The sequence below is a fragment of the Hevea brasiliensis genome, chromosome 12, assembly GCF_030052815.1.
Source record: "Hevea brasiliensis isolate MT/VB/25A 57/8 chromosome 12, ASM3005281v1, whole genome shotgun sequence".
Classification (NCBI taxonomy): domain Eukaryota; kingdom Viridiplantae; phylum Streptophyta; class Magnoliopsida; order Malpighiales; family Euphorbiaceae; genus Hevea; species Hevea brasiliensis.
Genome location: NC_079504.1, coordinates 38376782 through 38448870, shown reverse-complemented (window position 1 = coordinate 38448870; position 72089 = coordinate 38376782). Strand labels below are relative to the sequence as shown.

Sequence of the window (72089 nt, the reverse complement as noted above, 5' to 3'; positions counted from 1 at the left end):
AATATTTATTTATATCTAAAAACTTAAAATTAATTATAAGTTTTTCCTTTATCAACAATAATAATTACTTTATTATTTTATTTATATTTTTTAAATTATTTAATTATTTTTAAAAAAATTTAATTATTTTCTTATTTCAATTATAAAATAAATAATATAATATAATAGATTAATAATTATATTTTTATTTTAATAATATAATAAATGATATAATATATTAATTTAATAATTATATATTTAATTTAATAATAAAATAAATAATATAATATAATAAATTTATAATTTTTTATTTATTTCAATAATAAAATAAATTATATAACATATACCCTTATTGGTCATTTTACATATCAACAGCAACAGCTAAACATAGTTTTACGAAACACTTAACATAAATCAGCTATCATCAGCTACCAACTATCAACTACCAGCTAACAGTTATCAGCTGTATTCAACAGTTAAACCAAACAGACTCTTAGTCATTATTCGCTCTGGATGTTGTCTCCGAGATTGATGATTTGCTTGGTTGTAATGCTTTGGGTTACTGCTATCTCTATCATATTAGGTCAGAGTGTATGGGTCGAATACCCATTATAAATTAGGGTTTTATGTTAGTGGCCTTATAACACCCCTATTTGTATAGCCTGATATATTTCACTATTCCGGTGACCGGTGTTAGTCCGAACAATTAAGAGAAGTAGAACCACGTCTAAGACACCTACTTAAGCCCTGAACGCAAATAATTAGTAATTGCCAAATAGTTAAGTATAAATAAGAAAAACAGAACATAAGATGTTAAATGAGCCGAGAGTCACAGCGATGGGTGACCTTCTCGGGAAGGATTGCAAAGTGGATTTAAACTCAAATTTCGAACCGTAAAATGTGACACTGCGGTCCTTAGTACTATTGCGAACACAGTAGAAAAGAGAAAATCACAAAAAAGAAATGTTAAGCCAGTCAAATAATTAGGTCAGGAATCCGGAAGAAATATTGAATTATTTGCAAACTGGGTCGAACCGGCGATGGGCAATTTAGTCAATTAACCCCTAGAGTTGACTCCTGACCTAACTGTCAAATAAAATCGGAGAAAAGAAAATTTCGGGATGAAGAATTAAATTAAAGAACTAAGGAAAAATAAATGAAAAAAAAAGGAAAAGAAAAAGGTTATTACATCATGGGTGACATCAATGATGATGTCATAATTAAATTTATTTTTCCTACCAAATTTGACTAAGTTAAAATCCATTAATTAAGACAAAAATAACATATAAAAAAAAGCCACTCTCATCTTCCTCACTAAAACAGCTGGCTCCTCTCCCTCATTTTACCATGAAAGGAAACTCCATTAAAGCTTGAAACCAAGCTTTCTTCCAACTGCCTAACCCCATCTTGTCCACAATTTCCTAACAAAAACTTGTTATCACAACGTAAGAAAGTGATTGAGCAAGGAAGAAAGAGGAAAAGAGGAGAAGAATTGAAGATTTAACATCCAAGTTGAGGTTAGTAATTTAAGTTGAAAAATTCAGTTTATTATTTGTGTGTTTAGCTTAAGTAACCTAGAAATTAACTTACAATCAAAACAAAATCAAGCATGGTGGACCAAATAGAAATTCGGCCAGCAGTAGGTTAGGGTGTGAAATGATTGAATTTGATGTATGTGAATGGTTGGTTAAGTTAAATTATGTATGTAAACTATGGATTGATGTTTGGAATGCATTAGATTTGAATTGCATGAAAGTTAGGGTTTTGGACCTAGGGTTTGGGAGACAAAATTTTGAGAATTGGTCAAATGGTGTGTTTGACCTTGTTTGAGCTGAAAAATGGTCATGTATGACCAATTGTGGTGTGTTGCAAGTGTTGGAACCAAATGGAAATTCGGATTGGTTATGGACATTCTGCAGATAGTATGACCAAGGTCCCTTTCAGGGACCAAAACTGAAAATTTACCAATCCAATTGATATGAGGCCAATTGAGAATGAAACTAGACACAAAATGACACATTTTTCATTTAGGAATCATGCCCAAAAGTGACTAAAACTTAGTGAACAAATTGACTAAATCCAGATTAGGCAATCTGACCTGTACAAAAATGACCATTTCTGTTCATTTGGCCATAACTTGGGCTAGGCAGGTCTAAATGACCTAAAATTTTACCAGTAGAAAGCTGAGATATAGCCCTACAACTTTTATGAGGAATACAAGTTCAAATTATGCCCCTAACCAAGTCATTTAGCCACCCAAAATTAGTGACCTAAAACTGCCAGAACCAAGTTAGTGCCCAGAAAATTTGGGTTAGGCCAATCCGGCCAGCCATGTTCAAATGGCTATAACTTGAGCTACAAAACTTCAAATGAAGTGATTCAGAAAGGTAAATAAAGTTAAGACAATAAAGAATAATTTCTATGAAGAAAACTTAGTCAAATTCTAACAGCAACATGACCAATAGAACAGTACAAAATAGGACACCAAAATTAAAAATTTACAATTTTGCCTAAAGGACTTAAAATTTGAGAAAAGAACCAAAACCAACAAATTAGGTAACCAAAATGTGGTATGTGAGTGAAATTAGAATTTTCATACCTATTAAGCATTAGAAAGTCAATAAATTGACTTGAATAGTATCGTGAATAGTAACCCCGAAATATAAATTTTAAAAAACGTCAAGTTTAGCATATTAAAACTAGGTATAAGTATATTTGAATTTATTTTTGGAGTTATGATAAATTGTGATACTGAAACACTGTGAAACTGTGTGTTTCGGTGGAAAGGAATACCTGGAAAGAACCCGAGGCATCGAGTCAAGGTTAAGAGGCGACTCGTATAAGGTTTGTGCACAACATAAAATTTTTATAAATTTTCTTCTGCACATTGTTTTGAATGAATTGAGATATGAAATTGTGACACAATTGAATTGAAAAGTTTATTATGCTTTTGATTTAAATTGTTGAAAGATTAATTGTTTGTGTTTGAAATGGCAATAAATATTTAGGAAATTGTTAAGATAGTTTTGAAACCACAGTGTCATGACCATATATTTGAATACCTCACTAGCATGACTAGTGGAGGAAATCAGTTTCGAATTTTGATTCCTTCTTTGGCTGAAGTGTTGAGGTGTGTGCCAGTAGAAGAAGAAAAATAATGGGTTCCCATATATTTGAGCTAGCTAGCCTTGTGTTGTGACTTCTCCTTAGCCTCTGGCTACTGAGATGATATTTGTTTTGAATGGCATGATATAACTGTGTGTTTTTATGAAATTGTTTTGAGGCTTTCGAAATAAAATTGTTGGATTAAAATCTTGTAAATCATGTTTGAAATTTATATCTCACGTTTAGTTTAATTTTTGAATAAGTGTGATTTAAATTCTGCATAAAGATTATTTTAGTATGTTATGCACCACTGAGTCATAGTACTCAGCGATGGCTGTTATTGCTGTCGCAGATATAGAGACTAGAGGAGCAGCAGAGTGAGCTGCTAAGGATTGTGGAGCCACCTTCCCTGAAGTTTTATCGGGTATATTTTATATACCCTGATTGTAAAAATTATTTTGATGTACGTAATGTATGTAAATGTAGGAAATGGTCATGAGCAGTTGTATAAAGCTTGTAATTAATTTTGGTTTGGATTTTTCCTAATGTAAATTTTTGGAATGATGTATATAAATTGTTTTATCTTTATTGAAATATGAATAGAAATATTTTGTTTTAATTTAAATGAAATTGAATTATAGTATTTCGATGATGTTGAATTTTGAAAATTGAGAAATGATGTTGAAATTAGTTGGGATGGATGTTGAATTGATGAAGTTGTTGAGATAAATTATTGGAAGTGCTTTTTTTACAGGTATTTGAAGAACTGTTTTTTCAAAATACAGACGGCACTTTGCCGAAATTTTTATAAAATTTACGGAAAAATAAAATGGGACAAAAATCTTAACTAGTTTTCAAACTCTAATTAAATATTTTGATACCTATTAGAAAATGCTCACCACTTATAAAAAGTAAGAAAATTGTTTTAAAATCCCTTGTAGAGTACTTAATGAGTTATCGGTAGGTGAAGTTCGGTAGTTCATTAGGTATTCTAAAGGATCATGTTATGCCTTACAGAGGGGTAAGGTGTGACATGTTTTAGTGGTATGAGAGCAAATTTTTGAAGTATGTTTTAACTTGTGAATTTGTGTCTTTTCTTTGTTAAGTACAATTGCTCAATGTCCTTATTCGTTACATACAGCGCATTACATCATAAATATGAACTAACGGAGGGAAATCTCCTTGTATTATTTGTTCAGGAGATATCCTACTCCAGACTGTTATGGAAGAAGGGGGATCGCTCAATTGAGCAATCTGTTGAAGCTGAGGCACAAGGGGAAGCCCCAGCTCTACAGAATGTTAGTGGGTTAGTGGCATCAGCCCCACAAATGCTGCCGTTTCTTACACAGTTCGCACAGCAGATGGCGGCAATATTTTAGCAAATGGCTGGGGGTATGCCTGCTCAAGCTCCACCCCAGACTACTGTGGTGCAACCTCAAGCTCTAGTCAGACAGTATGACAAGCTGTTGAAATATGGGGCGACAGATTTCAAGGGTACAGTAGACCCTTTAGAGGCAGAGCAGTGGTTAGAAAGAATGGACAGAGTGTTCAAGAAGCTACACTGCCCAAAAGAGCTGAAATTTGAATACTCAGTATCGCTACTGCAAGGGGATGCGTATGATTGGTGGAAGACCATCCCCCACAGCTTGGCTGAACCACCAGTACTGACCTGGGATGACTTCATCAGAGAGTTCAGACAAAAATACGTCCCAGATGCATATGTTGATCAGAAACTATAAGAATTTCTGAGTCTAAAATAAGGCAATAGATCAGTGGCAGAGTATGAGAGGGAGTTCTCCCGCTTAAGCCACTATGCTGGGAGTCTCCTTTCTACTAGCAAGGAAAGGTGCAAGAAATTTGAGACGGGTTTGAAGCCCAGCCTACGGATGCAAGTAGTGGGATTCAGACACGGTAATTTCTCAGAGCTCATTTCTCAAGCACTTGAGTTGGAAAGAATTGAATCAGAAGCGACCCCAGCAAAAGAAAAATCAGAGAAAGCTGAAAAATCAGAGAAAGACTAGGGGGGGAAGTCAGTAAAGCAAAGTCCTAGTGGTACCTCTGGAAAGAAGAAGAAATTTGGGGGACCTAACAGAGGTCGAGGTGGAAGGTTTGGAAGGGGCAGATTCTCTGAATAGAGACCCCCTAGGTCTGGTCAGCAGTCGAGCAGGGGTTCACAACCTCCCTGCCCCTGTGAGACTTATGGCAAGATTCATGGGGGAGAATGCTATTGGGCAACAGGAGCCTGTTTTAACTGTGGAGGCAAGGGCATCTTGCTAAAGACTGCACTAGTGCTCCTAGATTTGGTCCAGCTCCTACTACTGCAGAAGGATCTATTCAGAGTCCTACTACCAGAAGTTCACAACCAGTTGGCAGAGGAAGAGGCAGAGGTAGAGGCAATGTTTCGGGCAGTCAAGGTACTGTTGGTCAGTCAGCACAAGAAAGTGCTTCAGCCAGGGTTTAGACGATGAGACAGCGAGAAGAAGCTGAGACTTTCGATGTTGTAGCCGGTACATTCTCTATCTTTGATCAAAAAGTATTTGTGTTGTTTGATCCGGGTTCAACCCACTCATATGTTAGTGCTAGCATAGTCAGTTCACTTGCTGTTTTGTGTGTCAAAATGGGTTTTGAAGTGCTAGTAACTAGTCCATTAGGACAAGAGGTTCGAGTCAACAGAATCTATAGAGACTGTCCTTTGGTGATCTAAGGACATGTTTTTCTATCAGATTTGATTGAAATGCCCTTCAGAGATTATGATATTATCTTGGGCATGGATTGGTTAGTCAGGCATTACGCCATGATTGACTGTAGACTGAAGACAGTCACTTTTGGTCTCCCTCTGTACGATAATGTCGTAATACATGGGAAGAGGTATTTACTGCCATCAAACATCATTTCGGCTGCACTAGCCAGAAGGATGATCAGAAAGGGGTGTGAAGCATACTTGGCACATGTGATAGACACCCAAGTGGGGAGTCCACCACTGAGGGACATCCCTACGGTATGTGACTTTCCGGATGTGTTTCCTGATGAATTTTTAGGATTGCCTCCAGAAAGAGAAGTGCAGTTTGAGATTGATGTTATGCCAGGTGTAGACTCAATCTCTATAACACCATATAGAATGACACCTGCAGAATTGAAAGAGTTGAAAGTGCAGTTGCAAGAGCTGCTTGATAAGGGCTTTATCCACCCCTGTGTGTCACCTTGGGGAGCGCCAGTGTTGTTTGTTAAGAAGAAGGATGGCACTCTCCACTTATGTATTGACTATCGGCAGTTGAATAAGGTGACAATAAAGAATAGATATCCATTACCCCGCATTGATGACTTGTTTGATCAGTTGAGGGGTGCAGCTGTGTTCTCCAAAATTGACCTAAGATTAGGTTATTATCAACTGAAAGTACAAGAGCAGAGTATTCCTAAAATTGCCTTCAGAACCCGTTATGGCCATTATGAGTTCTTGGTCATGCCATTCGGGTTAACTAATGCTCCGGCTACTTTTATGGATCTGATTAATACTGCTGCACCATACCTCGATCAGTTTGTTGTGGTATTCATAGATGATATATTGGTCTATTCGAGGAGTGCAGAAGAGCATGATAGACATCTGCGGATTGTACTGCAGACTTTGAGGGAGAAACAGCTATACGCCAAATTGTCGAAGTGTGAATTTTGGCTGAAAGAAATATCTTTCTTGGGGCATGTAGTATCAGTAGAGGGCATCAAGATAGATCCAAGTAAGATAGAAGCTGTCCTTTATTGGAGGCCACCCAGAAATATCACGGAGATTCACAGTTTTTTGGGTTTAGCTGGATACTACTGTCGATTTGTGAAGTGATTCTCCATGTTGGTATCTCCATTGACTAAGCTACTTCGAAAAGATGTGAAATTTCAGTGGATGGATAAATGTCAACAGAGTTTTGATGAATTAAAGAGATTTTTTTACTGAGGCTCCAGTCCTGACTTTACCTACTCCGAGTAAAGAATATACAGTTTACAATGATGCTTCTCACAATGGGTTAGGCTGTGTATTGATGCAAGATCGAAATGTCATTGCCTATGCATCATGCCAGCTAAAACCGCATGAGAGGAATTATCCGACACATGATTTGGAGCTTGCAGCTATAGTGTTCGCTCTTAAGATCTGGAGACACTATTTGTATGGGGAGAAGTGCTATATCTATACAGATCATAAGAGTTTGAAGTATCTGGGCACTCAGAAGGAGTTGAATTTGAGACAAAGGAGATGGTTAGAGTTGATAAAAGACTATGATTGTCTAATAGACTATCAGCCAGGGAAAGCTAATGTTGTGGTTGACGCCTTAAGTCGCAAGACTATGGCAAGTCTTAGAGTTTCTCCTTTTTCTATGGTACATGAGTTGAGATCATTACATGCCAGCTTAGAGATTAATGATGAGGGGCAGACAGCAGTTGCATGGCATGTACAGCCAGTGTTGATTGATCATATCGTAATGGTCGCCGTAATAATCAAAAGTATCGTGTCGTTGGAAGAAGTTCAGCAGGGCAAGAAACCAAAATTCTCAATAAGAGATGATGGCCTACTGTTACACCAGGGCAGAATGTGTGTTCCTAATGATGTTGATTTGAGGAAGATCATTTTGAAGGAAGCACATGAGTCTCCTTTTGCCATGCACTCTGGTGGCACAAAAATGTATAGAGGGCTAAAGGAGCATTACTGGTGGATGGGTATGAAAAGAGATGTGGCACAATTTGTTTCCAAATGCCTAACTTGTCAGCAAGTGAAGGCAGAGCATCAAGTACCAGCTGGTTTGTTACATCCACTACCAGTACCAGAATGGAAATGGGAGAGAATAACAATGGATTTTGTGATGGGACTTCCGAAGACACGGAAAAGTCATGATGCAGTATGGGTCATTGTTGACAGACTAACCAAGTCTGCTCATTTTCTGCCAGTTCGGATGGACTACAGTTTAGAAAGATTGGCCAAGTTATACATTGATGAGATAGTAAGACTGCATGGAGTGCCAGTATCCATCGTATCAGACAGAGATCCTAGGTTCACTTCTAGATTCTGGGGTAGTCTTCAGAGAGCCCTAGGAACTAGATTGAACTTCAGTACTGCATTCCACCCACAGACAGATGGCCAGTCTGAGAGGGTAATTCAGATCTTGGAGGACATGCTACGGGCTTATGTGATTGAGTTTGAGGGCAGTTGGGACATACACTTGCCTTTGATTGAGTTTGCTTACAACAACAGCTACCAATCAAGCATTGGGATGCCTCCATATGAAGCTTTGTATGGCAGAAAATGCAGAACTCCCCTGTGTTGGGATGAAGTAGGTGAAAGAAAGATGATTGGGCCCGAAATTGTTCAGCAGACCGAGGAGAAGATCAGGATGATCAGAGATCGACTTAAGACTGTATCAGACCGTCAGAAGTCCTATATTGATTTAAAGAGAAGGGATATTCAGTATGCAGTAGGTGAGAAAGTATTCCTCAAGGTTTCCCCTTGCAAGAAAATTATGAGATTTGGCAGAAAGGGAAAACTGAGTCCTCATTTCATTAGGCCATATGAGGTTCTGGAGAGAGTGGGTCCTTTGGCATATCATTTGGCACTACCTCCAGAGTTGGAGAAGATACATAATGTCTTCCATGTGTATATGTTGAGGAGGTATAAATCAGACCCATCTCATGTACTACCAGTGGAAGAAATTGAAGTGAATCTAGACCTCACATATGAGGAAGAATCCATAGAGATTCTAGCTTATGAGGTGAAGCAGCTACGGAATAAGTAGATACCGTTAGTGAAAGTGCTGTGGAACCATCATTCGGGCCAGGAGGCTACTTGGGAACGAGAGGAGGACATGAGGAGACAGCAACCACAACTGTTCAGAAATTGATACCAGGTAAAATTTCAAGATGAATTTTATTTTAAAGGGGGGAGAATTGTAACACCCCTATTTGTATAGCCTGGTATATTTCACTATTCCGGTGACCGGTGTCGGTCCGGACAATTAAGAGAAGTAGAACCACGTCTAAAACACCTAGTTAAGCCCTGAACGCAAATAATTAGTAATTGCCAAATAGTTAAGTATAAATAAGAAAAACATAACAAAAGAGATTAAATGAGCTAAGAGTCACAGCGATGGGTGACCTTCTCGGAAAGGATTGCGAAATCGATTTAAACTCAAATTTCGAACCGTAAAATGTGACGCTGCGGTCCTTAGGACTATTGTGAACACAGTGAAAAAGAGAAAATCACAAAAAAGAAATGTTAAGCCGGTCAAATAATTAGGTCAGGGATCCAGAAGAAATATTGAATTATTTACAAACCGGGTCGAACCGGCGAGGGGCAATTTGGTCAATTGACCCCTAGAGCTGACTCTTGACCTAACTGTCAAATAAAATCAGAGAAAAGAAAATTTCGGGATCAAGAATTAAATTAAAGTACTAAGGAAAAATAAATGAAAAAGAAAAAAAAAAGAAAAAGAAAAAGGTTATTACATCATGGGTGACATCAATGATGATGTCATAATTAAATTTATTTTTCCTACCAAATTTGACTAAGTTAAAATCCATTAATTAAGACAAAAATAACATAAAAAAAAGAAGTCACTCCCATCTTCCTCACTAAAACAGTCGGCTCCTCTCCCTCATTTCACCATGAAAGGAAACTCCATTAAAGCTTGAAACCAAGCTTTCTTCCAACTACCTAACCCCATCTTGTCCACAATTTCCTAACAAAAACTTGTTATCACAACTTAAGAAAGTGATTGAGCAAGGAAGAAAGAGGAAAAGAGGAGAAGAATTGAAGATTTAACATCCAAGTTGAGGTTAGTAATTTAAGTTGAAAAATTCAGTTTATTATTTTTGTGTTTAGCTTAAGTAACCTAGAAATTAACTTACAATCAAAACAAAATCAAGCATGGTGGACAAAATAGAAATTCAGCCAGCAGTAGGTTAGGGTGTGAAATGATTGAATTTGATGTATTTGAATGGTTAGTTAAGTTGAATTATGTATGTAAACTATGGATTGGTGTTTGGAAAGCATTAGATTTGAATTGCATGAAAGTTAGGGTTTTGGACCTAGGGTTTAGGAGACAAAATTTTGAGAATTGGTCAAATGGTGTATTTGACCTTGTTTGAGCTAAAAAATCGTCATGTATGACCAATTGTGCTGTGTTGGAAGTGTTGGAACCAAATGGAAATTTGGATTGGTTATAGACATTCTGCAGGCAGCATGACCAAGGTCCCTTTCAGGGACCAAAACTGAAAATTTACCAACCCAATTGGTGTGAGGCCAATTGGGAATGAAACTAGACACAAAATGGCACATTTTTCATTTAGGAATCATGCCCAAAAAGTGACTAAAACTTAGTGAACAAATTGACCAAATCCGGATTAGGCAATCTGACCTGTACAAAAATGACCAAATGAATAGTATTCTGTTCATTTGGCTATAACTTGGGCTAGGCAGGTCTAAATGACCTGAAATTTTACCAGTAGAAAGCTGAGATATAGCTCTACAACTTTCATGAAGAATACAAGTCCAAATTATGCCCCTAACCAAGTCATTTAGCCACCCAAAATTAGTGACCTAAAACTGCCAGAACCAAGTTGGTGCCCAGAAAATCTGGGTTAGGCCAATCCGGCCAGCCATATTCAAATGGCTATAACTTGAGCTACAAAACTCCAAATGGAGTGATTCAAAAAGGGAAATAAAGTTAAGACAATAAGAAACAATTTCTATGAAGAAAACTTAGCCAAATTCTAACAGCAACATGACCAATGGAATAGTACAAAATAGGACATAAAAATTGAAAATTTACAATTTTGCCTAAAGGACTAAAAATTTGAGAAAAGAACCAAAACCAACAAATTAGGTAACCAAAATGTGGTATGTGGGTGAAATTAGAATTCTCATACCTATTAAGCATTAGAAAGTCAATAAATTGACTTGAATAGTATCGTGAATAGTAAACCCGAAATATAAATTTTAAAGAACGTTAAGTTTAGCATATTAAAGCTAGGTATAAGTATATTTGAATTTTTTTTTGGAGTTATGATAAATTGTGATACTGAAACACTGTGAAACTATGTATTTCAGTGGAAAAGAATACTGGAAAAGAACCCGAGGCATCGAGTCAAGGCCAAGAGGCGACTCGTATAAGGTTTGTGCACAACATAGAATTTTTATAAATTTTCTTCTGCACATTGTTTTGAATGAATTGAGATATGAAATTGTGACACAATTGAATTGAAAAGTTTATTATGCTTTTGATTTAAATTGTTGAAAGATTAATTGTTTGTGTTTGACATGGCAATAAATGTTTAGGAAATTGTTAAAATAGTTTTGAAACCACAGTGTCATGACCATATATTTGAATACCTCACTAGCATGACTAGTGGGGGAAATCAGTTTCGAATTTTGATTCCTTCTCTGGTTGAAGTGTTGAGGTGTGTGCCAGTAGAAGAAGAAAAAGAATGGGTTCCCATATATTTGAGCTAGCTAGCCTTGTGTTGTGACTTCTCCTTAGCCTCTGGCTACTGAGATAATATTTGTTTCGAATGGAATAATATAACTGTGTGTTTTTATGAAATTGTTTTGAGGCTTTCGAAATAAAATTGTTAAATTAAAATCTTGTAAATCATGTTTGAAATTTATATCTCATGTTCAGTTTAATTTTTGAATAAGTATGATTTAAATTCCGCATAAAGATTATTTTAGTATGTTGTGCAACACTGAGTCATAGTACTCAGCGATGGCTATTATTGCTGTCACAGATATAAAGACTAGAAGAGCAGCAGAGTGAGCTGCTAAGGATTGTGGAGCCACCTTCCCTAAAGTTTTATCGGGTATATTTTATATACTGTAACACCCCCATTGCATAGCTTGGTAGATTTCACTGTTCCGGTGACCGGTGTCGGTCCGGACAATTATTGGGATTAGGGCCACACCTAAGACAACTTGAGAAGCCATAAACATAAATAATTAGTAATGTTTAATTAGTTAACTACAAATAAGAAAAACAGAACATAAGAGGTTAAACGAGCCGAGAGTCACAGCGATGAGTGACCTCCTCTGAACGATCATGAAGTCGTTTTAAACTCAAATTTCGAACCGTAAAAAGTGACACTGCAGTCCTTAGGACCCTTATGAACACAGTGGAAAAGAGAAAATCATGAAAAAGAACTGTTAAGCCAGTCAAATAATTAGGTCAGAGAGCCGAAAGAAATATGGAATTATTTGCAAACCGAGATGAACCGGCGAGGGGCGATTTGGTCAATTGACCCCGAGAGCTGACTCCTGGCCTAACTGTCAAATAAAATCGGAGAAAAGAATATTTCGGGATCGAAAATTAAATTAAAGAACTAATAGAAAAATAAATAGAAAAAAAAAAAGAAAAGGGAAGAGGTTGGAAAAGTCAAAGATGATATCATAAAAGAATTTATTAAATATTTATTAAATTAGATTTTTTATGGTCTTCCATAGCAAAGTAAATAAAAGAAAACAAAAGAAAAAAAAATTAAAGTCATCTTCTTCAAAAAGAAAAACGTGACTCTCTCTTCCCTCTTCCATAAACCACCATTGTTACACTAGAGAAGCTTGAATCCAAGCTTTCTTTCAACCATTTAAGCCTATTTTGACCCCAACTTGACTTATTAGAACCTGATTTAGTTACTTGAGAAGAAGTTTGATCACAAAAGAAAGAAGAAAAGTAGAGGAAAATTGAAGAATTAGATAGACAAATTCTGCTCACTTAAGGTAAACTAATCCAACTTTTCCTTTTAGTTTATATGATGGATTTAGGGTAGAAATGAATGAGATTATATGAAGAAATTGAAAAATATTGCATGATTAGGAAGAGAGGGAATTTTCAGCCAGCCATAGATGTATGAGTGTGGATGTATTTTAAATGAATTAAAGGTGTTAATAAACTTGCATGAGTATGGTAGTAAGATGAAAAGGCATAAATGTAAGTAATTGTAACAATTAAGTGAGATTAGAGTTTTGTATGCTAGGGTTTGTGAACCAAATTTAGAGAAATGCATAAATGGCATGTTTAACCTATTTTGAAATGAAATAATGGTCAATTATGACCAAATAAGTTGTGTGGGAATGATAGGAAACTAAGTTAAATTCGTAGGTCAATGGTCATGCTGCTGGCAGCATGACCAAACCCACTTTGAAGGACCAAAACTCAAATTTTACAAGTCTAATTGATATGCCACCAATTGGGGATGAAAATAGACATAAAAGAGCACAATTTTCATTAAGGAACCATGGCCAAAAACTGACCAAAACTTGGTGAAACAATTGACCAAAGTGAGTTGATAGCAGGCTGCCACTGCACTAAACTGACCAAATGAACAGTAACTGTTCATTTGGTCATAACTCGAGTTAGACAGGTCAAATTGACCTGAAATTTGGCCAGGGGTTAGAGGGAATATAGATCTAAAACTTTCATGAAGAACATCACCCCAAATTATGCCATTAACCTATTCAGATTATTGAGCAAAGTTAGGTTACCAAACCTGCAACTCTGCAGAATTTTCATTGAGCAGCAATATTTGGATGGCTATAACTCCCTCTAGAAAACTCGGATTTAGGCGATTCTTGAACCGATGGAAACCTAAGACATAGTACAACATTTCATATGAAGAAAGTGAGACCAAATTATGAACTTAACTTGATCAAATTATTGACCAAGGTTGGACTAAAATCTGCCAGAACCCAAAAGTGCGATGAATGAGCGACGCGTGAACGAGAAACTTATTTTGGCCATAACTTGAGCTAAAAAACTCCGATTGAGGTGATCCAAAAATGAGAATACACTTAAGACAATAAGGAACATTTTCTATGAAGGAAGTTTTGTTAAATTCCAACAGTAGATCGACCAATGGAATAGTGCAACTTCGGAGAACCAAAACCGAAAATTGACAATTTTGCCAAAATGACCTAAGCTTTAAACAAATGACCAAAACCAACAAGTTTGGTGACCAAAATGTGGTATGTGGGTGAAGTTGGAGTTCCCATACCTATTAAGCCTTAGAAAGTCAATAATTTGACTTGAATAGTACAGTGAATAGTAACCCAAAACACAAAATTTCGAGAACGTCGAATTTAACATGTTAGAGCTAGGTAAATGTGAAGTTAAGTTTATTTTGGATTTATTTTAAGTTTTAGTACTGAAACATTGGAAAATTTCGTGTTTCAGTGGAAAAGAATACCGGGACAGAACCCGAGGAGTCGAGTCAAGGCCAACAGACGACTCGTTTGAGGTTTGTGCACAACATATACTTTTATAATCGTCTTTTGCATATCGTTTTGAATAATTTGAAATATGGGATTATGGCATTCTTATGATGTTTGATCTAAATTGTTGAAAATTATTATGTATATTTGAAAAGACAATGTTTAGCAAATTGTTAAGATAAGTTTTGAAACCACAGTGTCATGACCACATATTTGAACACCTCACTAGCACGACTAGTGGGGGTAATTAGTTTCGAATTTTGATTCCTTCTCTGGAGAAGTGTTGAGGTGTGCCAGTAGAAGAGGATGTGAATGGATATCCATATATTTGAGCTAGCTAGCCTTGTGATATGATTTCTCTTTAGCCTCTGGCTATTGAGATTCATGTGATTTCTCTTAGCCTCTGGCTATTGAGATTCTATTTGTTTCGAATGGCATGATCTAACTGTGGGTTTTATGAAATTTGTTTTGATACTTTGAAATGAACTTGGTTTACATGTAAAATCTCACAATGCATGATTGTATTTAATTTTCATGTTTAGCCAAATTTTTGAATGAATGTGCTTTAAGTTTTGCATAAAGATTATTTTAGTATATTGTGCACCACTGAGTCCTAGTACTCAACGATAGCTTTTATTGCTGTCGCAGATACAGAGACTAGAGGAGCAGCAGACTGAGCAGCTGAGGTGTGAGAAGCTACCAGCCTAAAGTTTTCGGGTATAATTTATACCCTAATTGTAAATATTTCTTTTGATGTATATATTGCACATAAATGTACGGACATGTACATGGGTCTTGAGCAGCTTGTACAAAGTTTGTATAAAAGTTGTAATAAATTTTAGTTTGGACTTTCTGAATGTAAATTTCAGTATGATGAATATATAAATTGTTTATCTTGAATGGAATATGAATAAACGATATTGATGGACAGTATTTTGAAGGAATTATTGAATTTGTGAATTTGAGAAATTGATTGAGATTGAGTATTGAATTGAAGTAGTGGTTGAGAAAAACTTTTAGAAGTGCTTTTTACAGGTATTCGAAGAACGGTTTTCTCAAAATACAGAGGAAACTCTGTCAAAATTTTTATAAAATTTGCGAAAAAATAAAATGGGCCAAAATTTCCAACTAGCTTTCAACTTAATTACATGTTTTAAATATTTATTAGAAATGCTCACCACTTATCAAAAAGAAGAAAATTGTTTTAAAATCCCTTGTAGGGTACTTAATGAGTTATCGGTAGGTGAAGTTCGGTAGTTCATTAGGTATTCTACGGGATCATGTTATGCCTTACAGAGGGGTAAGGTGTGACATGTTTTAGTGGTATCAGAGCAAGTTTTTGAATTATGTTTTAAATTGTGAATTTGTGTCTTTTCTTTGTTAAGTACAACTGCTCAATGTCCATAATTGTTACATACAGTGCATTACATCATGAATATGAACTAACGGAGGGAAATCTCCATGTGTTACTTGTTCAGGAGATACCCTAACTTCAGACTGAAATGGAAGAAGGGGATCGCTCAGTTGAGCAGTCTGTTGAAGCTGAGGCACAAGGGGAAGCCCCAGCTTTACAGAATGTCAGTGGGTCAGCAGCACCAGCCCCACAAATGCCGCAGTTCCCTGCACAATTCGCACAACAGATGGCTGCGATGTTTCAGCAAATGGCTGGGGGTATGCCTGCTCAAGCTCCATCCCAACCACCTGTGGCACAACCACTGCCTCCAGCCAGACAATATGATAAATTATTGAAGTATGGGGCTGCAGAATTTAAGGGTACACTAGACCCACTTGAGGCAGAGCAATGGCTTGAAAGAATGGACAGAGTATTTAAGAAGCTGCACTGCCAAGATGAATTGAAGTTTGAATATTCTGTGTCGCTACTACAAGGGGATGCGTATGATTGGTGGAAGACCATCCCCCACAGCTTGGCAGAACCACCAGTGATGACCTGGGATGACTTCATCAGAGAGTTCAGACAGAAATACATCCCAGATGCATATGTTGATCAGAAACTGCAACAATTTTTGAGTTTGAAACAAGGAAATCGATCAGTGGCAGAGTATGAGAGGGAGTTCTCCTGCCTGAGTCACTATGCGGAGAGTCTCCTTACTACCAATAAGGCAAGGTGCAAGAGATTTGAGACAGGTTTGAAGCCCAGCATACGGATGCAACTTGTAGGATTTCGACACAGCAACTTCTCAGTGCTTATGTCTCAAGCACTTGAACTGGAGAGAGTTGAAGCAGAAGCAAACCCAGTGAAGGAAAAAGCCGAGAAATTAGAAAAAGAAAAGGAGGAAAAATCAGTTGAACAGAGTTCTGGTGCTACCTCTGGAAAGAAAAAGAAGTTTAGTGGACCCAGCAGGGGTCGAGGTGGAAGGTTTGGTAGAGGTAGATTTTTCCAGTCGAGACCCCTAGGTCCAGTTAGCGATCAGCGAGGGTTCACATTCTCGCCTACCGTGAGACTTGTGGCAAGATTCATGGGGGGGAATGCTATTGGGCCACTGGAGCCTGTTTTAACTGTGGAGTCAAGGGTCATTTAGCAAGAGACTGCACTAGTGCTCCGTCTCCGAGATATGGTCTAGCTCCTACTACTGCTGAGGGATCTATTCAGAGTCCTGCTCCTAGAGGTTCACAGTCATTTGGCAGAGGAAGAGGTAGAGTTAGAGGCACTGCTTCAGGCAGTCAGGGTACAGTTGGTCAATCAGCACAAGGAAGTGCTTCAGCCAGAGTCTACACAATGAGACAGCGAGAAGAGGCTGAGACTTCCGATGTGGTAGCTGGTACATTCTCTATCTCTGGTCAAGATGTATTTGTATTGTTTGATCCGGGTTCAACCCATTCATATGTTAGTGCTAGCATAGTCAGTTCACTTGCTGTTCCATGTGTGCAAATGGGTTTTGAAGTGCTAGTAACTAGTCCATTAGGACAAGAGGTTCGGGTCAGCAGAATTTATAGAGACTGTCCTTTGGTGATCCAAGGACATGTTTTCCTGTCAGACTTGATTGAAATGCCCTTCAAAGAGTATGATATCATCTTGGGCATGGATTGGTTAGCTAGACATCACGCCATAATTGACTATAGACTGAAGACAGTCACTTTTGGTCTCCCTCTGTACGGTGATGTGGTAATACATGGGGAGAGGTATTTACTGCCATCAAACATCATTTCGGCTGCATTAGCCAGAAGAATGATCAGAAAAGGGTGTGAAGCATATTTGGCACATGTGATAGACACCCAAGTGGGGAGTCCAGTACTAAGGGACATCCCTACTGTATGTGATTTTCCGGATGTATTTCCTGATGAATTGCTAGGATTACCTCCAGAAAGAGAGGTGCAGTTTGAAATTGATGTTATGCCTGGTGTAGACCCAATCTCCATAACGCCATATAGAATGGCACCTGCAGAATTGAAAGAGTTGAAAGTGCAGTTGCAAGAATTGCTTGACAAGGGCTTTATCCGCCCTAGTGTGTCACCTTGGGGAGCGCCAGTGTTGTTTGTAAAGAAGAAGGATGGCACTCTTCGCTTGTGTATTGATTATCGACAGTTGAATAAGGTAACAATAAAGAACAGATATCCATTGCCCCGCATTGATGACTTGTTTGATCAGTTGAGGGGTGCAGCTGTGTTCTCCAAAATTGACCTGAGATCAGGTTATTATCAGCTAAAGTACAAGAGCAGAGTATTTCTAAAACTACCTTCAGAACCCGTTATGGCCATTATGAGTTCTTGGTTATGCCATTCGGGTTAACTAATGCTCCGGCTGCTTTTATGGATCTGATGAACACTATCTTCAGACCATACCTCGACCAGTTTGTAGTGGTATTCATAGATGATATATTGGTCTATTCGAGGAATGCAGAAGAGCATGATAGACATCTGCGGATTGTACTGCAGACTTTGAGGGAGAAACAGCTATATGCCAAATTGTCAAAGTGTGAATTTTGGCTGAAAGAAATATCTTTCTTGGGGCATGTAGTATCAGAAGAGGGCATCAAGGTAGATCCAAGTAAGATTGAAGTCGCCCCATTGGAGGCCACCCAGAAATGTCACAGAGATTCGCAGTTTTCTGGGTTTAGCTGGATACTACCGTAGATTTGTGAAGGGATTCTCCATGTTGGCATCTCCATTGACCAAGCTGCTTAGAAAAGATGTAAAGTTTTAGTGGACGGATAAATGCCAGCAGAGTTTTGATGAATTGAAGAGATGTTTGATCAAGCTCAGCCCTAACTTTACCCACACGGGTAAAGAATATACTGATTCTGATGCTTCTCACAACGGGTTAGGTTGTGTGTTGATGCAAGATCGAAATGTCATTGCCTATGCATCACGCCAGCTAAAACCGCATGAGAGGAATTATCCGACACATGATTTGGAGCTTGCAGCCATTGTGTTTGCTCTTAAGATCTTGAGACATTATTTGTATGGGGAGAAGTGCTACATCTACAAAGATCATAAGAGTTTAAAGTATTTGGGCACCCAGAAAGAGTTGAATTTGAGACAGAAGAGATGGTTAGAGTTGATAAAAGACTATGATTGTCTGATAGACTATCAGCCAGGGAAAGCTAATGTTGTGGCTGACGCCCTAAGTCGCAAGACTATGGCAAGTCTACAAGTTACTCCTTTGTCTTTGGTGCATGAGTTAAGATCATTGCATGCCAGCTTAGAGATTAATGATGAGGGGCAGACAACAGTTTCATGGCATGTACAGCCAGTGTTGATTGATCAGATTAGAATGGCTGCTCATAATGATCAGAAGTATCAGAAGCTGATAGAAGAAGTCCAGCAGGGTAAGAAACCAGAGTTCTCAATCAGAGATGATGGTTTACTGTTACACCAGGGCAGAATGTGTGTTCCTAATGATGTTGATTTGAGGCAGATCATTTTGAAGGAAGCACATGAGTCTCCTTTTGCCATGCACCCTGGTGGCACGAAACTGTATAGGGGGCTAAAGGAGCATTACTGGTGGATGGGTATGAAGAGAGATGTGGCAGAGTTTGTGACCAAATGCCTAACTTGTCAGCAAGTAAAGGCAGAGCATCAAGTACCCACTGGGTTGTTACATCCACTACCAGTACCAGAGTGGAAATGGGAGAGAATAATGATGGATTTTGTGATGGGACTTCCGAGGACACAGAAAAGTCATGATGCAGTATGGGTCATTGTCGACAGACTGACTAAGTTTACTCATTTTCTGCCAAATCCGATGGACTACGCTTGGACAGATTGGCAAAGTTGTACATTGATGAGATTGTGAGATTGCATGGAGTGCCGATTCTATCGTGTCGATGCAGAGATCCTAGGTTCACTTCTAGATTCTCGGGTAGTCTTCAGAGAGCCCTAGGAACTAGATTAAACTTCAAGATCGCATTCCACCCACGCATGCATGGCCGACCGAGAGGGTAATTCGGATATTGGAGGAGATGCTACGGGCTTGTGTGATTGAGTTTGAGGGTAGTTGGGATACACACTTGCCTTTGATTGAGTTTGCTTACAACAATAGCTACCAATCAAGCATTGGGATGCCTCCATATGAAGCTTTGTATGGCAGGAAATGTAGAACCCCGTTGTGTTGGGATGACGTGGGTGAAAGAAAAATGATTGGACCCGAAATAGTTCAACAGACTGAAGAGAAAATCCGTGATCGAGGTCGACTTAAAGTGCATCGATCACAAAAGTCCTATGTTGATTTGAAAAGAAGGGATATTGAGTATGCAGTGGGTGAGAAAGTTTTCCTCAAAGTTTCTCCTTGGAAGAGAATTATGAGATTCGGCAGAAAGGGGAAACTAAGTCCTCGTTTCATTGGGCCATATGAGGTTCTGGAAAGAGTGGGTCCTTTGGCATATCGGTTGGCACTACCTCCAGAGTTGGAGAAGATACATAATGTCTTCCATGTGTCCATGTTGAGGAGGTACCGATCAGACCCATCTCATGTACTACCAGTAGAAGAAATAAAAGTGAATCCAGACCACACATATGAAGAAGAACCCATAAAGATTCTGGCTTATGAGGTGAAGCAGCTACGGAATAAGCAGATACCGTTGGTAAAAGTGCTGTGGAACCATCATTCGGGCCAAGAGGCTACTTGGGAACGAGAGGAGGACATGAGGAGACAACACCCACAACTGTTCATGATTGATACCAGGTAAAAATTTCGAGACGAAATTTATTTAAGGGGGGGAGAATTGTAACACCCCCATTGCATAGCTTGGTAGATTTCACTGTTCCGGTGACCGGTGTCGGTCCGGACAATTATTGGGATTAGGGCCACACCTAAGACAACTTGAGAAGCCATAAACATAAATAATTAGTAATGTTTAATTAGTTAACTACAAATAAGAAAAACAGAACATAAGAGGTTAAACGAGCCGAGAGTCACAGCGATGAGTGACCTCCTGAACGATCACAAGTCGTTTTAAACTCAAATTTCGAACCGTAAAAAGTGACACTGCAGTCCTTAGGACCCTTATGAACACAGTGGAAAAGAGAAAATCATGAAAAAGAACTGTTAAGCCAGTCAAATAATTAGGTCAGAGAGCCGAAAGAAATATGGAATTATTTGCAAACCGAGATGAACCGGCGAGGGGCGATTTGGTCAATTGACCCGAGAGTCGACTCTGCCTAATCACAAATAAAATCGGAGAAAAGAATATTTCGGGATCGAAAATTAAATTAAAGAACTAATAGAAAAATAAATAGAAAAAAAAAAGAAAAGGGAAGAGGTTGGAAAAGTCAAAGATGATATCATAAAAGAATTTATTAAATATTTATTAAATTAGATTTTTTATGGTCTTCCATAGCAAAGTAAATAAAAGAAAACAAAAGAAAAAAAAAATTAAAGTCATCTTCTTCAAAAAGAAAAACGTGACTCTCTCTTCCCTCTTCCATAAACCACCATTGTTACACTAGAGAAGCTTGAATCCAAGCTTTCTTTCAACCATTTAAGCCTATTTTGACCCCAACTTGACTTATTAGAACCTGATTTAGTTACTTGAGAAGAAGTTTGATCACAAAAGAAAGAAGAAAAGTAGAGGAAAATTGAAGAATTAGATAGACAAATTCTGCTCACTTAAGGTAAACTAATCCAACTTTTCTTTTTAGTTTATATGATGGATTTAGGGTAGAAATGAATGAGATTATATGAAGAAATTGAAAAATATTGCATGATTAGGAAGAGAGGGAATTTTCAGCCAGCCATAGATGTATGAGTGTGGATGTATTTTAAATGAATTAAAGGTGTTAATAAACTTGCATGAGTATGGTAGTAAGATGAAAAGGCATAAATGTAAGTAATTGTAACAATTAAGTGAGATTAGAGTTTTGTATGCTAGGGTTTATGAACCAAAATTGGAGAAATGCATAAATGGCATGTTTAACCTATTTTGAAATGAAATAATGGTCAATTATGACCAAATAAGTTGTGTGGGAATGATAGGAAACTAAGTTAAATTCGTAGGTCAATGGTCATGTCACGCAAGATGACCTAACCCAATATGAAGGACCAAAACTCAAATTTTACAAGTCTAATTGATATGCCACCAATTGGGGATGAAAATAGACATAAAAGATCACAATTTTCATTAAGGAACCATGGCCAAAAACTGACCAAAACTTGGTGAAACAATTGACCAAAGTGAGTTGATAGCAGTCGCCATCAAGATTAAATCGACCAAATGAACAAGAATCGCTCATTTGGTCATAACTCGAGTTAGACAGGTCAAATTGACCTGAAATTTGGCCAGGGTTAGAGGGCATATAGATCTAAAACTTTCATGAAGAACATCACCCCAAATTATTCCATTAACCCATTCAGATTATTGAGCAAAGTTAGGTTACCAAACCTGCAACTCTGCAGAATTTTCATTGAGCAGCAATATTTGGATGGCTATAACTCCCTCTAGAAAACTCGGATTTAGGCGATTCTAGAACCGAATGAAACAAAATACATAGTAAAACATTACAAATGAAGAAAATGATAACAAAATATCAACATAACTTCATCAAATTATTGACCAAAGTTGGACCAAAATCTGCGAGAACCAAAAGTGCAAAGCATGAGCGAATGTGAGCGATAAACTTATTTTGGCCATAACTTGAGCTACAAAACTCCGATTGAGGTGATCCAAAAATGAGAATACACTTAAGACAATAAGGAACATTTTCTATGAAGGAAGTTTTGTTAAATTCCAACAGTAGATCGACCAATGGAATAGTGCAACTTCGGAGAACCAAAACCGAAAATTGGCAATTTTGCCAAAATGACCTAAGCTTTAAACAAATGACCAAAACCAACAAGTTTGGTGACCAAAATGTGGTATGTGGGTGAAGTTGGAGTTCCCATACCTATTAAGCCTTAGAAAGTCAATAATTTGACTTGAATAGTGCAGTGAATAGTAACCCGAAACACAAAATTTCGAGAACGTCGAATTTAACACGTTAGAGCTAGGTAAATGTGAAGTTAAGTTTATTTTGGATTTATTTTAAGTTTTAGTACTGAAACATTGGAAAATTTCGTATTTCAGTGGAAAAGAATACCGGGACAGAACCCGAGGAGTCGAGTCAAGGCCAACAGACGACTCGTTTGAGGTTTGTGCACAACATATACTTTTATAATCATCTTTTGCATATCGTTTTGAATAATTTGAAATATGGGATTATTGCATTCTTATGATGTTTGATCTAAATTGTTGAAAATTATTATGTATATTTGAAAAGACAATGTTTAGCAAATTGTTAAGATAAGTTTTGAAACTACAGTGTCATGACCACATATTTGAACACCTCACTAGCACGACTAGTGGGGGTAATTAGTTTTGAATTTTGATTCCTTCTCTGGAGAAGTGTTGAGGTGTGCCAGTAGAAGAGGATGTGAATGGATATCCATATATTTGAGCTAGCTAGCCTTGTGATATGATTTCTCTTAGCCTCTGGCTATTGAGATTCTATTTGTTTCGAATGGCATGATCTAACTGTGGGTTTTATGAAATGTGTTTTGATACTTTGAAATGAACTTGGTTTACATGTAAAATCTCACAATGCATGATTGTATTTAATTTTCATGTTTAGCCAAATTTTTGAATGAATGTGCTTTAAGTTTTGCATAAAGATTATTTTAGTATATTGTGCACCACTGAGTCCTAGTACTCAGCGATAGCTTTTATTGCTGTCGCAGATACAGAGACTAGAGGAGCAGCAGACTGAGCTGCTGAGGTGTGAGAAGCTACCAGCCTAAAGTTTTCGGGTATAATTTATATACCCTAATTGTAAAAATTCTTTTGATGTATATATTGCACATAAATGTACGGACATGATCATGAGCAATGGTACAAAGTTTGTATAAAAGTTGTAATAAATTTTAATTTGGACTTTTCCTAATGTAAATTTTAGTATGATGAATATATAAATTGTTTATCTTGAATGGAATATGAATAGAAATATTTTGATGAAATTGAATTATAGTATTTTGAAGATGTTGAATTTTGGAATTTGAGAAATGATGTTGAAATTGATTGAGATTGATGTTGAATTGAAGTAGTGGTTGAGATAAATCATTAGAAGTGCTTTTTACAGGTATTTGAAGAACTGTTTTCTCAAAATACAGAGGAAACTCACAAAATTTTTATAAAATTTATGAAAAATAAAATGGGCCAAAAATCTTAACTAGCTTTCAACTTAATTAAATGTTTTGATACCTATTAGAAAATGCTCACCACTTATAAAAAGTAAGAAAATTATTTTAAAATCCATTGTAAGATACTTAATGAGTTATCAGTAGGTGAAGTTTGATAGTTCATTAAATATTCTACGGAATCATATTATATCTTACAAAGAAGTAAGGTGTGACAAGCTTGCCTTATGTGAGCTAATTAGTTGATTTTATTTGTCTACGCTGTTATCTTATAATTGGGCTCAAGCCATTTTAATCAATAAAATACCAATCTATCTTTTAATTAAAAAAAAATGAAGTTACTACAAAACATAATTTGAATTAATCTCACATAATTGTGAAAGAAAATAAAACTATCATATTTTAAAAAATTTTATTTTACAATGGCAGAAAAAATTATAACAACAAAAAAATAGATATTAAAAATTTTAAATATCTATATATTTTAATATACTAATTAAATTATAATATTAATTATTGTAAAAATTAGATATTTTATTTTATATAATCAAATTAATATTTAATTATGTGTTATAATCCATTTGATAAACGTAATAACGTGGGTGCTTCAAATGCTGGTAAGAAGAAGAAGTTGTATATAAAATAAAATTTAATTGAATAAAAACCAATTAAATGATTTTTTTTTTGTTGTCTTTGATAAGCATTTTTATAAATAAAAAAAAAGAAACAAACTAATTGTTTGTACGTAGTAGTTTTCCCTCCAATGTCATTGGGGCCGTTGGGTTGGCGAAGTCCCGAAAAAATCTGTCAGCTTTGTTGTCTGTGTAGTTCGTGAAAGTGAAACAAAAGAAGCATTCAAGAATTGAAAATCCATCAGCCTCCCAGCCAACAAAGTCAAAATCTAAAAACCGTTCTGCCATTGGGGGATGGCTATTGCCCATCGGCTCCGTCATCTATATCATCATTATGATCAACAATCTCTGTGCATTCGTAACAGTGACCTGGTCAGAATAACATCAAATAAAAAGCTCCCAATTTCTAGTTTTTGTTCCTCAGGTTACCTTCAAGTCCTTTTCCTTTACCATTGGTTTTTTTTCTCTCTACTCTATCGGTTTCTTGATTCTTTTGTTTGCAATCGGTTGGAGGCTTTTGCTTGCTCTTTTTGTTGGCATATGTGGTGTTTGTGAAAATTTTTAATTATTGAATGTCTGTTGTTTGTTTCTTGCTTCCAGGAGTAATATTAATTTGGATACTTTTTTTTAAGGTTTTCAGTTTTTGGGTAACAGGAGATGTTTCAGAATTCTGGTGATTTTTCCATTCTTGGGCTGTCCATATCAAGAATTTCCACTTTTGGAACTGTTTTGATTATGTGGCTGTTTTGGTCTTCTCTCCTCATTGAAGCACAAGATGCCATTACTAATCCTGTAGAAGGTAATTTTGCTTGAATTGCTGGTCATTTCTTTTATTTCCCTTTCCTTTTAGTTTAAAGAAAGAGATTTACTAAACTACTACACCGACAAGTTTTATTCTGCAATTATAGTCCTAGAAATGCTTAGAATTAATATGAGGTGATCTAAAAGTTTCTTTGCATGAAGTTCGTGACAAGAAACTCAAATCAATTTCATTAATGTTATGGTAACTTAAAAATTAATTATGTATGTGTGAATTAAATGATTTCACATGATGAAATAGTAAACTTTTGTCAGTTCCTGGAGTTATTTTTTAGTGGAAGAGTAGGACTACTGATTATATTCATGTATTGGAAGATCTTGGAAACAGGCTAACGTTTGGTTTAGTGTTGATTTCGGTTAGAAGAAATAAGGACGTTTTTATTATTTCTTCAATAATGTTAAGTTAGTCAAACAAATGAAGTGATGAATACACATATGCTTAAATTTGCAGTGAGTGCACTGCAAGACATAAAGAGTAGTTTGATTGATATCAACAAAAATTTGAGCAATTGGAATCGTGGGGATCCCTGCACATCAAATTGGACAGGAGTTTTGTGCTTCAATACAACAATGGACGATGGTTATCTGCATGTTAGAAAATTGTATGATTTCATACTTTTTCCTTTCATGAGCTTGTTAGATTGCTTTTCTTTCAGTTAACTGACAATTTTATTTTAGTTTGTTGCAACGGAAAAACTTTCTCAGTTTTTCAGTTTATTTAATATTCAATGTTGTCATCCTTCAAGGGTAGAGGCTATCTGCTGAATATTGGCCAATGTTTCAAAATAGATCATCAAATATTAATGAATTTGAGAATCTAATTGTGATTTGTTTTGGTACAATTAATGTGACTGCTTTGTTGTTGCTTTCAAATTTTACCGCTACTTCATGCCAAGCATTATGTAGCATCTGTATTCTAGTCACAACTCACAAGCTGTGAAAGTTAGACATAGTTTTAAGGACACTTGCCTACAAACTGAGTATCTTCAAGGATTTTTTTTAAATGAGAAAATTGTAACGATATGTTTTTTTTTTTTTTTTTCAGGCAACTACTTAATTTGAATCTGTCTGGAACTTTATCACCATCACTTGGCAACTTATCCTATATGAAAATATTGTAAGGCACAGATTACTTTCTATACTCTGAAAAATATTCTATCAGAATGGAATATATTTATATATATGTTTCTCCTCCCTTATGATTAACATTTTTTGTTCTCATCGAAGGGATTTTATGTGGAACAACATCAGTGGGAGTATACCAAAGGAGATAGGAGAAATTGAATCTTTGGAACTCTTGTAAGTTAAACTACTATTTTCCTTATTTGCTGACTCATTACCACATAATACAAGTATGCTCATCAACTTATACATTGAAATGTAAAGTGATCTTAAATTTTGTGGTTTTTTTAATAATCTCATTTATTTAATACTGATGAAGGAGCAAATCTGAATATAGCTGTTATTTTATTCATTGTTGCATTACCGTGCTCTATACATTTATCTTGCTTTCTTATTCTATGATGATTCTGCTTTCAGGCTTCTGAATGGAAACCAATTAACAGGTCCCTTGCCTGAAGAGCTTGGATATCTTCCAAACTTGGACAGAATACAGATTGACGAGAACCATATATCAGGATTAATCCCTGTGTCATTTGCATACTTGAACAAGACAATGCACTTGTGAGAGTTTTTCTGATGCAATTTAGCCTAAAACCCGGTGCTAATACATCTTGATTCTTTTACTCATTTTTCACTTCATATTATGTACGTTTTTTCCCCTTTTGGGCAGTCACATGAATAACAATTCAATTAGCGGGCAAATACCACCCGAACTATCCAGATTACCAAGTCTTGTTCACTTGTAAGTTGGCAATTGGCTAGATTAATGTGAGAAGTGCATCATTTATTTTTACCTACAGTGGGATTTGTGAACATCTTCAGTTCAGTTTAATTCTACCATTTCTTGTTCTGCTCTCATACTTTGCTCATATGTTAATGTGTTTGCAGCCTTCTAGACAACAACAACTTATCTGGATATCTTCCACCACAGCTTTCTGAATTGCCAAACTTACAAATACTGTATGGTTTCCCTACTTACCCAGAGATGAAGCAGGATTTCATGTTTCCTTATGGCAGTTTCCCCATAATAGATCCTATCTTTGTAGATTCTCTTCTAACTATTTTATTTTGCCTTGATTTGTTTTTTGTCTTTTGCAGTCAACTTGATAACAACAACTTTGATGGGGCTACAATTCCAGATTCTTATGGCAACATGACTAAACTATTGAAATTGTAAGTGCAAATTGCAATCTGAAATCTGTAAATACTTTTACGAGGCCAGGATACAGAGCAATTTTCTAGCATCTGTATTTAAATTATTGATGGGATTAAGTCTTGAGGTGTGTGGTCCCTTGTTAAAGAGTTAAATCTCTCATTGATGAACGTACACCATGGGCTGGCTTCATTAACAAGCTTAGGCTTTTGGGTTGGATTTTACATTTCTACCGTAGGATGTATTATTGAACCCTCACGGCCTCATCTATAAGTTTGAGCCTTTAGGTTGAGGGGTTCTCCAATCTGGCATCAAAGCCTCTTAATAATTCATTATTCAATTAAAGGCACCCCATTTCTTAATTCTTATTCTGCTTAATTAAAATTTCAGCACACAGCCATAGGATTCCAAGTGAACTTAGTGAACAACTCATGCACAAGATTAGTAGTAGCTCAATTTTTGATCTATGAAGTTAGATGAATGAATTTGAAGCCCAATTACTCTAATGAAGAGCCTTGTTCATATTTTTTTTTGCTACAATTTTTAAAGCTTGATATAACCAATTTTAAGCTACAAAAAATTTTGGTCTTTTAGTGGAAAATTAGTTTAAAGCTATAGCATACTTTGAGATTTTTGCAGTGGTAGTCATATGAATAAAATAAATCAGTAAACTAGAAGATATTGGCTTTGTAGTATAGGTAGTTAGCTATGAAAGAAGAGTATAAAGGAGAGGAACATTTGATAACAAGTAATATAAGGAGGGCAACACCTCCTCTTTATACAGAGGCCTCAGGCTGTTTTTCGAATTTGAGGCCATTTGTCCCTTGTTGGAGTTTTTATTTCTTTTTCTTTCTTTTTTAATTACTGTAATTATAGCTTGAGTTGATCTAAATAGGCTGAAACAAGCTGGAAGACTAATTATGCTCAGCTTGGCTTAGCTTGCACCCCTATGCACTGTAAAGCAGCAATCTTCTGTTGGTCGATGGCTGAAATGAAGACTATATATGTATTGTAGCTGAAATGAAGCTATATCATGTCAACTAGCTGTCACTAGTTAGAAGTTTATTGAGCTTCCCAAATCACAGTGAAAGCATGTTGGTTACCATTATTTCTGCATTTTATTTTGTAAATTACATTATCTCTGCATTTTCTTTGGCCTTATCAGGAGTCTCAGAAACTGCAGTTTGCAAGGTCCAATCCCTGACCTGAGCAGGATACCAAACCTTGGCTATCTGTAAGTTTATATATTGAATTTTCCTTTCTGAATCATTGATTTCAATGGGCTTTCCATTTTCCAATTGAAATTTGAAATGCATTAGACTGAATAAATTTTTTTTTTAATTCCTGTTTTAAGATCTTTGCTGGCTCTTTTTTCACTAGCAAATTTTGACGCAATTTTCAGAGACCTCAGTACAAACCAGCTAAATGGATCCATACCTTCTGAAAGGCTTTCTGAGAATATTACAACCATGTAAGATTTCAATATCTTGCACATTTTGCACCATTTGCATTAGCCTGAATAAAATGTATGGGTATTTACTTAAAGTAATCCTAAAGCATTTGAAATCATTGGCTACTGTTGATTTTCTTCAACTGGGATATTCACTAGCTAACAATATTGACAGTGATTTATCCAACAATGATCTTACTGGAAGTATCCCTGCCAGCTTTTCAGGCCTGCCTTGTCTTCAGAAATTGTGAGCATTTCTTTAATTTGTTCATTTCTTAATTGTTATAACAGGTTATATTTTGTTGAGCGAAATTCTGTTTCATTTTGTTTCTCTATTAAAGCAGTAAGGTTTTGATGCCAATAAATAAGATAATAATATGGAAAAAATTGAACTCTGTAGTAAAATAAATGGCTTAACCATTTTCCATTACAGGTCAGTTGCAAACAATTCACTGAATGGCTCCATTTCATCTACCCTTTGGCAAAGTCGGACTCTGAATGCATCTGAAAGACTTAAATTGTAAGAGCCGAACTAAAAAATGTATGCAAACGCACATTCCAGTTTTATTAACTCTCTTAGGTACCTATTATTGATATCTAAAATAAAGAGTTGATCTCATATGCTGATTTCAACATGCGTTGTTAAGAACAAAAATTTAATCTCCAGGTGGGCTATAATTTTGTAGCATCTCACAGCCATTTTGCTAATGAATGGTTTTTCACTCTTTGACATTGCAGGGATTTTGAGAACAATAGACTGACAAATATTTCTGGCAATGGCAATATTAGTCTCCCTCAGAATGTCTCACTCTGGTTTGCTTCATACTTGCATGCCATTTTACGTCTTGAAGTTCATGATGTATATATTTACCTGTACAAACACTAATAGTTTCAAATAATTTTCAGGCTTCAAGGGAACCCTGTATGTTCAAATTCCAACCTGGTCCAATTTTGTGGATCTCAAAATGAGGATGTTGAAAAGCAGGGTTTGACAAACTTTGCTGATAACTGTCCCACTCAAGCATGTCCTTATGTATATTCCCCAACATCTCCTGTAGATTGTTTTTGTGCTGCCCCTCTGATCGTTGGTTATCGATTGAAAAGTCCTGGATTCTCCAATTTTCTACCCTACAGAGATGCATTTAAAGAGCATTTGACCTCTGGTCTCAATTTGGAACTTTATCAGCTATACCTTGAGAACTTCCAATGGGAGGAAGGACCTCGATTGAAGATGCAGCTGCAGTTATTTCCTGTCTATGATGCTAGCAACAAGAGTTCTCATGTGTTCAATGCAAGTGAGGTTCTGCGTATCATGAGCAAGTTCACCGGATGGGACATTCATCGTAATGAAACATTTGGGCCTTACGAACTTTTGTACTTCCCTCTGTGGGAACCTTATAATAATGGTTTGTCTCAACATTTACTATCATGAAAATAATGCCTATTTTATTTGAACCTATGTGTGTATTCCACCTGGTAGAAAATGTGAAATTATTTGCACTTGGGGGTCTTGTTTTCCTGATTTTTTCAAGTGATTAAATAGAACATTTAGGATGGCGGTAGACATATTTCATATGCTCAAGAATTGTGAAGACCTACCAGTACTTATTCTATTAGCCAGTAGCTGAAGTTTGACCTTATTCTTTTGCTTATGTTTGTAGCTAATAACATCTATTTGGTGTCATTTGCACTTCAACTTGTCCATGCATGTCATGCCTTTGCTATAGCAGTGTTTTGTTGTTGCATAGTAGCATTAGGCTTCAGACTGTGCACTATAATGAAACTGAGCTATCACAAAGTTAATTTTGAAAATGAGTTTTGACGTGTCGAGGAATAAAGTTGTAAGTTATGCATCTGGTACTCTTTCTCCAACACAAGTATGTGATAAACTTGTTGCATAATTATCTTATGGTTCTCATGATTTCACAGTGTTTGTTACCTCACCATCATCATCGGGTACAAGCAAAGGTGCCTTGGCTGGCATAGTATTGGGCGCCATTGCCGGTACAGTTGCATTATGTTCAATTGTTTCGCTTCTTATCATAAGGATGTATTTGAGGAACTACCGTCTGAGAAACTACCGTGCAAATTCAAGAAGACGTCATGGTGAGTTTTACTATTCCCATGACTGGACTGTTCATGCAAATATATTGTTTTTACATGTTTCCCTTAATTATTGGGTCAACACTGCAATTTTGATGTCATTTCTGTATTGTTTCTTCTTGTATGACAAAAGATACAATTTGATTACACAATTTTCTGAGACTGACGTGTAATGCTGTTTGAGTGTTTGAAAATTAAAATCTATTAGTCTGAACAGTTCCATCTCTAACATGCACCTCTGTTTGTGCGTAGCATCTAAAGCCTTACTAAAAATTGATGGCATCAAGGATTTCACTTATGCTGAAATGGCCTTGGCTACGAACAATTTTAATAGCTCCACTCAACTTGGTCAAGGAGGATATGGAATAGTTTATAAAGGCATCCTGGCTGATGGCACAGTTGTGGCCGTCAAACGTGCTCAGGAGCATTCTTTACAGGGTGAGAAGGAGTTCTTAACAGAAATAGAATTGTTGTCAAGGCTACATCACAGGAATCTCGTTTCTTTGGTTGGATATTGTGATGAAGAATATGAACAGGTACCCAGAATATATTTCCCAAATTTTTAAGTTCACCTCTATAGTCTTCACATTTTCAGTTAAATTAATCAAATCCTGCCAACAGCTTGGCCCATATTAAGCCTTAATCCCAAACTAGCTGGGGTTGTTTATATGGATCATTTTTTGCCTTTCAACTCTATTGGACACCTAGTCTGCAATCCACTTAGGAACTCAATTCTATAAATTGGAGGATTCTAGGAGACTCTGGGGGAAAAACGTTCAGGTTTTTTTTTTTTTTTAACGAAATAAGAAAACTCTACCATGTCTCACCACTGAAGTGTCATAATAGGCATAGGATAAGCTGGAGGCATAAGTCTCTGTTGTCTCTCACATTGCTGCAAGCCTCAAAAGTCAAAACCCCATGACGTCTCATCCCATGACCATGTGGGAGTAAAAGCATTAACAACTAGGCCACAAACTCTCAGACAATGGTGCAAACTTTGAGAGGTGTAAAAATCATATGTTTTGTTATTTAGAACCATTTCAAGCAAAAGAAAGAAATTATTTCAATCTAGAAATGATATTTAGGATGTGCAGGAAAATTTTTGTATATTTCCTTTATAAGCAATTCCACCAATGAGGAAAAAATTTTGGCATTCTATGCTAAATATTAGTCTTCTATTGTTTTTACTGCTCCAGTGATGTTAAAATTATCATTTGGGAAAAGCTTAAAATGGTTGCCATTATTTCTGCAGATGTTGGTTTATGAGTTTATGTCAAATGGCACTCTTAGAGATCATCTTTCTGGTATATCTCATATTTCTTCCTCATACTTCCTTTCCATTCTTATTGGTCATTCATCTATGAAATTGTAAGCAAGAATCAGCTAAAGTGAATATCTTTTTCTTTTCTACATAAACCTACTATTTAATTTTAAATTTTCATATACCTATGTGATGAATCCTTTAGCTGATTAATCTTGTATGTGAATGGTATCACAGCCAAGTCTAAAGAACCCCTGAGTTTTGCATTGAGAGTGAGAATTGCCTTGGGTTCAGCAAAAGGCATCCTCTACCTACATAAGGAAGCTGATCCTCCAATTTTCCATCGAGATATCAAGGCGAGCAACATATTGCTTGACTCTAATTTTAATGCAAAGGTTGCTGATTTTGGACTTTCAAGACTCGCCCCAGCTCCAGATATAGAAGGGGCTGTGCCAGCTCATGTGTCCACAGTTGTAAAGGGTACCCCAGTAGGTTTACTATATTTATTCCCTCTAGTAAGACTACTAAATTCCAAATTTTATTCATCAGAGAATTGATCTTGGTCTTCTTCTCTCTTTTGTTTTATCATGGCACTGTTCAGTTTGTGGCATGTCCATCTCTGGACGTTTGGTAACAAGTAATACACTGCTTTAAGTTCATTAAGCTGCAAATGGATAAAAGAAAAGAACATTTGAATGTCCTATATGTCCAATGTCACGAAAATCATCATGTTTGAGTAAACTGATTCATTAATTTCACACTCCAAAGTCCACAAGGCAAAAACTAGTTACCTTTGCTGTATTTTGGTTTGTTAGAGCATTATGATGTTTAAATCACAACTTATTCATTGACTTATCTGAATGAATAACCAAATTTAAGAAGAAGAGTTGGATATCAGTTGATAAATCTTCTTGAAATAACAAATATTCAAGCTTTTCGATCTGTTGTGAGACGGGATATCCAGATGTCTAAAAAATTGTTTTGACTTTGCAGGGTTACCTTGATCCAGAGTATTTTCTAACACATAAATTGACAGATAAGAGTGATGTTTATAGCCTTGGTGTCGTATTTCTGGAGCTGTTGACGGGGATGCAACCAATCACACATGGCAAAAACATTGTCCGAGAGGTAATTTCTTGCCACAGCTTTTACTTGGTCTTATCTTTCATGTAATAAACAGTGTTGTAGAGAACTGAGACATCATAGTTAAAATTACATACTCTTCTCCAAGTCTCATTTGAGAGATTGCTAAGGCAACAACACATCTGATTCAATCATTATAGTTGAATATAATACTTATTTTCTTTTTAAGAAAACTGATTATAGTTGAATAGAAAATATCCGAATAATTTAGTTATCATAATACTCAAAACTGAAAATTCTACCAACAATGTTTTGACAATTGACAAGTCAATTCAAATTGAATTTCCCTGTTTCACCACCTTCACAATAGTAAAATGGGTGCATAAGTTTGTACAAATGAAAAATAAAATAGATCTACGTGATATCTCTTCATTTGCAAGTAATTCTTGATGTGAAAATACTGAGACAAAGGGCTGATTTTTAAATAGAAAAAAGAGTAGATCGGCAGGAATCTTTTAAATTCCCTTGAAGTGAAAAATGCTAAAAAATAGGTTTTTTTTTTTTAATTTTTCCCTTCATTTTTAAAGTGATATATTCGTGTGAGATTGGAAAACATATACCAGCTTTTTGGTTAGCCAAATCACACTCATGAGATAGGCCATGAACCATGCGAATCTATGAAATATCGAAATTTATGCATGTATGTGTAAAATAACATGCATGCGGTAATTGAGATGCTAAATCAAGAACTCACCCGGTTGATATGATCAAGAACATGCATGTACCTTTCAAATTCTCTTGTAATTTTATGGATTTTATCTGCATCAGGTCAATTTTTCTTACCAATCTGGTATGATATTCTCATTCATTGATGGACTTATGGGCTCTTATCCTTCTAATTGTATGGAGAAGTTTTTGAATTTAGCCATGAAGTGTTGCCATGATGAGACAGACTCAAGACCATCAATGGCTGATGTGGTCCGAGAACTTGAAACTATATGGGCGATCATAGCAGATCCTGACATGAAAACAACCGATACAGTGATCAATGATCCTGGAAAGAGTGAGAGTTCACCATCTTCATCGTCCATGGTGAAGCATCCTTACGTGTCATCCGATGTTTCTGGCAACGACCTTGTTAGTGGGGTTGCTCCTAGCATCCCCCCAAGATAAATGACACCCATGAAAGATATTGATAACAGCAACTACCTACAGTTGCTATAATCTTTAAAATTATGTTTTGGTTTCAAGATTTCTGCATATTCTTTAATATATATCTTGTTTTGTGAAAGTTATAGGTAGACTTGTAGAGCAATAGGTAATGGTATTTACTTAAATTACATGCTAAAATTTGTTAGATTCCTTATTGAAAACTATTTTATATTCTTTATTTAATGGAATTGATGAGATTGTATCTGTTCTTTGTAAGCAAATAATAGTCTTCAAGATGTTTAAGCCTTATTTTGTAATGGCTTTGTTATGGGCTACAAGCAAGGCTGTCCAATAATTTCTACTAGGAAATTTCTTAAAAAGGAAGTCAGATTGAACCATGTCCTCTTATAATACTCAAAACCAGTGTTATTAACTCGTTTAAAGGTTGACCTAGCCAAAAAAATTGACTGACTAGATCGGTGGTTGAACTAGTGGGCCAATAGTTTAACCGATAAATCATTAAAAAAATTAAATAAATGTATATAAATTAATTAACTATAATACGTATTCATATAAATAAATAAATATAATTAATTAATTAAATTTTAATTATTCAAAGTAACATTTATTAAGTTTTATTTGGTGTTTTTAAAATTTATATAAAAGTGTTAAAAGTAATATAATGTATAAAAAATTTATATAATGCATAATTTTTTTTTTAATATTTATGAAATATTAAGTATATGTTAAAAAAATAAATATATTAAGATAGAAAGCACAATTATCAAGTTAGTTCAATTGATTTTGATTTTCAAGATTTTTTTATGAAATTTTAAGTTTAACTCTCAATACTAGTATTAAATAAAAAAACATATATTGAATAATTGAACTGGCCAAGTCAATTGAGTCACACTGGTTTACATGTTCAACCACTGGGTCAATCGGGTCACAATGGATCGATTCCTTATCTGATTCAATTACAAACTCAGACTAATTTGAGAATCAATTCACTAATTCACTGGTTTGACTAACCGATTCAACCCGAGTTTAATAATTATGCTCAAAACTACTAAAATTACATCCAACTTAAGGATTTTGATTTAAATCATGAAATTTTTTTTAAAAGAAAATTCGAATTAACATGCAATTGTTTTAATTTTTTGTGCCTTTTTAAAATAATATTAATCCTCATTTGGTTGGATTCAAATTTTAACTTTTAGTGTTTTATTTTTTTTTTTAAATACAATGAACTTCAATTAAGACTAAACTTAAAATTTTACAAATCATGAAAATAACTCTAAGATCACTGATTTAAAGTTCATTAATTTAAACTTTTAAATTTTTAGTTATTGATTTAAGGTATTTTTTAATAGGAGATTTAAGTTTTTTATAAACACAACTTTTGAAATTAAATCCTTAATTGTGATGTTAAATTAAATATGCCTTCCTAATTCAAATTGAAATTGTCTGAGAGTGCTTTGCTAATCACCATTAGGGATTTCAATTTGGAAATTTTCCAACTGGACATTGAAATGAGAGAAAATTGAATTTGATAAATAAGGGCTAATTCTTTTAGAGCCAAAGTTAAATGAGTATTAAATAAATGGGTTAAAAAAAAATGTTCATGAAGATTTACACTCAAAAACAATAATGTTCAAAAGAAAAAATTTTTAATTTGATTTATTAATAAAATTCAATTCTATTATAAGAAATTACATGTTTAAATAAATTTTAAAATAATAAAATTTAAGTAATTATCATTAATAAAAGTGAATTAAATGCATTTTCTTTTGTTATCCCATCTATAAAGAAGTAATAATTTTTCTTTTTTAATTCCTTTTGATAGTATACCATATCATCTATGTAAGAAATTCTGATTATTTTTTTAATAAAATTTAGCAATTCATTAATAAGAATAATAGTACAATATAATTTTTTCATAAAAATAAAAATTATAAATATAAATAAGTAAAATATTATATTTAAAGATAATTTAAGTAGAGCAGAATAATCATCTAGTAGTAATCTTTATTTATTTTTTTAATTTGGACGATCAAATAAATTTTCTGTAATATTATTCTTTCGAATATTAATAAAAAAATGGACCGTACTATCAAACTCTATTAATAGAATATTATATTAAAATAAATTAATAATTCACATTGTATTTTAAACTATTAAATAGTCATTTAGATACTAATACTACGCAAAAATAAGCAAAACCTGCTAAGGGAGAAACAAAACTCTAATAATGGAAAATAAAATCCTAATATTGGGGAAGAGAACATTAGATCTATTTTTAATAGAGATAAATTTAATAAAAGAAATACAGATTTATTTTAAATTGATATAAATATGAAAGCTTATTAAAAAAATAAAGAAAGAGATTTGAAGGAGAAAAGAAAAGAGAAAAAAGAGAGAGAGGAAAAAAAAAAGAAGAGAAATTTAGATTATTTTAATTGTGAATCATATTGAAGTTTTATATTACAAAGTGAATCTAATTAGATTATTTTAAATTATATATTGATTTAAATTATTTTTCAACTCATTATATAAAGCATTAATTTTTTTAAAAGACGAATTCAATTGAATTAATTCTAAAATAAAATTGGAGTTAATTAAATCAATTTAAATGAATTAACTTTAATTAAATAACTTAGTCTTTTTTGTTCATGTGTTGTATAAATTATTTATTATTTTATTTTATTTTTAAATTAATTTATTAAATATTTTTTATTTTTTTATTTTCTTAATTATATTACGAAATTTTGTTATGGTAAAATTTTTAATTAATTATAATTTTATTTAAAGTGTTGATAAATAAATAACTTATTATTTTTTTAAATTAATTAACAAATATAGTAGTAAAAAGATAAATAAAGTGATAAAAAAATACGCATCACACGATAATTTTTTAAAATATCTTTATTAAAATTTTTAAATTTTAAATACAAAAAATATTTATAAAATACATGTCTAAATTTTATAAATAAATTTTCAGTGAATAATTATTTATATATTTTTATAAATCAATATAATTTTTTTAAAAAAATAATTCATTTATCTAAAAAATATTATTTTTTAGAGATATATAATCTTAAAAGATATAATAAAAAAATTTCAAATAATTATATATTTTTTATAAAATAAAATTTAAATATTTAAAATTAAAAATATCTAAATAAAAAATTAATATTTAATATGATAAAATAATTTTTATTAAAAAAAATAGAAAAAAAATTTAAAAATGAAGACTTTGTCACATAACATTTTTTTACCTTATCATTAATATAGGTGGCACACTATGATAAAACCATTTTAGAGGTTGAACTTTAAATTATATATATATATATATATATATATATATATATATATATATATATATATATATATATATATATATATATAATTTTTTAAGTTATTTAAAATTTTATACATATTAAAATAGATTATTTATCACTTTAAATCATATGATTCGAATCAGATTAGAATGTCAGACCATATCAACCCAATAGCATTGTCAATAAATTGAGCTGCTCACAATATATATTTTACTGAGTTAATTTTATAGTAATTTTAAATTTTTAATAGTAATTGAGTTAATTTTAAAATTTGAGTATTAGCAAATATTTTATTGAGTTGAATATAAAAATTAAAATTTAATTAATTTAATAATATTGAAATTATTTGCATAAAAATTGTAAATGCACGATAAATCTAACGTCATAATTTATTTAAAATTAATTAAAAAAATAATTTACTCAAATTTATTATTTAATAAAATAAAATAAAATAAAAAGGGCCCAGTCCAAGACGCAAAAGAAGACCGACGTTTTTGTGGGCTATGAACTTGGACGAAAAATTGGGTCGGAGTCCATGAAGAAGGATGACGCAAGCACACGCGTATAAACAGAGTTCAAAACGTGTTAGGGTTTCTTGCTTTCCTTCGTTAAATCCCTCTCCTCCCTATAAATATAAGGCCATTGCCTCTCCGTTTTCTCTCATTTGCTTTTCTAGGGTTTCTGCTGAGCATTTTGCGGAGGAGCCGTCGCCAAGGGGAGGAGTAAGCTTACCTCTCTTTAATTTCTTACTAACTCTGTGTCTCTAGTGCATGTTTTTATGCGATCTTAGCGTTCAATTTGGAATTATTGCTTGGATTCTCCATTCATTTTCTTTTCTTGTATTGTTTTGATTTATTTAAGCTTGTATTTGTTTTAGAATTGATTGCAAATGATCTTCTTTCATACAGATATTGGTGGCGTAATCTGTTGCAAATTTTTTATGATGAGAATATTAGAGATTATCCCTGTTAATGCAATGATTATATCCTTTAGGTACCTGTTAATGTGAGCCTGCTCCCTAGATCTTGACTTGTATTTGATTTTTATTTGTGTTTTTTCATATCGAGAATCTCTGGGGATAAGCAGATTTTTCTTTTTTCGTTTAATGGTTCAAGGGATAGATTTAGCCATTCAATTGATACTAATATGGCCAGTTGTGTAGAGAGAGATTGAATATCAAAGAAGAATTAGTTGTGTTGTAAAATTATTGATGTTGCAGCTGGCACAATGTGGTTAAAAAGTGCTATGAATTTTGATTCGTCAGATGCTTTAGTAAATATTCATAGATGTTTTGTGAACAAATGAGCTCTTTTAACTGCTATATATATATATATATATATATATCATGAAGGTTTTTTTTTTTTTTTTTGCTTTTATGCATCTGAATGCAATATGCTTGAATATTTATATTCTTTTGTTATTGATTTTTATGAGTTGTATTTTAAACTTCATTTTCTTCCACGAGCTTCAGTTTTGGGGATTAAATTTTGAATGGGAGTGTCATATACACTGGATTAATCTTCTGTCGGTTCGACTTTTGCAGGACCTGCAAGATGTTACCGCCAAATAAAAAATAAGCCATACCCAAAATCACGCTTTTGCCGTGGTGTGCCTGATTCTAAAATCAGGATTTATGATGTAGGGATGAAGAAGAAAGGAGTGGATGAGTTCCCATTCTGTGTGCATTTGGTGTCTTGGGAAAAGGAAAATGTCTCCAGTGAAGCTCTTGAGGCTGCACGTATTGCTTGCAACAAATATATGGCCAAGTATGCTGGAAAGGATGCTTTCCATTTGAGGGTCAGGGTACATCCATTCCATGTTTTGCGTATCAACAAAATGCTTTCATGTGCTGGAGCTGATAGGCTCCAAACTGGTATGAGGGGTGCTTTTGGCAAACCTCAGGGAACTTGTGCAAGAGTTGCCATTGGCCAGGTTCTTCTGTCTGTTCGTTGTAAGGACAGCAACAGCCATCATGCACAGGAGGCTCTCCGCCGTGCAAAGTTCAAGTTCCCTGGTCGCCAAAAGATCATTGTCAGCAGGAAGTGGTATGTTTGCTCCTTTTTCCCATCTTGTTATTTTTTATTTTATATTTGCAGGAATCTATTGGAACTTTTCTTTCGCTTTTCATGATTTGCACATGGAAAGATGTGCCCATTATGTGAATTATTAAAATTGCAGTATATATTTTGTGTTTTGACAAACATGTCATGCATATATTCATTTAAAAGAAGGAAAAGAAAATTTCGATGGCCTAGCCTTAGGTTTTATTTTATAATCCAATTTCTTTTTCTTAAGAATCATAAGACAAGGATCGTGTTCACTGAACCAACACCATCTGCAGGCTTGATCCACTGGCATTAAAATCATTGTGTGGTGGGGATGTCAAATTCTTTTTGTTCATAGGAAATGTTCTGCTATGTTTTATTTATTTATTTATTTATTTTGAATTGGCTTTGGGTTTAACTATTGATGATGATAACGCAACGTAACCCTTTACTACCTGCAATGTCCAGGGGCTTTACCAAGTTCAACCGTACTGATTATGTGAAGTTGAAGGCAGAGAACCGCATTGTATCAGATGGTGTCAATGCCAAGGTTAGTTTCTGATTCAATTACATGGTTCCTTTTGGTTTGTTACATTTGATAAATTGTGAAAACTGCCTGTTTTGCATATTAAATTTCTTTTCATCAACCCATATTATGTTCCATGTTATTTAACTAAACATTGGGGTTTTTTTTTTTCTTTTTTAATTTTTTTGTAGCTTCTTGGGTGTCATGGACCGTTGGCAGAGCGTCAACCTGGTAGAGCATTTTTGAATGCTTCTGCTTAAGTAGTTATTCTGCTGAAGAATGTCTTTCTTTGGAAAGTTTTATTCATATCTTAGACTGTTTGGATGTTATGTTATTCTTAGTATGATATGAAGCTAGTGAGGTGTCGAAGTTTATTTTAAGATGTATTAAGGATAGAATATGAATTTGAGATCTTGTGGTTTAAATTTTTGGATCAAGTTTGATAATCTTGAGCGACTTTGCTATTATTTTTCATCCAGCAGTATGTGAGATGTGGTGCATTGCTTGTGCTTTCCTACTAGTTATGAAATTGGGATATTTGGTATGCGAATTATGATAAAATTTTGAATATTTCGAAAATTAGGAAGGGGCAATTTCTTAGAAGAGTAATTAACCCAACGAAATTGAACTCCACGGTGCTAAAAAGAAATAGGGCCGTGCGAAAACACGGATGATTTCTTGAATCGACAAATCAGCACGCAGGGCAAACTCCATAACCCTCTCCATTTCGCCAAACCAGCAAATCTAACAAAACCAAAAATAAACTATATACAGGGAATCAAAAATAAAAAGTAAATAAAAAAAATAAAAAACTAACCATATACATGGAAGCCCAGTGATGAGGAGTGAAGCCCGTGTCTTGAGTAGGAGAAGAAGGACAAGGGATAGCTCAAGGCAGTTGAGAAATAAAACCAAACACAAACCTTATATGCAGGGCAAGGGACGGCTCGAGGCAGCTGAGAAACGGGAACTAGATCTCTAGCCTAAGAAGAGAGAGCTTTTGAGAGAATTTCTCGCTAGAAAATAGGGAGAGAGAGATGTATCTAGCGCAGAGATGCTTGTCTGAATTGTTGCTGAATGCGGAAGAAAGCTAGGAATCAAAATTTCAAGATATAGTAGGCTAGCATCCTCCTCAAAGTCTAAAATCTATTTTGGTATTTTGGGTGAATTCCATCTAGCAGAAATAATTTATTTCTAGATAAATAAAAACGCTCTCTCTCAATAACTGGAAATCTATTAGAAAATAGCAAAGAACAACCCCAACATGGTTAAGGGCATGGGCATTTTAAACAAAACACAAAATTGCTTCATTCTCTTGAAGAGCAGGGTGTAGATATTCCCCTAAGTTTCTTCAAATTAAAATTTTGCCCATAAAGTTCAGTGCATTTTTTTTTTTTTTTAAATTGTTGTTTGCTTCTCCAAAATTTTTAAAATTAAAATTTTACCTATAAATTCTAGTGTTTTTCTTAAAAGAACTCTTTCCACAATTTTTTATTCTTGTTTCGTCCAATTCACTTTTATCTAAAATTTTATTATTTTTTTATATTAATGAATTTTTATTTCTTAATATTTTATATATTTTGGTCTATACTTTAATCAAGTTTTAGTTTTTTCATTTATTTATTTTTTGTTCTCTCAAAGATGAATTTTATTTTGACCCCTCTATTTGGTCACTTGACATTTTAGATCATAGGTTGAGTGTATTGAATGGGCATTAACTTTTTTTTTCTCTAATTATTTGAAATTAATAAAATATATGATTTGTAAAAAACATAAAAATTGATTATTGTTTAATAAAATTTTAATTTATAATTAATTTTTATTAATTATAATAATTATAAGCCTACGTAAATTTTGACCCTCTCTATCATTAATCTGCGTCCACCTTGGTGTAGAATATTTATATTATTAAATTTTGTATACATAATTTATGCATAGAACAAGGAATTGTGTATTGTTATTTTAAAAATATAATAAAAACATTTAAAAATTTAATTCTAAACATATTAAATAGACTCACCATTAGAAGAGCAAATAAGGTAAACATTGAATCGACAAGATAAGAAAATTGTCATTCCCACCCACGTTGAGTTTTAAGAAATAATTCAATAATATTGAAATATTTTTAAAATCATAAAATTTTAAGCTTAAATTTGGATTAAAGTTAAATAAATAAGTGAATTTTAAAATAAAAAGAAAATTTAACAAAAATATTAAGTGATTTAGCTATTTTTTCAAGTAAGTACGTGTTTAACTTTGTGGCAAAATGATACTTTAAATAATTAGTAATTTGATATTTTTATATAAATGATGTATTAAAATATTCACATGCAAAAAAAAAATAATAATTAAATAAAATTTATATTATAAAAGTACGCCCATTTGTTAGTAAAAATTTTTTTAAACAATTAAGGTTTTGGCTAAATTAAATTTACGAGAAATTAGTTTTTTCTTTTAAATATTTTTATTAATTTAAATATTTAAAGGCTTTGTTTATTTCAAGAAAAATATTTAAAATATTTTTTATATTTTCTTTTAAAGAGAATTATTTTCTATTTTTTAAATTTTAATAATTTTATTAAAATGTAAAAATACTTATATATGCATGATATAAACACATATCATTAATTTAATATTATAATCAAACAACGAAAAATATTTTCATGAAAAATATTTTTTTTAAAATATTTTCTTAAAAAATATTTTTCATATATAAATTATTTTCCACTAAACAAATGAAGACTTAAGTTTTTATTTAAGCATTAATATTTTAATTATTTTTTATGATTAAATTAAATTATTTTAAATAGTATTTAATCCACTTGAATATGAAGGAGATAGAAAAAGAATGAGACGAAAGTAATGAAAAAAAAATCAAATGAGATGATTGAATTTTGGACCTAATTGAAAAGCTTATAAAGGTTTAGAGGCTTATTAAAATTTTGCAAAAGTGAAGAAAAATTTTTTTCAAAGCGTCTAGAGACCCTCCATTCTTTTTCTCTCTCTTTCTTTCGCCAACCACCTTCTAAGTTTCACCATCGCTACATTTGGCCACCACTTGACCGAAATTACTTCTTAATAATCTCTTTGTCTCTCTTGTATATCTATAGAAACTTGAATCACTCAAAATTGTTGAATATTTTCTTGAGATTTCAGCCAAATTCGACCACCCCAGGAATTGTCATTTGTTCCTACACATTTCTTTCAACATAGGTCCTCAAACCATCAAACAAAATTTTTATTATATCGAGAGTATTAAATAGAAGCCAATTACGACGATTTTCATTATAAAAAAATCTTGGGTACCCACAATATTCCCAGTGAGTTTTCAAATCCTTCCAATTGTCTTTTTGTAAAAATAAAAATAAACGTTAACTTAGTTTGTTATGATCTTCATATAAGTACCTTTAATTCACTAAGATTACTGGTGCTCGAGACTACATTTTTCACCTTAATGCATGATCCTAAGACCAAATTTGGAAGGTGTTTGATATTATAGTCAAATCTTACATTTTTTGGTGTCCCAAAAACATTAATAGTTTTCACAAAGATAAAGCCAAACTCAAGTTAACACTTTGACATGATAGGCTAGATTTCCTATCAGTGTTTAAATTATGCAATCAGACGTAGGAAGTTGAGTAAATTGTAATTGCATGCTAAGATAAGATTATTAGGTTAATTAGAACAAGTTGGCTATGAATGAATATTTTTGGATATTAGAGGAATTTAGGCACTTAATGAACTGGAGACAATTAAAATGAAATAAAAAGCCTTAAATGAGCATTGTGATAAGTGTTGTATGCCTAAGTCTATCAGAGTTTACTCTGTTAATGCTATAATAAGAAACCATTATTATTAAGTTACAATATATTATCATCTATCCACTTCATAAGTTTATAATTTTATATATTACATACATATAATTTTTTTTCTTTTATATTACCTTTATGCTTTTCAAATTATTAATATTATTTTTAAAATATTATTAAAATTGCTCAATAAATATAATATTTGAATATATTATATTTCTATAACATATTTAGAGGATATAAAAATTGACATTTAAGAGTGATGAAAATGATGATCCTATGATTTTGCTAACTTAAAATTGTACCATATCTCTAATCAATATTTTTATTATATTACTATATTTTTATCATTTTTATTATAAAATTTGCATAAAAATAATAAATATAAAATATAAAATAATTAATAATAACTGTAAAATATTAATTTGTTTATATATATTAAATTAAAAAAATATATAAATTAAAATTATTTTTAGCTACGTGTAAAAGCACATGCAATTACCAAGTGATTTGGACTAAGCAATTTCAACAAATCAGAGAACAACTTAAGCAAATCAGAGACAATAACTTCACAATATAAAGTCTATTCAAATTTGCAATTCACCAATACAAAAATCACAATAAAAAAAAATCATAATTACTAATATTTTGCAATTTTAAATGCAACCCCCATTAATGGATTTCCTCCATAGTTGTAGTCACCCAAACTCTTTACACTCCAGAGCACAATTCACAGATTGGCGAGAAAAGGAATTGCAAAGGAGGGGAGAGAATGACAGACACTGCATAGCCACATCTAAAATACAAGTTTTAGAAAATGTCCTTAAACCCAAACAGAGTCGCTAATAGGCATGGCAATTAGAGATTCAGACCACCAAAATGTCAGCCCTTGAAATAGGCAGCTATCTCAAACCTTAAAGGTAAAACAGAGTCATACGGATGCAGCCATGCAGGAGTTGAACCGGCTTTTCACCATTGGGTTCTCATTTTCCCAGCCATCGTCCACGTAGATTTTAGGATCAGTGTCAATTCGACCAGAGCAGGGGAGAGACCATTACTAGCAGAGGCATAGTTGATAGGAGGAGACAAGGGTCCATATTCATAGTTAAAAATTTTGTGTTTTAGTGATTTTTTATTTTAAAATTACTTGATTTTGCTCATTGTTGATTTTGGATCATTTGAGAAGGCAAAGATCAAAGATGGTGAGAGAGAAAAGATAAGCTTGTTTGAAGAAAAAGAATTTTTATTTGACAACAATTACCAAATTTTTTCTGGTAATAATAGATTAAAAGAGTTTTTGATGTTTACTCAATTAATGTTGGAGAAATTTTATATAACAAATTGAAGTTCAAAAACAACACCGACACTTTCAGATGCATGGTTGAAAGTTCTCAAAGTTTCAGAGACAAAAGAAATTTACCTGAGATCCCTAGCTAAAAGAGAGAATTTATTCAATGCAACAGATACACTTTGATAACAGAACCCACCATGATTAATGGTTTCATAATATAAACATTGTTTGCACAAGTTGCCGATGATTATAACCAGATTGCCAAAACAGTTGGTTCCTTATCACTCTGAATTGGATATTCAATCTAATGATAGACTATCAACTTAACTACAAATTATTATTGGATTAATGATAGAAACATCAATTTAACTAAATAAATGCTTCCCGATACAAAGAGAGAGTGTAACCGCACATCGATAATTATGAATCACTTAACGTGAATCATTGAACCACCAAAAACATGTTTGTTCGCCTAAATAAAACAAGCATGCAGATATATCTTGGCAATGCAAATGATTTATGATCATCAGTAATATCTATAGAAGAAAGATCTTGCATTTGTTTCTTGTCCTCTTATCAATACAACGTTTCATATTCATGTGAGATTTTGATGGACACATTACATATCGAGTATCCGACCAATATAAAATCAAAATACTTCCATTTTTGAATTACTAACAGCATCCGTGACAATATAATGCACACATGATAGAGCAACAAGTTTAAACCCTAACATCCTATCCATGACAAAATTATGCAGAATAAAACAATGAGTTCTTGTCAGCCCAAAAGAAAGTAAAAACAAATCAATCACACGCTCATGTAATACTATAGGGGGCTCCAACTCTTGTACTGCTTATAAAATCATTGAATCAAACCTAAATTTGATTTGAGGTCACTCAGACTAATATATACACACACCCACCCTCCGATCTCTCCCTTGCATTACCCATAACCGAAGTAAGATAATGAACATAGGACAAGCATTAAATAATTGGCAAAACTTTAACCCCAAATTTGTTAAATATTTAGCAATTCTGACAACATGTCAAGGACAAATAGAGATTAAACATTGGCTACAAGAAGAAAGATTCACAAACAAAAGTTTGCTAAATTTTGATAACTGCAATTGCAGCTAACACCCAAGCATTCAGCTTATTTTCTAGTAAAACAAGAAAAATATTAAGTCTTCCATAAAAGTAAACATTCCTTTGACAACATTCATGACCTCAGTACCTGTGCTCCAACTTCTCCTTTTCCTTGTACTGCTGCACATAACTGCATGGATTACAAGACATGAAGAGACAATTAATAATAAAACAAAGACAGACAGCAAAATGGAACTGTTCAAATTTAAAGATTTCAAAGACAGACAAATCCCCATATTAAAAGGTGGAGGCAGTTTTGATTATTTAGGCTCTTTTTTTTAGTAACTACCTTCTCTATGGAAAAATTTTCTTGAATTTTCCTGTTTGGTTACAAACAAGTTCGCAAGAACATTTGGACAAGTGAGAAGACCTATTTTCCCCTTTGTAATTGAACAGGAGACAAAACAAATAGAAAAAAAGAAAGAAAATTAATATGATGCATCTGAAATTGGAAAAATAGCACCTGGATTATCCTTCCCGTATCTTTCTTGGGGAAAAAGATTTGCAAAATAATTATGAAATAATTGATGGAAAAGACATCTAAAGCAAGGTAGTAGAGTTAGAACAATGCAACTCTCAATCAATAGACAAGTACTACAAAAATTCTGCATGCAACTACTCCAAACTCCAAAGTTCTCATGATTTTAGCATAAACCACGAGATAATCCTGATGCTCAAATATTGCAAGTTCCTCATACATAAGATGACAATTAGCGTTTCAAGAGTGGCAAAAAATAAGAGAGTACAGATAAAACTTGGGTAGAAAAGCATTGCCAACTATTCCAGCAAAACACAATCACAAATAATATGGATAGCTTTTGAGTTTGGCAATTTGTGGAGACGCAATATTGGTTAAATTATACACCAGAAAAAACTGACTACAGCTATAGCGACAAACACTAGTTCAAGCAATCGAAAACCCATTGTTGGATTAGTTTGATCATTATAACCAATCAACCCATTACTTATAAATCATTAACATCAATGAAGAAACAAAGCATGAGTTTGATACGTCAATTTTATTGGGTTCATCTTCCATATTTAATAAAACCCCAAAAGTATCGTATTCTTATGTGCAAAAAGCTGATCTGGGATTAGGGTTTCCACATCAGAACAATGAAAATTAATTAGGAAAAAAAATTAATTAGGAAAAAAAATGTAAGAAAGAGGAGCAATGAAGTACGTGTAAGTGCCGACGAGAGGGGCGAGAAGAAGGGTGGCGCTGATCCAGTTCTCGGAGACCTTGTGGTGGATCTTGGTGGGCAGATCCTTCCAGAGACCACTCATTGTCTTCTGCTGGAATGGTGAAAGAGCATACACCACCGCCTTCATTCTCACTGGCTGCTTCCCCATATCTCTTCTTCTTCCGAAGGTTTTTGATTTCCTCCTGATTGTCTATAGAAGATTAAGCCAGAACCCAGTTTCTCTTGCTTCCCCAATTCCACATTAAGAGCTTTGTTTATATTTGCCAGGCAGCAGCCTTGGCAATTTGACCATTTCTGGATTCTGTTCTTCTTGAAGCCCATTGGGCTATTGGACTTCAAAAACTCTTGTATAAAGGTTTAATTGTTTTTTTTTTTTTCAAATTTTTATAATTATATTATTTTTTAATAATTTAATTCAATTTAAAAAGTTAATTATAATTTACTGGATAATTAAAATTAAAGTTAGGATGATTATGCGGCCTATTATTTTTTTAAATTATGAACCATATATATTTAAGTATTATTAGTTACGTTTTACATTGATTTACTCATTATATAAATTTATAATTTAAAAAATTTTATATAATTTTCTTTAAATTTTTTATATAATATAATATATCATTATATGTTATTTTTTATAGCAAATTAAATTTAATTATTCATTAATATAATTATATTTTACTTTTAGTTAAAATTAATTTAAAAAATTATAAAAAAAAATAAAATTAATAAGTTATATATTTTAATCAATTGAAATATTATAAACAAAACACATAAATAAAATTTTTAATACATATTATTTTAGTGATTAAAATATTATAAATAAAATACCATAATTATGATATGGGAATATAAATATTTTGATTTTGTAAATTAAAATTTATTATTTACTATAAATTATTTTCTAAATAGCTTTAATTTTTTTTAATAAAGTTATTATAATATATTTAAAATAGAGATTATAAAGAAAAAAATATGTATTTTATTATTTGATTTTATCTTATAGAAATAAAAATTTTAGAATTAATAATTTTTTATAAAAACATTTTTTTATAATTTTGTAAATAATAAAAATAATAAAAGATGTTTTAAAATCCCAATGTTCCCCTCTTTCCACTTTTTTTTTTTCAACTTATTTTATCAATCTTAACACTTATTAATGAATTAAAGGTAATAAAAAATAATAATATATCATTATTAATTATTTTAAAATTATGATTAGAAAAGAAATTAATAATTAAAATTAGATCACATTAATTGATTTAAATCAATTTTGACTATAAGTTAAAAAAAATTTTAAAATCATGCTAAAATTATTAAAAAAATAACTATAATCAAATATTTTAATTACTATGTTAATTTTTTAATAATATTTTTGTAACTAATTTTTTTTACTAATAATTTTAAAATAATGTGAATGACATTTTTATTCTTCCAATTATTCTCCTTATTTTCCGTTATATATATATATTTTAAATGTGTATTGCGCATTTTTTACGCTCATTATATGTACCCGTAATTTTTCTATTTTTATAGAAAATCTTTTATTAAGTTTTATATAATATAATATTATTATAATAATTTTTAGTTTTTCATGATATGTATGTTGAATGTGCGCTTATAATTTTTAGACTAAGTTAATGAAAATAAAAATATATTAATAAAAATAAAAAATTATAAAAAGTGAAATTTATTATAAAAATTTTATTATTATAATATAATTTTATAATTAGTATTTTATAAATATATAAATTTAACTATTTATTATATTATTGGTTTATATATTTTCATGTTAAATTTTTTTAATAATGAAGTATTGAGTTTATCAAAACTAATTAGCATTTGATATTTTATAATTTTTATAAAACATATATAATTAATATAAAAATTTAAACTTTAAACTTTTATCAACCCTATTTAAGAATTTATATATATATATAATAGTAAAATAAATTCAATTTGCTATAATTTCATCTAATATTAATCTTTTTTATTTTTAGTTATTTTTTATTATATTTTTAATTTTATTGCTAAAATTAATTATAAATACCTATATCCATAAATATCAATATTATTAATTTTTATTTAATATATAATATTTTATATAATTTCATATTTTCTTATGATATAGAGAAAACTTTAAAATAAGTTTGATAAATATATTAATTTAAAATAATATTAATAAATATATTAATACCAATAAATTAATAACTAAAATTTTCTTTTATGTAAAAAATAAAAATCTATATTAATAGAATAAAAAATAATTGATGTTAGTATATTATTATTTTTAATTTGAATGATTATAGTAAAAAATATAAAAACAATTATTCGGTTTACAGTAAAATATTTTGTCAACTAATTTATAATGTATTTTTAAATTAAATTTTTTTATAATTATTTTTCTAAAAGTAAACGTCAAATTTCAATAAAAGAATTTGTTAAATCCGAAAAATAAAAATTCTATTAAATGATATAATGTTTGTATTCATATCAAAAGTGAACTCTTTTTATATCAAATATCAATTCGTATTTATATTTAAATATGAGTTTATCAAATTAAAAAAACAATTCTATATTCAAAGTATGATTCTTAATTCTTTTTATAAGTATTTATTATTTGTCAAATTAGGATAAAATTATAATATTAAAAAATTATTATATTTTTTATATGTACACACATTAATATTTTTAAATTTTTAATAATGTATCTGTTGCGGTCTACATAAATTTCTTATGATTTGGATCTGTAAAATAAAAAATAAAAATGGATCAGAGGTCCATAGGGTATAGACCCGGTGAAGATTGTCTAATAGCGTATTAGATTTATTAGAGATAAAGAATATGATAATATGATCTTTTTATATAGAATATGGACAATAATTGATTATGATAAGTCAACTATATAGTTATGTATATATTATTAATTAGCATAATTATAAGAATTTATTTATATTTATAATGCATAATTATAGTTATTGTTATTTTTGACAATTTTGCCAATATAAAAATCGCTATCTTTGATTGAGATTTTTTCCTTATATCGAGTGCATCTTATAGTGTTTAAACCGATTGAACGAATATTATGATTGAACCATTAAATATGATTAGGCCCATGGCCATTTAAAAATCCGAATTACTAAATTAATTATATATATATATATATATTTATTTATTTATTTTAAGAAGCTATATCAGTACAATTTTAAAATAAAAAATTAGTATTATAAATTCTAGTCATCCTGTTAATTATATTAATTTTATAATTAAACTCAATTTGTAAAATAATATATATTTATCTATTTAATTTTTTTTAAATGACTAATTATATATTATTTAAAAATTTTAGATTCATATAATTTTATTATATAGTACATATTATAATTATTTTTTTTATAAATCAACGTGTGTATATATATATATATATATATATATATATATATATATATATATATATATATATATATATATATAAAGCTTATCAATAAATGTACTAACTTATATATTAATGCAATAATTAAGCATTTTAGAAATATATCTATAATAAAAATTATAAATTTATTTGAAATAATTTTTAAGGAATTTATAAAAATTAAATTAAAAGAAATTTTCAAAAATTAATAAAATAATTCATATATTTGGCTGACAATAATTTTTTTTTCCTGTTCTTTTTTATAATTTAAACATTATTAAATTAAAATATTTTTCCCTAAATAACTATAATTAAGATAAAGATAAAAATCCGTTAAGATTCATTAAAAAAGTTATTCTTATAAATAAAATACTTTCTATTTTTATAAATAATATAAATCATAAAAATATTTTTATAAAATTTTATTATAAATTATATTATAAATTTAAATACAAGTAGGATTAAAAATTTTAGACTTATATAAACTTTAAAATTATATAGATAAATAAATTTTAAGTCATAAGAATTTTAAATTTATATAAATTTTAAAATTAAATAATAAAAAATATAATTATAAATACTATAAATAATGAAAGGTAATTTAGATAAAACTAAGTTCCCCTCCCCCTTCTCCCTTCACACACGCCCATTATTTAAAATTAAATAAAATTTTAAAATTATAATTTTCAATATAAAAAAAGCTATAATTATAAAAGTTTGAAAAAAAAAATGCTTTTTAATATTAAGCTTCTAAATTATATATTATCATTTACTATTAATAAAATTATTTATGAGTTAGGAATTTTATCTATATAAGTATTTTTTAAATAGGATTTATAATAAAACTAAAATTTTAATACGTTAATTATTATTTATTGTGAATTAAAAAGTTAAATTACATAATTAAATATAAGGTTAATAGTAAATGATTTAATATTTGAGTATTGATTTTATTTTTAATACAACTCTAAATATTCAAATATTTACATAATTATATAAGGTTAAAAGACAAAAAAAAAACATTTATGTCAATTTTCAATTTTAGTAAAAAATTTTAATCATATCAATTTAATCATAAACTTTTTCAAATATTTTCAATTTTATTATTAAAATTTAATTAAAAACAATTAACTCATCAATTAGTAAAAATAACTCAAATTTTTTCATTTATTATCAATTTTAACGACTCCTTTTAATTTTATAAATATATTCAATAATTTTAGTATTTTTATTAATTTTAACAAACTTTATATTAATAAAAAATAATAAATGAACAACATATCTAATATTATTATCTAAATTTTTAATTTTTTTTCTTTTTTTTTTCTATTTATACTTTTAATTTACTTTTTTTCATTCATTTTATTTTAAATTTAAGGCAACAAAAATAAAAATTAAATATTTAAAAATAAAATATAAATAAATAATAAAATCAAAACAAATGTAATTATAATTTTTAAAATGATAGATAAATTAATCAAAATAATATTTTTTATCGATTTGAAAATAATTACTAAAATTGATATAAAAATAAAAAGATTATCCAATATTAATAATTCATGTAAATATTTGAATTACTTTTATTAATTAAATAATCTACTTATTAGGTTAATTGCTAAAATTAAAATTACTATCAAAATTTTAGATTAAATTAATAAAATTAAAAGTTTTGATTAAAATTGAAGAAATTATAAAGGTTTTTATTTTTTTTATTCATTTAGCTATTAAATAGTAATATAAAATTAATATAAAAAGATAAAAGTTTGAAATAAATAAGCGCTTTAATATAAAATTAAAATTTATTTTTATTTTAAACAATTAATTATCCAAATAAAATCTAAATAATTTTTATGAATATATTTTTCTAAAATTTTTAATATATTTATAAATTATAATATTTTATTCATGTAGAGAATAAAATTAATTTAAAAGTAGGACTAAGCACTTTTTTAATTTTATTTAAAATTTTAGTTGGTTTTATTAAAATTATAAAACTAGTGTTAGTTTTATTTTATTTACCTAAAATTAGTCAAAATTAAAATGTAATTATAATAATTTTATTAAAGTTTTCAATAAAATATTTTTTAGTTTATTATGTTGAACAATAATTTGAGCATATAAAATTATTTATTTTTATTATTAATAAAAATGATAAATAAAATTTGTTTATACATAAAAATAAATTTTTAAGTTTGATTAAATTTATATTTTTATCAATATAAATAATTAAAAAAAGCTCTAAATTTATGACCAATAATGTGATTCATCTACTTGAATTTGATTAAAAAATTAAATTTTTAATTTTAATATGTAGTTAATACTAATTTTTTTTAGTTAAATCTATATACTTATTAATTTAATAAATTAATAATACTTATGGGATTATAATTATAGAATTATTATATTAAGAATTATAATATGTTTTCTAGTGTAAGTAAAATTATTATTAAAATAATATTAAAATTTAAATTTATATTAATTATTGTAATATTAAAAAATAAAATTGTTAGATATTTAGTGACAAATGTTTCGTTGCTAAAAGTTTTTAGTGACAATATAAAATACTATAGAATTAACATAATAAAGGATTTAGTGATAAATTTTCTATCACTAAAAGATTAGCAATGATAATATTTGAAGCTCTAATAGCTAAAATTATTAGCGATGCATATTTTTATCGCTAAATAGCATTAGTGATGAATTTATATAATTAGTTGCGTGTTATTGTCTTTGATATGTGTTATTAGTGATGAATTAATTATTTATGGCTATAAATATATTTTTTTATATTTTTATAAACAATAGATAGAATAATAATATTTTTATTTTTATTTATTAATTTATTATTTTATTATTTTAGTTAATTATTTCTCATAAAATTTTATATTTTATTAAAGTATAAGTAGGACCAAGAATTTTAAATTTATATGAGCTCTAAAATTAAGAATTTTAAATTTATACAAATTTTAAATTTATATAAACTTTAAAATTAATTTAAAAAATAAAAATATAATTATAATTAATTTTATGAATGAAGAGAAATTTGAATAAAGTTAATGTTTTTCTCGCTTTATGCTTTTATATATAATATGGATAATTAAAAAAACATTTTAAAATATTTTTTTTACTTTTTCTTTTGATTATTATACAAATCTACGTTTAAATTTTAACACTTAATTAAAATTATAAGAATACATAAATACTAAAGCCTGAAAAATTTTGGACTTTTTACCATTAAGCCATTGATTTCTTCTGTTTGGGATTTTTAATTAATAAGTTGAATTTAAAAATGACTTGCTTAAAAATTGCTTTGTGGCAAAGCATTTTTATTTTTTTATTTTGTACTTTTATATAAAAAATTACTTTATTTTATTAAATATTAATTTTTCATCTTAAATTTTAAATTTTAACTACGAAATCTTATTTCATAGAAAAAATTTACTAAAATTCTTTTTAGTACATCTATTAAGAAATTTAAAATTCTTAACTTTATCGTGTTATATTCTTTGAAAATCAATCGTTTTTTAACTAAATTTTTAGTTGAATTAAAAAATCGATGAATTAGTTTAAATTTTCTAAAATATGTATTATTTATAATAAATTTAAATGTATTTTTATTTTTAAAAATATTATATTAATTTACATATTTAAATAAATTTTCACTAAAAAATTATTTATAAAATTTGAATATTTATCTTGAAAATATTTCTTATATTTAAAATCTAAAAATTTTAATGACACTTCAAAATTTGCTGGAATAAGTATTTTTCTCTTATTTTGTTTATTTTTTTAATTGATATACTATTAAAAAAATAAAAATAATTCATTAATCAATTTATTTCAAAATTTAAAATTAAATGACATATATTTTTATATTTTTTTATTGATAATATCATGTGCTATTAAAAGATTATTTATTAACACTTAAAATAAAATTATAATAATTAAGAATTTTATCGTTAACACTCTAATTTTAAAAATATAAAAAAATAAATATTAAATTATATTATTAAAATAATATAATAAATAATTCACACAATATAAAAGATTAAGACAGTTGAGTATTCATAGGCTAATAAATATAAACATTTAATTAGCTCTCACTTATATTTTAAAATAACTCATTAAAGAGGTTAAAAAATCCTTTATATTTCACTTAGGGGTGTGTGGTTTTGATTTGGATCAGGATGTGCCTAAAAATCAAAACCGAATCGAAACTTCAGTATAATCTCAATTTGGTTTTTCATTGTTTTGGTTTTTGTTTAATACAGTTCTCGATTCTTTGATTATGTTTTGATTCTTTGTTTTTAAAACAATTTTATATAATTATTTTCTTAAAAAGTCATACTTTAATTAGTATTTAAGTTTTAAATTGCGTTATTAATATATAATATATCATATAATATATATTTTAACTATCTATTAATTATGTAATATTTAACTATAAGACACAATTATAATTATGAATTATCATGTAACATTTATAATTAAAAATTATAAGATAATTTAATGTATTTATAACTAAAATTATTAAGAAAACATAGAGAAATAAAATATAATATTAATTTATATTTACTTTATAATTATGTATATATGTATAAATATATATAATTATCACTATAAAAAAAGTAATTAATTTTGTAATCAATTTTTGCAACCGATTAAAATCGATTGCGATTAGCAATCAATTTTGCAATTGATTTGGGATTTTGGTTTTTTTTTACAAAATAGGTAATTTTTAAAAATTTAACAACACTTTAAATATAAAATTAATAACTGATTTTAAAATTAATTGCTATTAACAACTGATTTTTTATCTAAAAAATTTCCGCTTAATTTTTTATTTTATTCTTTTATTTACAACTAATTTGCGAATCAATTATTAACAGTAATTGATTTTTTCCTCCTAAAAATTCTTGTCATTTTTTTTTTATTTTGATTTACAATCAATTTGCGAATCGGTTACTAACAGTAATCAATTTTTGTAATAGATTGCAAATCGGTTGTAAAATTTTACCTTCAATAATTTTCATCCAACTTTTAAAATAAATTAGCAACTGTCAATCGATTGCTAAAATTAATTACTAATTCGCTTATATAAATCACTACTCATTTTTTTCCCTACTACTTATTTTTCTTTTCTTTTTTTCTTCTCTTTTCTTTCATTTTCTTTACTATTTTTTTCATTCTCATCTATTTTATTCATTTTTTCCTTTTTAGCATATTTTTTTCATTATCTTTTTCTTTCACATATGTTTTCTTCATCATTTTTTCTAATTTATTTTCTTCTTCATTTTTTTTTCTTTTTCATCTATTTTCTTCGTCATCATTTTTTTCTTTTTCATCTACTTTTTTCCTCATCATCTTTTTCTTTCTCATCTATTTTCTTCATATCTTTTTCTTTCTCATCTATTTTCTTCTTCATCTTTTTATTTCTCATCTTTTTTATTTAATTTATTTTTCTTGAACATAAAATAAAAATTTTTGTACAAATATAATTTTTGTTAGTAAATTATTTATAGGATTAATTTTTAGTAATTTTTGTTATAACATATGTATGGTAATTTTTTTTAATAATTTATCTTATAAATATCTTTTTATATTTAATTTTTTGTTAATATTTTTATAATAATTATTATTACTAATTTTTTATAATATTTTATATTAATTTTTTTTACTAATTTTCATTAATAATTTATTATTTTAGTAATTTTTGAAAAATTTATTTATTTGAATTTTTTATTTGTTGTTTGGAAACTTAATTTTTTTATTTAAATTAGTTGCAAATAATAACCGGTTTACAAAATGATTGCAAATTACAAAATTAAATACATCAAATTTTTTGCAGTCGATTATGTTTAGGTTGCTAAATTGATTGCTACTAGCAATCGATAGTTTCTTACCAAAAATTTTATTTTTTAAAATTTAATTATTTTAACGGTTGTTTTGGTTGTTTGTTACTATTTATAACCAACCTTATTGCAACCGACTAAATCGGTTACTAAATTAGTTGCTAAATCGATTAGCAACCAATTCGGTCAGTTGATAATCTAATTTTTTTGTAGTATATATTGAAAGTATATAATATATCTAAAAACATAAAAAAATATATATATGTATAAATTCGATTTTCAATTCGATTTTTAGTGAAAAATCAAAATCAAATCAAAATATCAAAACAATTTCAATCGATTCGAGACCTTCAAGAACCGTGCATAACCCTAATTTCACCCTTCCAACCAACTCTCTGACTAAGGTCAAATTAATCTCTCACCCAATTAATAGGCTGCTTTGGATTTTTAGGTTTCCTATGAAATAACAATAATTAAGTCTTAATTTTAAATTAACATTTGAGATCAGGGGAAGAGAAAACCAAATTTACCATTTTAATTTGACTAAGGATAGTGTTGACAGCAAGTTTTTGAAAATGAGTGTACAGAGAGAGAGATTGACCAAACACCTAACAGGAAATATTGCCTGTTTCACATTCACACACATTTGACTTGTGCATCCATCCTGCTAGAGTCATTTTGAAACATCCTGAACATGTAAGGGGAAAAAAAACATTTCCAGGAGAAGAATTCACATTGCTGAAAGAATGTATTGCAGCAATCAAAACCAGTACCTGATTCAACTATTGGCAATATATATTACAGACTAGTTGATGTTAATTACAGAATTAATTTAACAATTGTTAATACTTGTACACCTGCAAGCTATTACATGGAGAAAAGTTATACCAAATGAATTTCTATTTCCTTTCCCTTGTTAATGTTTGTGTTACCCAACAAATAACCAGGGTTGAAAACTACCAGCCAGTTCTTCAAAGCACTTGTTTGTAGCTATACAGGATTTGACACATAATGAGAAGCATTAAATAGAAATAATATTGAAAGAGTATTTTAGAGAAACCAGTGAGAAGATTGAATCATGAAGCACTATTGGCCAGTTTTGGCACGCTTCATTCCACTTGAATTGAAAGGAGAGACACTACCACATGGTCTATTGCTCTCTTCCCTATAGTTTGAATTCAACATTGCTAATTCTCTCAGTTGATGCCTCTTATAGATATCCTGTGACTCATCCTGCAAATTGGAAGATGAAAAAAAAAGTGAATATCTGGGAAGGGCATCTAATTATACTTCAATGGAGGATAAGGACCATTTACTGATGGTGTTTACATACTATTATAATAAGCACATAAATCTAAAGTATACACACAATTGCACATACACAGAATAGACACTATAAAGGAAAAAAGAAACAAAGACTCAAGATTTATGTAGTTTGATGGTAAGGTCTATGTTTACAAGCAAGTCATAAGAGAAAATTCCTCTATGATGAAAAATGGACAAGTTACAATCACTCTAAACTCAATCCAAATCCTAATCCCAGTAGATTTATCCAAATTTTCTCAATATACCGAAATAAGCAAAATTTATAGTATTTATACTGGTTCATGTTGGGAGGCGTTTGCCCCCTTGCACTCCCAACAAGGTTTGTGATGATAATGGAGGATACAGCTCGATGAAAAACAGATCTAAAATTCAAACCACATAACAACACACACGCTTTGTAGAATTACCAAAAGAACCATTAGATCTGAATTCACAAAGTTTAACCTCTACTTTATATTAGCATGCTAGTGATATTGATGCAATAATGTGATAAATGGAAGAAACAATCTAAATGCCAAGAAAGAGTGCATTGAATAGCAGGAAAATGAGCAAATGGATATCCACAACTCAGCAGAATGTAAGAATGACCATCATAATTTGCTTTGTGATAGCAAATTAGCAATAAATAAAATAATTGTCAAAGAGTGATACCCACAGAGCCAAATGTGTGAACAAAATGAAACTATTATACTTAAAAAGAAAAATTAAAATAAGTAATGTTCCTTGATGATTTAGAATAGCCAGATAATATCAGAAGAAAGGACGAGGCTAGTAGATATATACCACAGGTTTAAGCAGTTCTTCAATTATTTCCTGCGCTTGTCTCATTTGCATATCAATAATATTGACAGGTAATTCAGCCTCAATTATAATGTGCAGAGGATCACTCAGATGCTCATAGCCTGGTCTTCCCCTTAATGATTCTTCCTTTAGAGTAAAAAAGCAAAGGAAAATCTATTAAGACATTGACAAACCAAACAGGTTGCAGCATAAAAAAAGAGACCAGAACATAAATTCTTGGGGACATTGCTGGGTTGGGATGCTGGATTCAGTCCTACAATAAACAAATTACCTTTTCAGGGTCTTTTATTGAACCTTTTCCTCTTATATACACCCGACACCCTGTAGAGGCTTCCACACGCTTCAACGAATTGCCCCTAGGGCCCAAAAGTCGGCCTACAAAATTGAACTAAAATCCACAAAGAAATAAAATGTTATGCTTCTCAATCCATATTGTATGAAGAACTACAATTTTATGGAAGTATCTGACGAAAAAAAAATTATGATAGTATATATCAATGTAAAAGCATCCCAAGTTGAATGTGCAACTTACAGTTGGATAGCTATCAACAGGAACATCCAAACGCAAGATTTTCTTCACAATATAGGAACTTGGGCTTGCTGGTGCTGCTTGCCAGTCCATATTAATCCCCTGCATTCCTAATCTCTGCTAGGTAATGAACATAATGTCATACTATTGTAGCTGGAATTAATACATTCATTAGATTGGAAAAGCGCAAAAAGAGACAGAAAGATCAAGAAAACATGTGAAGCAAAGTCATTGCAAGTCACCTATACAGATATAAGAGGAATATGCAAGATACACCTACTTTGCAACTAATGATGAGTACTAGCAGTGAACTTGTTTGACCATCAAGCCAGGTCATGCAGTTTAAGATGCAATTTCACCATTCAGTTCTGTTAGACACCAGGTCTGCATCAATATTCAAAACTAATACAATCTTCAACCGCCAAAATATAGGTTCTTGATAACTAGGAAGATTTTACTAATTAGCCTACGAAAACAAACCTTAATTTACAAGGTCTAGACATGTGAGTTAGTAAAAAGAGTATGTAGGCACATCTCATTAAAGAAATTGATATTGTACACTGTATATCTGCTTTGTTTCTTGTCAAATTCTTGTTAATTCATGCAAATAAATTTTCTGGACTAGAATGTGCAAGTGAATGTGAATCATTAATCATATTATTTTAAGGTATAACAAGCAATGCAAACGGGAGTGCCAATTGCCAAACTGAGTGAGTGCATTCAAATTAGTTATAAAACCTTACCTCATTCGGCAGCCCATTCCACCCAATTATCCCTGTTCCTCTATTATTTGGCAACATGTCTGAAGAAGCCATAGGGCTCAAGCTTCCACGTTGCAGTCTATCAAAGTCACTTAACCCCTGGTTGGACATCATTCCAGAGGCCCTCAATATTTCTGCTAACATTAAAGATTAATGCACTTATTCATTTTAAGTTCTCTTGAATAAAAAAAATAAAGATTAAAATTCCATTAAAATAATCACTAACTAGACAGTTAATTAAAATAATCACCACATTAATCAACAATAAATGTCACCCCACAAGTCCAAACTAGAAGAGGAGCATTTTGTTAATTAAAAGGTTGATGCAATTCCATTCAAGGTACTACATTCATAATTTAGCAAGATAGACCAATTTGGGGCTCCTGCAAAACCGCAATTAGACATAATTTCTACTCCTGAAACTTGTAATACATGCATGTTTGAGATCCTGATCCCCTCTGATTGTGATGACCGACCTTGGAATGGACCAATAACTTAACCAGCCTTCCTATCTCCAACTAATTTAACCAAGAAACAGCTAGATACGACTCCAAAACATACTTTGGAAGATACACATCGGTTTGACTGCCATAATATTATGATGTTTTCAGTAACATTTTGTTTTCAGTCATTAAGCACATACTCATCCATGGCATCTAACAAATGATACAAGTCATGAACTACATAGATTTCTCAATTAAAATTAGTTGTGTTTGGAAGAAGTAGCTTCGGCAATATACACATAAAAGGTTCAAGAAGGCTCTTTCCCATTCCCAAGAATTGATAAATTCAATGCAGTAGGTATTGCTGCACAACTAAGATGGGCAATTTTAGGTAAGCATACTGAAACAATTATAAATAAAGAAGACAACACATCCAATTCTAATTCAGCAGTGGTTTAAGACAATTTAAACATGAGAATATAATAAAAGCGTCAATGAACAAGGACAAGAAAACAAAGTACACCATGTTAAAGGGAAATTCTGCTTCAATTTTTTCATTCACAAATAAGAAGAAGGGGGTAAGGATTAAATACACCAAGCATCAGAGTTATAAACAAGAAATATAAAAATCGAACTGGGGAGACTATAGATCGAAATTAAAAGTGAAAAAGAAGAACCTTGATTCAAAAGTCGGCTACATATAGGAAGGATTCGAGTAAAAGGTCCAAGCTTCTGGTGCTCTTCAAGCAACTCTGTCAAATAGTGACCACTGAAAGAAAAGAAAAAAAAAATAAAGAGAAAAGAGAAGAAACTCAGAAATCAACAGAAATCAGAAAAATTTTTAGTAAAAAACGAAAACAGATGCAAAATTCTTATATAAGCTACCTATCAACATCAGGGGTTGTTCTTATATGTGGAGACAGAGTTCTTGCAGGCGAAAAATTCTGTGCGTATAAGCCAGACATGAATATGGTATTGCAAGACACACAGAGACAGAAAGGATGAAGAAGAAGGCAAAGCCCTGCCTGCCCCTACTCTGAAAGGGAAAAAATGGTGGATGCAAAAATTGCAAAGGAAGAGTGGGCTTTTTCGTAGTAGTGCAGTAATGGTGGGGTTTAAATATGGGAGCGGGGTTTTAATGGTATGGTGCTTTCCCTTTGTAGTAGAAAAATTTCCCATTTTTTACAGGTATGAATTTGGAAGGAAAGTAATAAATTAAATATTTATATATAAATTTCTTTTATATTTATATTTTAATTAATTTTACATATATTTTAATATAAAAATTTAATTTAATAAAAATTAAATTTATTTTTATATAAATTTAAATTTATATTAAATGCACCCTAAAAAAAAATAAAAATAAAACAGGTAGGATTTTGCAATTTTATCTCCATGAGTTAGAAAATGTGATCATATATATATATATTAAAGTATTATAAATTTTTTTATTAAATTTTATATATTATTAATTTATGAAAAAGTAATAAAATTAGATAATAAAGGAATGTATCTCTTAAAATTATAATAATAATTTCTATATTTATATAATTTGAAATTATAATATTAGAAAAATATTTTTTTAAGGTAAAATAAAATCAAAGGAACATGAAAGTTGAACTCCATTCTCATTTTATTTCTTTAGATAAAGCTAAAATTAAAAATGTGTAGAGAGATGGGGAATTGAAATCTTCTGGAGTAAATATATATGCAATTATAATTAGGCTATACCTATATTTTTATTTATTTTTAAAGATTTTTAATTCTTCCATTTTATTAATGAAATTTAAATAAATTAAATTTATAAGAACTAATGAGTCTTATAATAAATTTTTATCTATATTTTATAATATCAATTTAATTAATAATGATTTATATTTAAAATTATTAAAAGAAAGGACTTAATTTGAATACGTTCAAGTTGATTTAAAATAATATTAATTATATTTAATTTTTTACTCTACTAGATAATAATTTTTAAGATAATTTTTAATATTTTAATTTTAATTAAAATATTATTTTTAAAATAATTTTTAATATTTTAATTCTAATTAAAATCTCATTCTTTTTATTTATATTATTTGATTATATATTATTTATATTATTATTTATCAATTAAAAGAATAGTTTATAAAATTTTATCATTCCTTGTTTTTAGAGAGTGAGTAAATATCTTATATAAAAGTAAAAAAATATATATAATTATTTTTATTAAATATTTTTATTATAAATTATTATATAAATAATTTTTTATTAATAATTAATATTTAATAAAATGACTGATGAAAATTAAAACAGTTAATTTTATTGAAGAGACCTTTTGTACATTTAATATAAAATAATTAATAATTTTTTTTATTAGATTTGACCAAATTTAATAATTATATTTAAGTCTACAGGAAGGATAGACCGATAAGAACGGAAAGGGAAGAAAATAAAATACCTTTGATGCTGACGCTACCTAATCATTAACCCACTCTCATTCAAGAGCGAGTGTCCAACACTTACGTCGGTTTATCATCTAATATACTGTACAACAACTTCACTCTCTTGCGATAGCGCGTGAGAAACGCAACCTATCGGTCCTTGAATATTCGCATCTGCGTTTAAATGGTAAGGAGTAAATGCTAGAATTTAGTGGGCAGAGAGGATGATTGATTCCTACTTCCTGATTAATTTGCAAAGTCATTAATATCAATTAACTATTAAATGCACCAATAATAGTTGATTGTCGCTTTGAAATAAAATTATATTAAATTAAAAAAATAAAAATATTAATTATAATTTGAATTTATCAAATTAAAAATATAAATTTAATATAATTTGCAAAAATTGATATATAATATTAATTTTTTTGGATAACAGATATATAATATTAATTTATTGCACTTTAAAAAAATTATTGACATCAAATGATTATTATATATAGTATTTGAGACGCACAAGATAATCACAATGTAATTTTTGTAGTTTATTTTTTAGTTTTATTTTATTTTATTTTTATCTTTTAATTTTAATTTATTATTAAAATATTTTAAAATTTTAATTTTATTTCACCAAAATTTTCTTTAATATGCAATAGTAATTTTATAGATTAAAAAAAATCTTTAAATTATTGTGTAACATTTATAAATATAATTTTATCACTTTTTGATGAAGGATTTATCATCCTCTCTTAAGAAAATAGATTTTTGTGATGGCATTGATATTTTTGCGATAAATCTATATGGTGGTTGAGAAAGTCGATTTTTTTTAATGTAAGTAAAAAAGAAGATAAAACTATAATTTCATTAATTTTTAAGTTGAAAATATATTTTTATGAAATAAAATTAAAATTTAAAAATTTTTAAGCAATAAATTAAAGTTAAGAGATAAAAGTAAAACACGAGATAAAATTTAGAGATGAGTCATAAAAATTAACTTGATAGTATATAGGATATTTGTTTATAAGTTTATTGTATGTATAATTATATTTCTTTTTTCTATTAATTATATTTATATAATTATTATCTTTTATTATTGAGAGGTTTCTTTTTTTTTTTTTTTATGAGCTAGATGTAATAATTTGTAAAAATAATTGTTTCAATCCTTTAAAAAGATGCTTCAAAGCAAAAACAAATTGATAATTTGAAGGTTTATTTTTAATCCATTTTACTTGAAATTATTGATATAAGAATTAAAACTAAAAATTTTATGATATTGAAGTAGGAAAAAAAAAATTAAAGAAAAAGCTAAAAGAATAAGGGGGGGAATAAAAAGGGGATCTTGCTAGCACTAACAAGTAGTATTATTCTAGAATCTATAAAGGAAAAAGGTTGAAGGTCATCACTCAATCTTGTTTTAAAGTTTTAGATTAGACATATCCCAACCATTCCAAGTTTCCAACAACTTTCTCTTGCATTCCATGCTAATGTCCCTTTATTTTCCTTCCTAATTTCTCCCCATATTGTCAATCCACTACCTAGTGGTTAAAAAGATTGAAATTGATCTTTTTGTCTTACTCTAATTATTTTTTATATATATTTTTTAATTTAAGATTGAAATAAATTATGTCTTGTGATACTCAAAAAATTGAGAGGATTAATGATTTAAGAGTGGTGAAGAGCTGGACCAGAACTGGCCAGCAAAGGCATATTTGGTGTGAACCACATTTTGACAACTATACAATATACATGTGTGTGTGTGTTTTTGTTTCATAATAAAGATTATAGTTGTAACAAATTTCAACCCTTATTTATTTATTTGTTTTTTTCATCACTTGAATGATTGGTATTCATATAGATAGATATGTGAATAGGAGTAAATTTTGATAGTCACAAGGCATGAGTCAAAATAAGCATTGGATTCCTTTGAACAGTACATAGATTGAAGTTGATGCTGAGGAAGAGAAGAGACAGAGAAGAGACAGCAACTTGTGGATCACATGAATCTAGTGGTGAAACTCCCAATTATTAAATTTTCTGCTAACCTTACTCTAGCTCTAATCTATTGCCAATTGCTTTTACATTTAGGCTTGTTTATATTTTTATATTTTTTAATATTTTGAAGTATTAAAAAATGAGTTAGTGAAAAATATTTTTCTAATCAAATCGAAAATTAAATAATTTTCAAGGAAAATCACTTTCTCTTTTTAAACGAGGAATGACCTGTTTAACATTATTATTGGAGATATTATTAAAAAAAATATATTTTTTTTTATAGATATACTAGTTAAAGAGAAATAAAAATAATTTAAAGTTAAATTTAATGAAGTTTAGTTATAAAAATATTAAAATAATAAAATAATTTTTTTTAAATTATTTTTTTAATAATATCTAGAATTATATTTTTTTTCTATAATACATTTTTAACCCTTCAACTTAAATACCAAACATGTCTAAAATCATGTTTAAGATTTTGATAATTTTATTAAAATATAAAAATAATTATACATCGTGATATAAACACATATTATTAGTTTAACATTATAACTAAATAATAAAAAATATTTTATTTAAAAATAATTTCTATGTATAAATTATTTTCTACAAAAAAACTCTGTTAATTTAAAAAAAAAAACTTATCTATGAAAAGTAATTTTCATTAAAAATATATTATGGGTAAATAAATTATTTTTAATTGTTTGGTTATAATACTGAAAATTAGATGGAAAAATATTTTCTCGTGTTTGGTGCATTTTAATAATGATAAATTTTTTACATATTAATTTGATATAAAAAAGATGATATAATCTCTATAAATCAATAAATATATAAAATTTATGTTTAAAATTACCATCATTCATCCATAAAAAGATAATAAAAATTGTAAATATTGTTATTTTTTAATAATAATAATAATAATAATAATAATAATAATAATAATAATAATAATCCATCACCTTTATTCCAGCCACCGGTCCGTCCACCTGCAAAGCTAGAATCGAGAAATTCACCCTATGATGAATCTTTTATATTAAAAAGAAGAAGAAATAAAATGTTAGGCCAAACAAAAAAGACAAAAACAACCGATTATTTAGGGAAAATGACTTCAATTCTCAAATTTAAAAGTTATTTTCCATTGACTGAGGAAACCACTTAAAATTATACTCTTAAATAATAAAAAAATATAAAAAAATATTTACCGTGAAATAAATATAAATTAAGAGCATACAAAAGGGTTAGATACATACATTTACATATCAATTTTTATGTTCTTTTTTTATAGCTTTGCTCTTTATTTTTTATTTTTCTTTTCATATTTGTATTTGATTTTTTAAAGCATATTTGATATTGAGATTGAAAATATGAGTGAGCATTCAGTTCAAACCGAACCGAATCGAAGTAAATTATAAAAATCGAACTGTAAATTTTAGAAACAAAATCGAATTGAAATGGGTGAAAAATTGAATCGAACCGAACCGCTCTATTTCAGTTCGGTTTAAACCGATCGGTTTATTTTTTATTGATTTTTTAATTTAGACTTGATTTTCAAGTTATTTGGTCTAATTTTAACTTTGGTTTGAACCTAATAACCATTAATCAATGAAATTAAACAATTAATATATATATAATTAAATATATTTCATAAATTTTCTATAAAAATAAATCAATTCAAAAATCGATTCGGTTCGATTTAGTTTGATTTGACTATATAAATTACTATTCGGTTCGGTTCGGTTTAACCGATTTTTCCTCTTTAAAACCGAACCGAAATAACCGAAATTTTTATAATGTAAAACAAAACCGAACCGATTGAATTTTAAAACCGAACCGATTGAACCAAATTGACTCGATTCAAATTGATTTTTCGGTTTGAACCGAATTCAACTCAGCCCTAGTTGGAAAAACAAAGCTGTTATTTTTTAAAAAAATATTATTTCAAATACTATTAAAAAAAGTAATTTAAAAAAATCTATTTTATTATTTATTAGTGTTATTATAGCTAAAATTTATTAAATTTAATTATAAATTATTTTTTAATATTATCTAATTAATATATTAAAAAAATATTTTTTTAATAGTAATTTCAATAAAAATGCCAAGCAGACTTTTGAGATCATTATAATACACATTTAAATTAAGGTAATTAACATCTGATTAAATTATTAACTTTTCAACACATAGGCTAATAAGAAATTCTAAAAATAGGAAAAATTATAAAAGGTATTATATAATTATATGCTTTTATAATATTGGACATGTGATTTTTCTACAATAAATAGATATTATATGTTTAATGCAGATAGTTAAAGAGGAAAAAATTAAGGTAAATTACAAAAAAAATCATATGATTTAAAGATTTTTCCAAATAGAGGCATATGGTTTGTTTCTGTTCAATTTATTTTATTTTTTTAAAATTATTAATTAAATTAATAAAATAAATGAAATTGAAACCAAATAAATGATAAAATAATTTCAATGATTTTAAAAAATATTTAATTATTTTTAAATAAATTGATTAAAAATAAATAAAATTTTAATTAAATAACTATTAAAAAAATATTATAATTAAATTTTTAAATAATTATTTGCAAATATTATTTCATCAACTTAATTAATAATTAAAAAATAAACTAAATAAATTAATAATATTTAAAAATATTTAAATAAATCTTTAAGAGGACAAGCAAAATACAATATTCATGAGACTTAATTTAAAATAAGTATGATTACTTGTTTTAATTTTTTTTATTTATTACCAATATTATCACTATCATTATTACTCTATCACCGTTATTACTATTACTCTTACTCTGTCACCGCCATCACTACCATCAACATCCTAATTCTGTCACTACCACTACTACTCAACCACTATTGCTGCTATCACTACTACTCAATTATTATTGTTGCTACCACTACTACTCTTATTCTGTCACCACCACTACCACCACCACCATCACCATCACCATCACCATCACCGTTGCCATCCTCATTCGGTTGCCACCATCACTTGACTATCGTTATCACTACTTAGCTATTATCACATCTATCATCACCTAGCTACTACCACCACGACTACCTCACCTTACCATTATCATCATTATATAATTAATATTGTTGCCATCACTACAACTATCTAATTACTACTGTCGCATCATTACCACCACTTACTCACTACTATCATTCGATTACCAATCACTACAATCATTATTACTTATTAATTTTATAAATAAATTAAATATTAAAATAAAAAATATCGTTACATTATACTATTTATACTTTATTTTACAACTAAATAGAGAAATATAATGATTATTATATTATAATTTTAATTATATTACATAATTAATTATATTATATTATACTATACTCTATTAAATATATCCTAAAATTGGTCTTATTTTAAACAGTATTAAGGAGACTTTTTCCCTTTTTTGATAACCATATTAACCACATGATACATGTTTGTCACAAATCAAATCACACGTCTCTATTTATAATATAATAAATATTTATACAATAAGTACTTAGGTGACATAAAATGTAATTAGGGGAGGTTATCCCTTAATTAGATTTCTCTTTCTTTTTTCTTTTTTTCTTCTCTATCTTTTTCAATCTCTATCAGATACCCTTATTTAATCTCATCAGCAAGGATTATATATATATATGTTAAATCCACACCGAATTAGTCGATTAAATCAGTGAATCGAACCTTAAACTATTCTAAATTTATAATTGAATCAGATAAAAAAGTGATCTGATATGATTAAATTAATTCGGCAATTGAACTAGTGAATCGGTATGACCCAATTGATCCAATCGGTTTAATTATTTAATAGAATTTTTTTTAAAGTATTGATATAAAGATTTGAACTCAAAATCTCATAAAAAGCCTTTAAAATCAAAATTAATTGAGTTAGCTTGGTATTTATATTTTTTTTATTTCAAGATATTTATTTTTTAACATATAATTAGAATTATACATTTATATAAATTTTTATGTATTGTATTATTTGAATACTTTTATTTAAAATTTAAAAACATTATTAAAATTTATTAAATATAACTTAATAAATATTAAAGTTTCATTTAAATAATTAAAATTTAATTAATTATATTTATTTATTTGTTTAAATTAATAGTTATTATATTTAATTAATTTTTAATTAAATTATATATATTTAATTAATTTTTAATGACTTACTGATTGAACCATTAACCTACTAGTTAAATTACTGACTCATTTATCTGTTTACTTTACCGAGTCAACCTTCAAATCGAGTTTAATAGCACTACATATACCAAATTCATTATACATATTTTTCTTGCTATATTTTTTTTCTAATGCAATTTTGAATACTTAAACGATAAATTTTTTTTATATATTCATAATAATTAATTATAAATAATTAATGAAAAAAATAAAAAGTTAATAGCCATGACCCGAAGAAATAAACGAGGGAAATGAATGATACAGTAAGTGAAGGAATATTTCATACTTGATATGGTGGTGATTATATAGAAGAGCTTTCCCAATCAAAACATGCCACATGTCTTATTCAGTACAAATGGATGAATTATTGGTAAGATGGATTCATTTACTTGGAGACTTTATCTTTTCAGCCAAGTGGGTAGTGGTTATTGTGGAGGTTATCCATGCTTTAGGCAACTTGCAGAGTAATTATGCCAGAAAATCTTCTGAAGCTCTCATGGAGCTTTGAGATATTTAATATTGCTACAAGTTATTAAATGCCAGTGTGTCCCATAACACAGATGGGCCATATGGTCATCTTTTATTTGTATAAGTCAACCTCGTAACTCATCTAGGGAGATCATGGCATCTTGGCTATGCTTGTGACTGTAGGCAAGCTCCGTTAAAGTCTTGGGCTTGTTGGGTTCTAAAGGGTACTAAGCTCATATGACCTTGAGGTTGTCGTTCTTAATATTCTTTACACGTAGTGTGCATCTAGCAGGTCTTATATTTACTTTTATCATTTTAAAGAGTGTCCGTTGATTTATATTTTGATAAATTAATAATATATGGTTAAATATGTTAATGAAGAAGTTCTAAACACTATAATATCGTAAGTTGATGTGGCACTATTTCTCTATCCATCACGTCAATAATTGGATTGTTTGGACTTTTTTGGTAATAAATTTAACTAAGGTTACTGATTTATTAAAATCCAAATTATAAGACCTTATTTGAAAATATCCAAACTACACGGCACATTTTCATACTTCTTTTTTTGCCTACAAACTTAGGACAACATCAATTGGGCAACATTTGGATTTGAAGGATTTTACAATCTATGAATTTTATCAAAGAATTTTAGATAATAGTTAGAGGTATTTGAATAAAGGATTTTGGAGAATCTATAAACTTGTTCAAAATTCATTGTTTCGTTGGGTAAAAAGTAAGTCAAAATCTATGAATGGTATAAAATTCATTATCCACCTAAATCCCTCAAAATGAAGCAGATACATGATCTCGTAGTATACTTAATGAATTACCGTCTCCGTCTACTGATAACCCATTAAATACACTACAAAGGATTTTAAAACAATTTTCTTACTTTTTGAAAGTGGTGAGCTTTTCTAGCAGGTATTAAAAATATTTATTTGAAGTTTAAAAACTAATTAAAATTTTCGTCCATTTTTATTTTTACTCAAATATTGAAAAAATTTCGGCAGAGTATCATCTATATTTGGGAAAAACAATTCTTCAAACACCTGTAAAAACACTTCAAATAATTCATTTCATCAAAATCAACCACTATCACAATAAATATCAACATAATTTCTCTCAACTCCATAATTCAAAACAATTCTCAATTCAATTGTCTTCAAAAATAATACTAAATAACTTCATTCATATTTCATTAAAGAAAAATCAATTTACATTCATCAACCCAAAATTTACATTAGAAAATCCAAAATAATATTATTACAAAATCTGTACAACTGCTCAAGACTAGTTTATACTTGTACATATAGTTATATACACAAAAATAAATATTACAATCAGGGTATAAAATTATACCCGACAAAATCTCAAGGATGTAGCTCCGAGATCCTCAGCAGCTCACTCTGCTGCTCTACTAGTCTCTCTATCTGCGACAGCAATAAACAGCCATCACTGAGTACTATGACTCAGTGGTGCACAACATACTAAAATAACATTTTATGCGTAATTCAAATCACATTTATTCAAATATAGTACTGAACAATAAAAAGCAGATACAAAAGATAATTTATAATTTTAGTCAAAATAGTCTCAAAACAAGTTTCATAAAAACACACATTTATATCATGCCATTCAGAATAATGTTTATTTCAATAGCCGGAGGCTTATGAGGAATCACAAAGTTAGCTAGTTCAATCTCTGGATACCCATTCAATTTCTTTCTCTACTGGCACACACCTCAACATTTCAGCCAGAGAGGGAATCAAAATTTA

General features: G+C 30.0%; 4 protein-coding genes across 5 annotated transcripts; 2 read left to right on the top strand and 2 right to left on the bottom strand.

Moving 5' to 3' along the window:
* Window positions 1-24767: 24767 nt before the first annotated feature.
* LOC110647392 (probable LRR receptor-like serine/threonine-protein kinase At1g06840) lies at window positions 24768-35024 on the top strand. 2 transcript variants are annotated; one of them, XM_058131509.1, is made up of 21 exons: window positions 24771-24998; window positions 25207-25373; window positions 25845-25995; window positions 26439-26510; window positions 26621-26692; window positions 26933-27076; window positions 27186-27257; window positions 27404-27475; window positions 27614-27688; window positions 28834-28902; window positions 29071-29139; window positions 29294-29365; window positions 29552-29638; window positions 29857-29931; window positions 30025-30524; window positions 31048-31224; window positions 31474-31757; window positions 32474-32525; window positions 32720-32970; window positions 33476-33610; window positions 34394-35024. In XM_058131509.1, the coding sequence occupies exons 2-21, from the start codon at window positions 25232-25234 to the stop codon at window positions 34736-34738; spliced, it is 2916 nt and encodes a 971-aa protein (XP_057987492.1). In that variant the 5' UTR covers window positions 24771-24998; window positions 25207-25231; the 3' UTR covers window positions 34739-35024. The 2 variants fall into 2 exon arrangements, with proteins under 2 accessions (XP_057987491.1, XP_057987492.1); XM_058131508.1 differs by having other exon boundaries at window positions 24768-24998; window positions 27404-27688.
* A 3647-nt stretch (window positions 35025-38671) lies between these two features.
* On the top strand, window positions 38672-41096 carry LOC131169215 (60S ribosomal protein L10-like). The gene is made up of 4 exons (XM_058131507.1): window positions 38672-38780; window positions 39602-40103; window positions 40572-40653; window positions 40821-41096. Exons 2-4 carry the CDS (start codon window positions 39703-39705, stop codon window positions 40887-40889), a joined length of 552 nt encoding a protein of 183 aa, XP_057987490.1. The 5' UTR covers window positions 38672-38780; window positions 39602-39702; the 3' UTR covers window positions 40890-41096.
* Window positions 41097-46715: 5619 nt separating this feature from the next.
* Window positions 46716-48327, bottom strand: LOC131171421 (cytochrome b-c1 complex subunit 8). Its single transcript, XM_058131506.1, has 2 exons — window positions 48061-48327; window positions 46716-47007 (listed from the first exon to the last, which is right to left on the bottom strand). The coding sequence occupies exons 1-2, from the start codon at window positions 48228-48230 to the stop codon at window positions 46959-46961; spliced, it is 219 nt and encodes a 72-aa protein (XP_057987489.1). The 5' UTR covers window positions 48231-48327; the 3' UTR covers window positions 46716-46958.
* A 9828-nt stretch (window positions 48328-58155) lies between these two features.
* LOC110651871 (KH domain-containing protein At2g38610) lies at window positions 58156-62320 on the bottom strand. The gene is made up of 7 exons (XM_021807337.2): window positions 62092-62320; window positions 61884-61975; window positions 60746-60897; window positions 60006-60119; window positions 59745-59861; window positions 59456-59599; window positions 58156-58579 (listed from the first exon to the last, which is right to left on the bottom strand). Exons 1-7 carry the CDS (start codon window positions 62169-62171, stop codon window positions 58433-58435), a joined length of 846 nt encoding a protein of 281 aa, XP_021663029.2. The 5' UTR covers window positions 62172-62320; the 3' UTR covers window positions 58156-58432.
* Between the last annotated feature and the right edge of the window lie 9769 nt (window positions 62321-72089).

Bases quoted from the DNA above. Each gene is read 5' to 3' on its own strand.
- LOC131169215 (XM_058131507.1), top strand. From the start codon at position 39,703: ATGAAGAAGAAAGGAGTGGATGAGTTCCCATTCTGTGTGCATTTGGTG. The intron at 40,104-40,571 runs GTATGTTTGCTC...TGCAATGTCCAG, and splicing joins ATCATTGTCAGCAGGAAGTG to GGGCTTTACCAAGTTCAACC. The intron at 40,654-40,820 runs GTTAGTTTCTGA...ATTTTTTTGTAG, and splicing joins CAGATGGTGTCAATGCCAAG to CTTCTTGGGTGTCATGGACC.
- LOC110647392 (XM_058131508.1), top strand. From the start codon at position 25,232: ATGTTTCAGAATTCTGGTGATTTTTCCATTCTTGGGCTGTCCATATCA. The intron at 26,511-26,620 runs GTAAGGCACAGA...TTCTCATCGAAG, and splicing joins TTATCCTATATGAAAATATT to GGATTTTATGTGGAACAACA. The intron at 27,689-28,833 runs GTAAGTGCAAAT...TGGCCTTATCAG, and splicing joins ATGACTAAACTATTGAAATT to GAGTCTCAGAAACTGCAGTT.
- LOC131171421 (XM_058131506.1), bottom strand. From the start codon at position 48,230: ATGGGGAAGCAGCCAGTGAGAATGAAGGCGGTGGTGTATGCTCTTTCA. The intron at 47,008-48,060 runs GTACTTCATTGC...TAATCCATGCAG, and splicing joins CCTCTCGTCGGCACTTACAC to TTATGTGCAGCAGTACAAGG.
- LOC110651871 (XM_021807337.2), bottom strand. From the start codon at position 62,171: ATGTCTGGCTTATACGCACAGAATTTTTCGCCTGCAAGAACTCTGTCT. The intron at 61,976-62,091 runs GTAGCTTATATA...CTTTTCTTTCAG, and splicing joins ACAACCCCTGATGTTGATAG to TGGTCACTATTTGACAGAGT. The intron at 59,862-60,005 runs GTAAGTTGCACA...TGTGGATTTTAG, and splicing joins CTGTTGATAGCTATCCAACT to TTCAATTTTGTAGGCCGACT.